Source organism: Dromiciops gliroides, chromosome 1 (assembly GCF_019393635.1).
Source record: "Dromiciops gliroides isolate mDroGli1 chromosome 1, mDroGli1.pri, whole genome shotgun sequence".
Taxonomy (NCBI): domain Eukaryota; kingdom Metazoa; phylum Chordata; class Mammalia; order Microbiotheria; family Microbiotheriidae; genus Dromiciops; species Dromiciops gliroides.
In genome coordinates, this window is record NC_057861.1 from 339,986,556 (window position 1) to 340,058,644 (window position 72,089).

The window sequence follows — 72,089 nt, forward strand, 5'->3', positions numbered from 1 at the left end:
ATTCCATGCTCTCATAGCTCAAAGCTTAGAAAAGTAGTCAACGTATGTACAACCATTGTCAAGTTCCCAGTCCCATTATAATAAAACCCACAGCAGGTAGCTGGGTGTCGCAGTGAATAAAGCACAGGCCCTGGATTCAGAAGGACCAGAGTTCAAATCCGGTCTCAAACACCTAACACTTACTAGCTACGTGTCCCTGGGCAAGTCACTTAACCCCACTGACCCGGGAAAATAAATAAATAAATAAAACCCATAGGTCATTCACATTCTTTGACTGGTAGAAAATGGACATTATTAGAAATGATATTGAGGAGGGGAAAGGGCAAAGCTCACCCTCCCCACAGTGAAAAGCAAATAAAGTGTTTTAACAGTTAACAGGGGGAAAAAGGGGTTATTACAAACTAATAGGCAGGCAATACTTTCCTTTTAATTCTCAACATCCCAACTTACCCAGACATACAGAAATACACAGACACACACACATAACACCCCTTTAGAGCTGCAGATCCTTTTAGTGTTTTGCTCTTTTGAGTGGTTTTTATATTTTTCCTGTTAAGGGTTAAAATTCTAGCTTGTCTGTCTAAAATATCTAATGAGTGGTCGCCAATAAATTATAAACTTTAGCAAGAGTTAGACTTTTAAGCATTTATTAAGGAGAATAAGAATTTGGTAAAGAGAGAGAAAAAGGCCTAGATTCCTATCTATTAAAGGGAGAGCACATTTCTAGCTCCGCTCTCCACCAGAGTCCAGAGGAAAGAGAGCGAGACTGAGCGCCAGTCTCTTCCTTCCTCCTCCCACTAGTCCGCGTCACTTCCTGACTCCTGGTCTTGCCCTCAAAGACCTTCCCTTCATGGGCAGAACTCCTCTACAGTAAGTATCCAGCAGGTGGCGTTATTCCAATCGTTACAGTCCCCCCTGTTGTTCCTCAAGAAACAAAATGTTTCCTTGACGGAACAGTAAAAAGAATATAATAACTATTGCTAACTAATAATATGTGAACAACAATATAGAAAAGGAAGAGAGGAAAGTTTTGTCCAGAGGGGCGATTTTTTTTTTCCTCATGAACCGACGCTTTGACATTAGTCTTGCAAAGGGAGGGCCTCTGCAGAGAATACATGTTACAGATGGTGTATATTATAACAGAAAGAGAAAAAAAACCAACAAAAACAAATCAAAACTGTTCATTTAAAGTCTCTGAAAGTCTTTTCTCAGATGTCCTCTAGGTGTAGTCGTGGAATGGAAGTCTTTTCAGGGGTTGAGGTATGGATGCTGGTAATCAGCCAGGAAATTTCCTACAAAATTGAGCTTAACACAACTTTAAAATAGCTTTGTCAATAATCAAATCAAACAATGAAAGTTCTCAAAAACATGTCTAAGGGAATTCAGAATCTTAGTTGTTACACATGAAACATATAATAAAACAAAAATTGAACCATTCTTTAAAATTATAATATTACTATAGTCCCCCCCTTATGGAGGGTAATTGAGAAGATAATTGCTGCGATATTAATTATTAAAAATAATTTTTTTATCTTTGTTTCATCACTTTTTGCATCATCTGCCTAATTATCCTCATGCCATTATGAGAAATTAAAAAATCTAATATAATTGGTAACAGGTGTCAAGGCCAAATTCAACACTGTATTTATCATGACACCTGAGATAATTATGGGGGTTACCATAAAAGAACAGAGAAATGATGGGATATGAGCATTCCCACACTTGAGCAGTATGTACTGCCCATACAGTATGCCAGGCTTAAAAGAGGTGGATGGAATATATGTCCATGCCACCGAACATATTGGAAGAAACTGAGTCAGACTTAATCAGATGCATGGGATTGAGATGTCCATGGCATCAGGCATATAGGAGGGAGCATAGAAGCTAGGTGTAGGAGTGAGATGGGTGGGATCAATACTTCCAGCCATCTGTACAATATTGTGGGGAAAAATAAAATAAAATATTAAACCAAGAGAATCCAACCTCAACATTTGTCAAAAGCCGTTCCCTTGGCCATACCTTGACTTCATGCATGTCTCCCCTCATGTGACAGTTCAGTGTCTGCTCTTGCGTGTATTCCTCTTGTGATTGGATGGCATCTTGGCCAACTGGCATCTGATAACTCAGAATAAAGGCAATTAATGTCTTAAATGATAAGTTCCCATAATCCAAGTCTCATATGTATTTAAAAATTGAGGATAATAAATGATTGCAAAAAATGTGAATACATCTTGACTCAGAACACAATATATAATTATGCAACAATTTCAAATAATACCCCTTTTTTGCACTTAGTATACAATTACTTTTGTGAAAAATCAGAACATATTTAAATACAAGTTAAAGCACAACAGAATATCAAAGAAAACTTTTACAAATGTTCCCCTCTTTTTTTTTTTTTTTTGGAATATGCTTATCAAAAATAATACTTCTAGAATCAATTTACACTTGCCATGGCAAACAATTTGCTAGGGAAATGCTTTAAAGAGTTTGATCAAATAATCAGTTGAGAAAAAATAACAAAAACAAACAACTCAGAATATGGGAGCACAATACTCCTAGAATTAACATTGTATTATGAAATCAAAACCATCTTGCAATGTTTCAAAATTAGAGAGATGAATAAATAGAAAAAAATACACACGGAACAATAAAAGACAATGAAATTCAAACTAGGGAAATCTAAATGAATATGAACTTAATATTAATAAGAGTATTATAAAATATAAACTTGATCATATGACTATAAAAAGCTTTACAAATATTCTCCTTGTTTTAGAAACTAAGTATAAGTCACAATCTCAAAAGCATGAAAATCTCTATGAAAATAAACCCATACCATTAATTTCAAAATGTATATATAATAGCATAGAAATCCTATGTAACCTCTGAACTGATACTATTACTCTGAGTGAATTCAGAACACTTTTGATTCTGATATCTAAAATCCCCAACACTCATATCAATACCTTGCCCCTTACTTCTACATTTCTGTAAAATATATACCCTTCCATGGCAAAAGAGGCAGAGTCTTGAACTATGTTGATTGTCATTCTTATTCAGCTTAAGTTTTTCTTCTTTAACCCCTCTATATTGTCTGTCAGTCTTTTCACCATACAAATGCTTTATAAGATTACTAATTAAAGACAAAAGCAGGTTAGCAAAATTATGAACAAAACGAGCATATCTGGAATTTAAAGAGTTTTCTAAGATTGTCTCAAAAGCACAGCCAGGCCGGGGAAGGGCTGAGCCTGAAGCTGCAAATGCAGGTAGAAAAAGTTGAGCATGCGCATCAGATCTCTGGACTTCCCAGGCAGGGGAAGCAATGGGCTTGGCCATAGGAGGAGTAGAGGGTGGGGTCTGGAGAGGAGGGGAGGGACCAGAGCAATTTGAATCAGACTTGATTTTGAACTCAGGCCTGGATTCCTCTTCCCCCACTTTGCCTCCAGGTGCTAGGGGATTAAAAGCTTCTAGAGGGTGGGTCATTGCCTCCAGGCATGCAAAATTAGAGCAACAATTAGTGTTAGAACTGGGAAAAGCTGCGGGAATCTCTTCAGGTTTCTCTGAAAAAGCATGGTTGGGAGAGGGAGAGATATTTCCTTGTGTGAGTAAGTTGCTGGCTCTTTTAACAAAAATAAAAAGAAAAATAGAAAATCCACAAAAACAAAGCATTAACATGATCTTATCTCCCATTTGTCTGGTTAAACAGACCAAAATCAAAAATAGGATAATTAGGGAGTTTAAAAGGTCCATTCGAAAAAATTCAAAGGAAAAACACAGCCAGTACACCAGTACTTAGCAGTTAAAGGGAGAGGGAGGGGAAATTTCTTACCCAACCAGCAGATCAGAAGAAGACTGAGGGTTAGCTTTCCTCTTCGTGGTCAGCCATCTGTTAAGGGTTAAAATTCTAGCTTGTCTGTCTAAAATATCTAATGAGTGGTCGCCAATAAATTATAAACTTTAGCAAGAGTTAGACTTTTAAGCATTTATTAAGGAGAATAAGAATTTGGTAAAGAGAGAGAAAAAGGCCTAGATTCCTATCTATTAAAGGGAGAGCACATTTCTAGCTCCGCTCTCCACCAGAGTCCAGAGGAAAGAGAGCGAGACTGAGCGCCAGTCTCTTCCTTCCTCCTCCCACTAGTCCGCGTCACTTCCTGACTCCTGGTCTTGCCCTCAAAGACCTTCCCTTCATGGGCAGAACTCTTCTACAGTAAGTATCCAGCAGGTGGCGTTATTCCAATCGTTACATTCCCCCTAGTGAAGCTGGCTAGGATCTTTGTGATAAACTGGGAGAGAATGAGTCAACTGACAGCAAAACAAAATATTATGAAAGGCCAATCTCTGCTCAGTTCCCCTGTTAAACTACTTTCCTCAGAGAGAATAAATGTATAAAATTAAAGAGTTTGTCACTGTAACCAGAATATTTAGACACCCTTAATAATACACACAATGTTCCAGGATATGTAAAAGATTTCTCATTGTTAATATTAATATGGGAAAGTATGGGGGATAAAACTGAGGCCCAAGCTGAGACCCCCAAAATAAAAGTAGAGCACACTGTTTTTCCCCTGAAGTCTGTGGTTTCGTACCAACTTCTTGATATATGCCTCTGTTTACTGAAATATGCTTTTCTGTCTGCAAGCAGCTCACGCCACAATGTACCTGTGAAACCCTTCATGTATTTCATACCTAAGGGATATATAACTGCAGCTTGGACACTTATTCGGGGCCCAAAGAACCAGAGGCTACTCTGCTTTGGGCCAGCACATCAATAAAACCACTCTTCCTTATTCCTGAGTGCCATTTGGGTTTCTCCATCAAAATTCCCCACATCAATATTACACTTTAAAATAAGTAAAGTGCCGTAAATTAATTCCATCCATGATAAACTAATTTTGTCAACAGTTCTATGTATATACAATACCTCAGATTATAAAATCAAATTCTTTCTATCAATTTACTGAAATAAAATGACAGGTGGAGTTCCTAAAGCATTGATGATGGATCTTTTGCTGTGTAATGTTTTCCTCAATGACTTGGATAAAGATATAGATATGCTTATGTCAAATTTTAAATGACATAGGGCTGGGAGATATAACTATCATATAACTGAAATCCAAATCTAGACCATTAAGCTCAATCCAACATGATGAAGTAAATGTTTACATTTAGATTAAAAAAAATCAACTTCATGAATACAGAATGGGGGTAATATGGCCAGTAAGCTATTTACATGAAAAATAGCTGGGGATTTTGGTAGACCTCAAACTAAATGAGTCAATAGTGAAATACATTACCCAAAAGAGCTAATGTGATCTTAGGCTACATGTTCAAGAATGGGGAGATGAGCATTTTAATGTACTTTGTCCCAGACGATCTACCGATTTTTAGCATTGGAGAGAGGGGGTTTCAGGGGCCTTCTAGTGCAAAGCAAACCTGAAAATCAATATGCTGTAACACTTCCAACCAGTGAACACCAAGTGTTTGCCTGAAGAACTTCAGTGAAAAGAGAAGGGAGGAGCCACAACAGCCCACTGCACTTTGGGAAAGTTCTCATTTGAGGCTGTTCCTTCTTTATATCACTCTAAATGTGCCTCTTCGCAGCTTCCACCCACTGCTCCTAGTTCAGATCTCTTAGGGACAAACAGAACAAATCTAATCCCTCTTGCACAGAATATCCTTTCTAATACCTAAAGACAAGTCTCCATCGTGTCCTGCCCTTAGTCTTCTCCATCCTAAGTGTCTTCAGTTCCTTCAACAAGTCCTTACATTGGAAGCCCTTCGTCAACAAGGCAGCCATCCTCTAGATATTCTCTGGCTCATCACAGTCTTTCCTAAACTGCAGTGCCCAAATCTGAAGACAATCCTCCAGAAGTGGTCTGACCAGGGCAGAGGAAAACTGTGCTTTCACCTCCTTATTCCTGTGAATGAGGCCTTTTCTGATTAAGTACAAAAACTGCATTCATTTTGGGAGTCCTGAGCTTGCAGTCCAAAAAACTATCCAGTGGCAGCTGGTGGCACAGTGGATAGAGCACTGGCCCTGGATTCAGGAGGACCTGAGTTCAAATCCAGCCTCAGATACTTGACACTAGCTCTGTGACCCTGGGCAAGTCACTTAATCCTCATTGCCCTGCCAAAAAAAAGAAAGAAAGAAAAGAAAAAGAAAATATCCAGACCTTTTCCAGACTAATGGCTGTTAGAAACATGACTCTTGTGCCCATCTTGTATGGGTGAGGTCATTGGAACCTGAGTGCAGAACGTTTATTTTTATCATCCCTATTTATCTATTTGGGGGTTCAGAACTATATCTACACACACATAGAGAGATAGATAAAAATATAAATGTGTTTGTGTATATGTTATATATATGAGGAGGGAGGGAAGGGGGAGGAGAAAGAGTGTTAGTTCCTTCTGGTTTATCATTTTAGGAAGAATGGCTTTGTAACGATTGGAATAATGCCACCTGCTGGATACTTACTGTAGAAGAGTTCTGCCCATGAAGGGAAGGTCTTTGAGGGCAGGACCAGGAGTCTTTTCTTCAGGAGTCAGGAAGTGACGCGGACTAGTGGGAGGAGGAAGGAAGAGACTGGCGCTCAGTCTCGCGCTCTTTCCTTTGGACTCGGGTGGAGAGCGGAGCTAGAAATGTGCTCTCCCTTTCAAGATACAGTGAACAGAGGGCAGGATTGTGGAGTCAAAAGACCTTTGTTTAAATCCTAGCTCTGCCACCTAGTAGCTGGATGATGTTGGACAAGTCATGGAGACAGTGTGGTACAAAGGTTTTGAAGAGGCTTCCATTTCTAGCTCCGCTCTCCACCCGAGTCCAAAGGAAAGAGCGCGAGACTGAGCGCCAGTCTCTTCCTTCCTCCTCCCACTAGTCCGCGTCACTTCCTGACTCCTGAAGAAAAGACTCCTGGTCCTGCCCTCAAAGACCTTCCCTTCATGGGCAGAACTCTTCTACAGTAAGTATCCAGCAGGTGGCATTATTCCAATCGTTACAGTTTGAGATAATGCCATGTGAGGACAAGCTGAAAGAACTGGCTATGGTTAGTCTGGAGAAAATTGAGAAGGTACATAACCTTTCCTCCAGTATCTGAAGAACTGTGAGGCTGAAGATGAATTAGACTTCTGCTTGGCTCCAGAATGCTCTTCTTGTTGTTGTCTTGTCCTTAGTTCTCAAAGAGGATGTAGACATCAGGGTGATGTCATGACTTGCAGTGAATTAGATTTAAGTGAGGGAGGGCTGTGCAAGGTCACCAACCTCACTCCTCCAGAGCCATCTGGATCCAGTGGAAAGATATATATCAGGATGACTGGAGATGCCCCCTGCATCCCTCCTCCCCCAATGTTTGAGGTAGCTGGGGTTAAGTGACTTGCCCAGGGTCACATGGCTAATGGCAAGCACCTGAAGCAGAATTTGAACTCAGGTCCTCCTGACTCCAGGGTCCGTGCTCTATCCATTACACTTAACCTATCTCCCCCCACCCTCTCCCCGGGCCCCCAGAATGCAGGACTAGGAGCAATGCACAAAAGTTGCAATCAGGTAAATTCAGGCTTAGCAATTAGAACTCTCCTAAAGTGGAATGGACTTTCTCAGAAAGTAATGATTTCTCCTTCACTAGTAGTCTGTGTTTTGTTGTAAAGGGGATCCAAAGTCAGATGGGCAGCTGGATGGCCTAAGGGCTCCTTCCAGATGCTATGACACTGTGTAACATATCTCAGTATATCAGACTTCAAATTTTTTTTTTTTTTTGGTGAGGCAATTGGGGTTAAGTGACTTGCCCAGGGTCACACAACTAGTAAGTGTCACGTGTCTGAGGCTGGATTTGAACTCAGGTCTTCCTGAATCCAAGGCCAGTGCTCTACCCACTGCATAACCTAGCTGCCCCCACGACTTCAAATTTTAAACTCAAACAAGCATATAATTAAAGCTCACAGCAGCACTAGCAAACAATACTTCCAAGTTTCCACAAGCCCAGGCCTATGCAGAAGTGAGATTCAGAATCTGGATGACAAGTACCAGGTTTGATTTCCAAAACTCAGTCCAAACCCAGGGAATGAGGCAGCTAAACGCTAGGTTCTCTGAGATTAGAGCTTCTTGAGGTCACAAACCATTGTATACATCTTTGTATAAGTCATAACAACAATAACACTTAGTAACATTAATGTATTTATATAACAGAAACTAACCATATGGACTCAGATCAAAACAAAAGGGTCAAGGTATGTTCTATGAAAGAGTAAATAGCACTTTAAAGATTTGAAAAGACTTCCCTTCCAAGCCTAAGAAAAGCAACCACGTGGGAGGGGTGGTGAAAGAGTGACCTAGTGAGTTTGACACAATGAGGATTCTGAGGCTACAAGGCTAAATGATGAGTCCAGGTTTACATTCACCTCGAACATGTCAAATCTTGCCTCTGATGCCTGGCAAATGGTAAGTGCTTAATACACGATTGTTGACTTGACTCTGATGTTTATTCTCCCTTTGACCCTGGATATGTAGCACTGAACCTCCCTGCCCCTTAGCCTGCCCAACTGTAAAATGGGAGGTGAGGATTGGACCTAGATAGTCCGAGGTCCCTTCCAGTTCCAGATCTATTATTTAAAAATAATAGCAAAGTTAACATTTACATAGCACTTACTAGATGCCAGGCATTGTGCTAAGCACTTTATAATCATCATCTTATTCGATCCCCACAATAACCCTGGGAGGTAAGTGCTTTTAGGATCACCATTTTACAGAAGAGGAAACTAAAGCAAAAAGATTAAGTGACTAGCCCAGGGTCACACTGCTAGTAAATGTCTGAGATCGGACCCAAGTAAGGGTCTATTTGCTCTTATGAGGATACCCAAAAAAGAAAAGAAACTCCCTGCCCTCGAAAAACTTACACTCTACTGCAAAAGCATCAGAGCCAGCACACAGGGGTCTTGGGATTGCCAAGGCCGGTGCTGTTTGCACCACCCCAGCCTGGCCCGCTGCCGCGAAGCACAAATGCACCGGCCATGTGCAGTTTATGGGGCATTTGTGATTGAGAACTATCTTTCCTCTCGGGAACCCATTAACCACGGCTAAGAAACCGGGGGCACCGAGGTCTCCACTTATATAATGGGCATCCTGTTGCTTCTTAATTGAGGGGGAAATTATTTCTCAAAAAATAGAAATAAAAGCGGCCGCTCCCGCGTGTCTGAGGATGGCTTAACCCAAAACTGAATCCTATTCAAAGCCTCCCAACAGACTGAGAGATAGTTACGACAGCATGAACACGCCCATTTTATATATGAGAAAACTAAGTCTTGAGGTAAAGTGCCCACCCGGTGACTGCGCTTGGCATTGTGGCTGGCACACAACAGGCGCTTAATAAATGCTCACTAAAAGAAGGTCTCACTCAAGGTCGTTCACAAGGCCCTCCTCCCGCGGGGGAGCGCTACACCCTCCTCTCAGTTCCGTCGGTGGGCTGGCATGGCGGGGTCGCGGCCCCTTTAAGCAGAGGAACTGGGGCGACGAAGAGCCGGCCCCTCCCCCCGGCCCCCATTCCGCACCTAGGCGCCCACGGACAGGAGCAATGTGTCCAGAGCTCGCGCGTCCGATAGTCGCCGGCTAGAACGCCAGAATGCCACTGACCTGGTGCGGGTGGTGAAGGTGAGAGATCACGGCAGCGCCTTCCCTGCGGGGTCACTGCTATCGAGTCAAGAGCAAAAACCCGTAACCGCCGCAACTTACTAAGACCAGCCGAGGAATCTTGCTCGCTGCTCCAGTGGCTTTGCGCATGCGTTACGTCTTCTGTGTCACATGAAAGGAAACGAACGAAGCCGGGACGCACACGCTATCTCCAGGAGTAAAGATGGCACCCAGTCACGTGACTGACTGTTGTGTTGATACGCCTCCCTCCTCTAGGGAAGAAGTGCTCATTCAGTCTTGCTAGGGAGCTCGCTACCAGACTATTCCCGCTTTGGGAGGACCTCTGAAGAGAATTTCCTAAACCAACATAATTGACCTATATATATGTCCAGTTTTTATATATAAAAATAAAAAAGATTTATTATACACACACATACTTTGTTGTTGTTCAGTCCCATCGGACTCCTCGTGACCCCATGTGGGGTTTTCTTGGCAAAGATACTGGAGCGGTTTGACTGAACGAAAAGAGCATATGTAATTATTACTAGTATACATAAGCAATCCTTTTCTAACGTGTAAGCATATTACAGGTGAAGCCCAGTCCAAACGTCTTTTAATGTGGGATCCTATTTGCCAGAAGCAGAAGCTTTTCTTACAAATTGGATCTCTACTTGCTCTATACTTAGGACTTTCATTTGCATACATAGATACATATGGGAGCTTATATTGCTAGATCTTTTGCTAAGAAAACCCCAAATGGGGACACAGAGTAGGGCATTTCTAAAAAATGACTGAACTGACATGGACATCATGTAACTGACATGGTTTTAGTATCTGTAAAATATGAGGGTTGGGCTAAATTCTGCTTACAAATCTCTGTTATAGCATTAGTGAGGGTCATCCCTTTACTGGTACAGATCATGGGATCATACATTTAGAGTAAGAATCGACCTAAGATATTGTTTGGGACAAACTGCCTCAGTTTATCCAAATAACTCGAGGAGACCACCAAGTCAAGCAGAGACAGATTTATTACATCCTCATGAGGACGGGCAAAACCCAATTACACATTGAAGTCTTGCAAAGATATGCCCAATCCTCTAGGTTTTTATAGTAATCTTGAAAAGGACTGTCCCCAGGTACATCTAGGGTGGATGAGCTCACAATCTAACATCCAATCCTGTCTCACCCAAGATGCATACCCAGCTCGTGATCCATGTATGGAGACATGTCCAAGAACAAAGGGGAGAAGGGGAAGGGGTACAAGTCTGAGGAATGTCAAAGAAAGAGGGAGGCAGAAATCACTCCCTTATCTGCCATGACAGGGACTGGGATTCTGACATGTGAGAGGGGAGTTTTTTTATTACAGGCCATAAACTAAGGTGTAACTGGCATGTGGGAACTAAGCAGAAGTAAAGTAAATAGTGCTAATTGGTAGGACTGTGACAAGTAATAAAACTTACTGGGGGACTGGATATCTCCCAGACCCCATCCCCAAAGTTTACAGAACTGTCCCAAGTCCATTATCTCAACAATAAAACTTAAAGGAGACAGTGAGAATTTGACAAGCAATTAACTTTTAGGCAAAGCAAGAGGCTAGCTATTCTGGGGAGGGGGGCTAGGTATCTTTCAGACTCTATCCTCAGAGTTTAATCTGACTCAAATCCATAATTGTCCCACACAAATATCATCTAATCAACCTCATTTTGCAGATGAGAAAATCTTAACCCCCTCCAAAACTTCACTCTGGACAACTCTCCTACCCGTCATTATATAAATCTTCCATAGTAGATACATCCAATACATTGGAGGAATTCTTTTAATCCTTTAAACTTCTTAGGGTTATTAATATTTTTTACCCAGGCATTGGATCTACATCTTGTTGAAATCTAAAAATCATCAGGCACATTTCAATGAATCTTATCTTTGATGATTATACATACAGCCCCTCCCCAGCTTGGCATTTTAGAGAATTTATACTTAACACATAGACAGAGTGGCCTGCATGTAATAGTCATATAGAGTATTTAAAAGATCTGATCCATAGGAAGATCTGCAAGCAAAGCAAAATGTCTGGGCATAATCCTAGATGCCAAAGATCTGAGGGGAGGCAGGCATGCTTTCTGGTCACTGTGGTACACAGTTTGACATCCCTGTGCCTCATAGCTCTCTGCCAGCCCAAAATCTGGTGGGGAACGTGAGCTCTAGGAGAAAAGGGTTGCTCATAGGTGGAGGTCAGGGAGGAGAGAGACAACTACACATTATAGTCAATGTCTTTCCCAGGTATATCTGCTTCCCCTCTGCCAGCCCAACCTCATGAAGGATCTAGACCAGACACTATAGAGAATATGTGTCCTCCTGTTCCTCAACTGAGTTTATCCCAGGGGCAGAGATTCCTAATTGTGGCTTTGCCCACAGTGACAAGCAAAATATCAATTGTTATGAAAATAGTATCCCTTAAAAAAAAAAAAGACAGGCCATTTCAGTTTAAAGTTACTACTAAAATAAAATTAACATGCATTTTATTGTAATCATCAATTTTCGAATTTTAAAACTTCATATTAGCTTTATTATGTGTTTATGAGGCTTTCAAATGGATATTTTATTTATTTTGTTGTATTTATTTTTCTACTTATCATCTATCATACTTTCCATAATAAACTACAGCCACATTTATTATATAGTAGCAGATTGTACACACATCTAAATCATAGGTATTAACCTGACAAAATGGAAAATAGTATATGAGGGTAAAATCTTGATGTGTTTACCTATTGTTTTTAACATATATATTCATCCTAATCCTAAATCAATTCCAGTACTAGAGATGTGAAGGAAAATTCAGTACTCATTGCTAGCATTATGATATCATGAGTACATCATGCATATCTTTTCTTTATTTATGAGTTCATATAACTATACAATGGGGAAATCCATTGAAGTTATATAATTACCTATTATGTCATTATTAAGTACTTTAGCAATATATTTTCTGATGGTAGTTACCAGACAAATCTTAACATTCCTTAATTAAATTTTATCATTGCCAAGAATACTTGACCATTTAGGAAAAAATCTTAAAGGAAGACCGTTTCTTCTAAGCACTTCAAAACAACAGGTGTATAGCTAACTAGATGACCAGAAAAGAGAAGGTTGAGTTTTATATACATAATAATTTATTAATATTAGATTTAGATAGTGACAGATATATAGGACATAATACATTGCTGAAATAAAGACTATAGCAAGACAGGGGGGGAAATAGGTGTGAACTCTACCTCTGAATGAATCAGTGAGGCATAGAAGAGTTAGCAAAATGACAGAGCTCCTTTCAGATATGACCATAGGCAGAGTCAATTTCTCATGCATTGCAAAGCAGCTTTCTTTGTTCTATAAATTTCTTGTTTATCATTTCAGACACAATATTCAAATTCAAATGTAAAATGACAAGTAGATATCTTAAAGGAAACTCATGAGTTATCAAAATTATAACATTTTCTTTATAAACAATATAAGTAGAACAACTAAAATAATGCAAAAAGCAAATATAAGTATACCTAAAAAAAAAACCTTTTAGTGACAAGTACTAAATGTATTTCATCACATGAGCTTCATTTTGCTTTATCTTTTTCTTTTCTTTTTTTTTTTTTAGCCACCAGGCCTTCTCTATGAAAACGTGATATAGACTATATAGAATCAGCAGCCTTTATTACTTCCCAGCATAAAATTTTTATTCATTCTGAATAAACATGACAATAACTATTTTTAAGACTAAATTAAATCTTTTTGTAAATAAGAATTATAAAATACATTCTCCAACAGCTTTTGTTTACAGGTTTGGCTAAATGAATGATAAAATCTACTTAGAAGTTGCATATGAGGCAAAATGTTTCTATATACTATTAGTGTTCACTTCATTCACTCTTTTCAAAAGACTAGTCTATTTTCTTACTGAGTGCAAATGAACAGATTCATTACTTCTTGTAATCTTTCTGAATCTGTTTCATTTATCAAGTAGATTTTAAATTTTTCAATAAAGATGATACAAATTTATATTCATAAAGAAAACAGAGAATATACAAAGAATTGAATAGTTTACAATCTCACTAATTCCTAAAAGAACACTTCACTAATTTCTCTCACTAATTCCTAAAAGAACACCTTCCTAGAATTAGTAGAATGGCAAGAACACAATCTAGCATCTTAAGAGTGTAAAGAACTGACAAATGTCAGTACTTATAATTTGAAGATAAAGAATGAAAATTAAGTTTAGTGAGAAGCACTGTACAGGAAGTTTTGAATAATAAAATACATTATAAAGAAAGTCAATAACAAAACATTTTTGCTAGTGTTTTATAGTTTCATTTGCACTATGAAACAAAAATAATTCTAATATTTCCAAAGACAACTTGTACATTGGCCTGAAAAGCAATGTGCCTAAAATAGCTATAAACTGAGAATAAAATTTGGAAAAATAAATTTCAAATTAAATTTGAAAAAATTATTTCTTTTATTTCCATGATAGTGTTTCATGGTAGTAGATGGAGCTCCAGGCCTGAAGTCAGAAAGACCTGAATTCAAATACAGCTTTAGACACTTGTATGAACTGAGACAAGTCACTTAAGCTCTTCTTGTCTGGGGTTCCTCATTTGTAAAATGAGGGTAACATTAGCATCTACCTCCAAGGATTTTGGTGAGGATTTTTGTTTGTAAAGTGCTTAGCCCAGTGCCTTGCACATAGCAGATGCTATATAAATGCTACCTTTTATTATCGTATTTCAATAATAAAATAATAACACTGGTACATGAATTTCTAGTAAGGCACATTACCAGCTTCCGATCGGGTGTAAGTCTGATCCCATCTTCCTTAAAGCATCGCACATATATTACCAAAGGATAAGAACACCAGTGGCCTCTCGATATATAGATCAATTATGTATTTATGTATTTTATACAAATCACTCACAGCGTTTAGGATAAAAAACTATATCTACCTCTAAGAAGTTTCTCAGAAAACAATATATTGGCTGAGGAAGAGAAAATATGTGCTAAAAAAGTTCCAGAAGCATAAAAATCATTTCGTTATCAACTCAATAATTGCTGAATAAATCCACCAAAGGGGCATGCCACATATAGTTTTGATTATTCCAGAGTTGTTTATTCAGTTCCATACTTCTGCTTTATTTATGTACTGGGGATATATAAAATGGATTCAGGTATACTGAAAGCACTGTTTATTCTATGATGTTCACATGGAAAATTTTTATCTATTTAAAATATACTACCAACACAGTGTCACCAACAATTCATATAAAACCTGACATTTTTCAGGGAGACAGTTTAAAGTCCATTATGTTTCTGGCCAGCCTTATCATCTATTCTAAATCAGACTAAGTATAGCTTACAAATTAAAGAAGGAAAGTTGAACCAAAACAACTTTTTGACCATTCAATGCATATGAATAACATAAAGCTATAAGATTCCACCAAAGAAAGACATTAAACAACTCTTCTAACTCCTAGAATCTTTCTCTGATAATATCAAAATGTCATGTAGACTCAATAAGTGTAACATTCTTAATGTGTGTCAAGGAAAGATAGATTCTAAAAGCTTTAAGCTTGAATTCAGAGATAACCCATGGATGAAGACAATACTTACAAATACCTAGGTCTCTTCCAAGCAAGATGCATCAAAAGAAAGATGAAGGAGAAAGCTCTGACCAAATGTATTGAGAGTCTCACTGACATTCTGGAGCCATATTTTTCACTGGTAAAAATATATTTAAAGAAATTAGCATCTATGTAATACTAGTTTATGTAATATACTTTTGAGATTTGTAAAATGGACCATTGCAAATATGTTGTTTGTTGTTTGTTCATTTTTCAGTCGTGTCCAACTCTCTGTTACCCTACTTGGGATTTTCTTGGAAAATCTTGGTTTGCCATTTCCCTCTCCAGCTCATTTTACATATAGGGTTAAGTGACTTGTCCAGGGTCACACAGCTAGGAAGTATCCCATTTGAACTCAGGAAGATGAGTTTTCCTGACTCCAGGCCCAGCACTTTTTCCAGTGTACCACCTAGCTGCCCATTGCAGCTGTTCATTGCAAATTTAAGAAATACCTAATAAATACCCAAATAACTTTAACAAAACTTAGGGCCCCATCACCCTAAAACTAAATAATATTAATACTTTCATACTAAAAATGAAGAGAGGTTTGATAGACATTCTCAGATCCCATAACAAACAAGTAAAAAACTTACAGATATACTTTTGGAATAGTTGGACATCACTGAGGAATAGTAAAATGTGTGATAACAGGTACATGATGAACTCAGCCAATAAAATATCAACAAAGAGGTATCAATCAAATGCCTGAATTAAGTGGATTTGTTTGTAGAATAACATTCATAGTGGCAATTCAGGATAGGTTTTTGCCACAAGATAATTCAGAAAAGCTATCCTTAAGGAATTTAGGGATGAACAGAAACAGTGGAAACAGTGCAGTACATTACTACGGTGGCGAACTTTAGCACCAATGAATCTCTAACAAGACATATACATAAGAAGTTTACTGTCTTTCATGGACAGACAACAAATTGCTACACAATGAATAAAAATCTCATAATATTCTACAGAATTGAATTGTACTGGTAACAAGCCACTATCACAGACCTGTAATATCATAAACCTACTGCCTCTAATTGCCCAAACATAGTGTTGTATAATCAGGAGTTGTGCAAGGTATGCATAAAGATACCCTTTTTTCTTCTAGCTGTCACAGGAGAAATTGGTGGTGGGGGTCCTTAGGATTAATATTTAAAGAATTACACCCTCTCTCACACGATTCTGATTAGAATAAAATTGTCTTTTATTTGGGAGCTAGAGAAAGAGACTAAGAGAGAAGTCAAGGACTTCTCTGGAGGGGAGAAAATGGCTTAGAGATTACACGATTCTCTGAGGCACATTTCTCCTCTAACAGAAGAAGGGCAAAAGGTTTTATAGAGGATGGATGATGGAGGGATGGATGGGGTGATCACCTGACTATGGATAGTTCCCTTTGGGGGTGGGGAAAGTGAGAGGTGGTGCTGATCAGAGAGCAGCCATGCCTAATGGGCTTTTATCTCCCTTACTTGTTAGGTGTGTCTGTCCTGATAGCTTAGCTTCTCCAGGAGAGTTACCCCAGACCCATGTCCTTTAGTTTAGCTGGCCAGTTTAAACTTTAATAATCCCAAATTCCTTGATATGTCCCAACCTCATATCATAACCAACCATGTTTGTGACACTGACTCCCTCAGCGGGAGTATAGTGCTTTAGGATGACAAGATGATCCCCTGGCCTTTTACTTTGACTTTGTGAGAGGAAGGGTAGCTACCCCAACTACCAAGTGGCCTTCAGCACTGGGCAGCTGAAACCCATATCCTGGGTTTTATATGAGTTTTCTTTCTTGATTCTTAAGAAAAAGAGGATCCTGAGATAAATGTGTATATGCTTAGAGGTGACCTTGTGAGTCTGAGAGATTCAGTAGTCCTGGTTCCTTTGGTCAGAGCTGATGGAGAACAAGGGGAGGAGTCCTTGTCAAAAACTTCAGTAGTCTTGAAAAAGATAGATTACCATTTCCTGGACCAAAAAAAAAAAAAATTGGGGACTTTGAAAAAAACAGTATGGAGCCAAAGAGAAATGTTCAATGCCTAACCAGCCATCCTGTAAACTGCTTCATGTTTATCCACCTCCTAGCAAAGCACTGATTCTTGTTTAAGTCTTTCTGTCAATGCATGCACTTGAGTGTTCTATGTGAAGTATTTCTTTTGTGTGTAGGAAATGAATGTTTTATGACATTGAATGTTTTTCAGCTCTCCTCCGAATACACACTTTTGGGGAGACCTTATACATAGGCAAAGCCAGAGCTCCAGAAGACAGAATGAGGCTGGTGATTTTGCACAGCCTTGCCTCACTTAAATCCAATTCTCTGAAAGTCCTGATATCACCTCATCAATAAACAACCACCAACATTCTGTGAATAACAGCTGTCCCACTGTAACGATTGGAATGATGCCACCTGCTGGAGACTTACTGTAGAAAAGCTCAGCCATGAGGTGAAGGTCTCTGAGGGAAAGACCATGCGTCTTTTCTTTGGCCTCAGGAAGTGACGTTTGCTAGTGGGAGGAAGAAGGGGGAGGTTGGTGTTCTGACACACGCTCTTTTGTATGGACTCTGGCGGAGAGCAGAGCTAGGAATGCTCTCTCCCTTTAATAGATAGATGAATCTAGGCCTTTCTCTTTCTCTTCACCAAATTCTTATTCTCCTTAATAAATGCTTAAAAGTCTAACTCTTGCTAAAGTTTATAATTTATTGGCAACCACTCATTAGATATTTTAGACAGACTAGCTAGAATTTTAGCCCCTTACACCACTGAGGAACCAAGTGGCCCTTTTCAGCTGAGTCATGCAGCTTCTTCCTTCTGCCTGGCCTTGGCTTTCTCCTTCTCTCCATAAGGGGAATCATACCCTTACCTGTGGGCACTCTGCCTAAAGGAATATGGTTGATTGCAGAAACCTCAGAAGATATCTAGGGATTTACATGCTAGCTTTCTTTTAAGGACAACTCCTAAAACCCAAATAACTCTGACCCTCATTGACTAGTCCCAGCCCAAGCTTCATTTGGTCATTGTTTTGCCTTCTAACTCAAAGTGGGCATAAATTGCAATTGGCCAGAAACCCTGAGGGTCTTCCCCACCCTTCCTCCCAACGCTTCCCCCCCCCCTTTATTTATTTGTTTGTTTGTTGCTAGATTAAGTAAAAGAGGCCTTTCTTTGCCTGATTTCTAACCTAACCTTAATCACTGAATGGGTGTTGCCTCAGGCAAACTGAGACCTGTGAAAGCACTTATCTTAAAAAGGCCAAGGTCTCCTGGTGCATCTGGGCTCATCTCCATTCATCCAGATCCACTGGACCCAAATGGCTGTGCAGGAAAGCATAAGGTTGGTGACTTTGCACAGTCCTTTCTCACTTAAATCCAATCCATTGTATGTCAGGACATTGATGCAGAGATGGATTTAATTAGTCAAATTGATTGTGAGGTGTCCCAAAGAATTACAAGACTCAGTTTCTAAGTTTTATTAAAAGACTGTGATAGCCACAGGGAGAATCACCCAAAAGAGAAAGGTGTCTTGAATAGGGAAATGAAAATGGTTACATTTATAGTGGAAAAATGTAGGTTATTTCCTCATCTTAATCGCCTTGTGGGAGGTTCACATCCTATTTTGAAATTCCTGGGGTCCTAAAATGTCCCCCAAGGTGGGTACCTTTCTCACTAGGGGTGTGTTTTGGGGGTTTAAACATCATGAGGTGAACTTAAGGATACATCTTGTCCTTCTGTGCCATGTTTCTAAAACAGGTTTAAACTTGTCAGACCCCAGGGGTCTCTCTGTTTGAGATATTTCTTTACTTTAAGATCTGGTTTCTAGGTACAATTTCTGTTTCCTGTCATCCAGGATTATTTATCCTTAGCTACTGTTTAAGCTTCTGTTGATAGTGTTTGTTGATAGGGATTCAAATCTTAGTTCCTCTATTAACCCTTCTGGCTTCCTCCATCAACATCACCTCCAGATGTCATGGTCTTCTTCTAGAACAAAGGATAAACAACAAGGTTTAAATAATAGTCCCCCAAAGTTCTAGGGTTAGATTTATTGAACTACAGAGTGTGATAAAAGAGAACTTTACCCCTTTTTTAGAGTCCATGTAACTATCATTAGAGGTCTTTAGAATTGGAAATGGTCTATGTGAGAAACCCCATTTAAAAATTTCTGGGACTCAAGGTTAGAGAAGTATCAAAGGTCTTTATTTGCATTCTCAAGAGAATGGGCCTGTTCCCTAATGGAATGGTGGCGAAATGTGGACCCCTGAGCCCTTTTATCCTTTAACACAGCAGGGCCCCTCTCTTCTTCCCCAGTTACAATCTGAGTGCCCAGACACTGGTGCCAAAAACTAGCTAATCAGATCGCAGTGTAGCCAATGGGGTGGGGGGGGGGAAGGCAACGCAGAGACAGTTCTCTAAATTCCTCCCCCATGTGACCAGCTTTGGGTCTCTCTCATCATGTGATTCAGTTTGATGGGGAGGGGGAGGGGAAACAGCCCCTTTTTAGACTGGGAGGAGCCTGCCCCCCCCATTTGTGGATATTAGCATTTTAAACTTTTTTTTGGGGGGGTCACATTTCCCATAGTCTAGTTCATGGGCACAGAACCAAGAAGTCTCTTAGGGGAAAGGGAAGAGGGGGGGAAGGGGTTGCCTTATCAAAACTTTGAAACAATGTTGTAAATAAATGTTGCTAATTCAAATACTTCATTTGTTCTTCTCTAACCACTGGGCCACTGGTTCAAATCCTCATGACTTCCTTTCTAGCTTAATGTAAAGATCTAATTATCATCCCTGCTTCAATCTTCTCCCTCTCTAAGAAATCGTCCACTTAGCTTCTAAAATACTCTTTTTAAGCCACAATTCTGACTCCTTTGCTGAAAAAAACTTTCAGTAGTTCCCATTGCTTTTTAAATAAAAAACCAAATTCCTCAGGCTGGCATTTAAGACCCTCTGGGATCAGGCTTCAACCTATCTTCTCAGCCTTATTTCTCATTATTTCCCTTCATATTTTATACTTTTCAGCCAAATTGGACTAACTTTTCTCTGAAACCCTAAAATGCTGTTTTCTTCTGCTTTTCAAGTCTCTAGTCCCTGAAATTCACTTCTTCCTCTCCTGTTTCTGAATACTTCCTTCTGTTAGGGGGGGAAATGGAGTATGGGGTTTGGGTTAGGGGTAGGGGCTCTTAGGAATTCCTCTTTAAAGAATTACACCCTCTTGCACACAAAAGCAGTTAGAATAAGGTGGTAGTTTATTTAGGGGCAAGGGAAGGGAAGGGGGTAGGGAAGGGGAAGGGAAACCATGAAAGAAATCCTTGGACTTCTCATGGGGAGATAGGCACAAAGCATGTGGCTCTGAGGTACCAATCTCCTCGAGCAGGAGACCAGCAGGTACTTTTATAGGGGACTGATGGGGGGGGGGAGGGGTGACCATTTGACTGTGGAAAGTTCCTTTAGTGAGGAAGGACCATTCCCCATTGGTGGTAGCTGGGGAAATTGGGTGAGGGGTGGCTATGGATCTCTCAAGCCATCTCTCTCTTCAAGATACAAAGGCCACAGCCACACCCAAACTTATCTCCCCAGGGGTAAGGCAGATCAGAATGAAGGGCGGGGGTCCAGAAGCTAGCTCTGCCAGATTTGGTTCTGCTTATCTCTCTAGGTGTATCTGTCCTCTGGTTTAGTTTCTCAAGGAGAAGATTCCTCAATGTGCCCTAGAGAACTTCTGGGGGACTTTGGGCCCACAACACTTCAAAGCTACCTTTGACTTCTCTAATCCTCCATTTATTTATTTTTGTATGTATTCTAGTATTCTATTCTTCCTCCCCTCTCCCTTCCTCTCCCTCCTCTCCTTCCCCTATCCCCCCCCCCACTAAAATCTCATTAAAGGCTGGGTCAGTTGCATATATATGCATATATGTAGAGTTGTGCTCATTCTTAGAAACCACAGAATTAAAAACATAACAAAGGGAACAATGAAGCACTGGTATCTGACATGAAATCAAGTGCTCAACTTTCTGAAAACTAAGTAAAGGCTAAGAAATTGATGTGGGATGGAATTTGGGGTCAAATTGATCATGAATTGTCCCAAAAGAATTGCAAGACTGTGTGACTCAGTTTCCCAAGTTTTATTGCAGTACTGTGGGTGACCGCAGGGAGAGAACCAGAATAGTGGAAAGTTATCTCTCAAATAGTGAAAGGAATATTTATAGTATGGATAAATTGATTATCAGTCTCATTATAATAATCTCTACCTTGGGGAGGTACAAGGGAGGGCCTGTCCTACTCATTATAATATTCTCCACCTTGCGGTGTTTCAGGGGAGGGCTTATTCTAATTTGAAGTTCGTGGGGGTCCTAAGCCAACCCCCGAGGTGGGTACCTTTTTCAGTGGAGGTGTGTTTTGGGGGTTTACACGTCATAAGGTGAATCTGGGGACAAATTTGACCTTTTCTGCACATGTCTCTTTCTGATTCCCATGGCTAGTTTCAAAATATCTCCATTTTTCATTAGAATTTCTATATCCTTGTCATTTTGTCTAAGATCATCGCGGCTGGGGCAGCTAGGTGGCACAGTGGATGGAGCACCAGCCCTGGAGTCAGTAGTACCTGAGTTCAAATCCAGCCTCAGACACTTAACACTTACTAGCTGTGTGACCCTGGGCAAGTCACTTAACCCCAATTGCCTCACTAAAAAAAAAAAAAAAAAAAAAGATCATCATGGCCTCTCTCCCTCTGTTCCCATCATGAGTACTGATTGATCACTGTGGGTATGATAACTTAGCATAAGTTATCCATTAACTGGGGTCTAACTCCCTTTTAGAGCTAATATCTGAATTAAAGCTTAGATCTTAGGTTTTTCTATTAACCTCTTTTTGCCTCCTACATCATTGACATCACCTCCAGATGTCATGGTCCTCTTAGAGAATGAAGGACCAACAACAACAATAACAACAATCCACCCTGGTCTAAATTAAAAGTTGCTTCCTCCCTAAAATCCTCCTGTTGTCTGTTAGAAACAACCCTCTCCCTTAGACATTACATGCATTTCCCATTGTCTCCTCACCATTGCCCCACTCTGCTACAATCTCCATTCCACCTGAAACCCGGGGGGACCATATGGGGTCCCTCCGCCCTGCCTCACCAGGGAACCAAACCTCACATCATTTCCAACAGTCTCCACTCCCTCCCTGCTTCCAGTTCTCCCTTAAGGTATCAACTTCCCCCATTAGAATGTAAACTCCTTTAGAACAGAGAAGCAACTATCTTAAGAGTAGAAACTGTCTAACAGTTCTAGTTCTGCGTTGGTAGAAGGGGGTTTGTTCACTAGGGAGCTCCCTAAAAAGAATCATGGGTCTAGAACCCCTTACCCCAAATGTAGGTATCTCAAATAACTGTTTCTCTTATGCCTCCCTTCTAGATTGTAAATTCTGTCATAGGTGGTGGGGATTCTTAGGTATTCTTCTTTAAAGAATTACACCCTCTCACACACAATCCAACTAGAATAAAATAGTCTTTTATTTGGGCACTAGAGAAAGTGACAAAGAGGGAAGGAGGAGATATCTTAGAAACATCTTGCTTTTTCAACAGAAGAAAGGCCAAAGCATTTATAGAGGACGGATGGTGGAGTGATAGATGAGGTGATGACTTGACTATGAAAAGTTCCCTTTGGGGGTGGGGAGGGGGAAAGATTCCTGAGAATCAGGGAGAATTTTCTTTTGGAATGATAGTCCTGACCTCTGGAGTTATCTCTGTCACGTAGCTCAGGTGTAGTAGCCACACCTATCTGTCTTTCTTGCTGTAGAATTTAATTTTCCCCTATTAGGTGTGTCCATCCTGATAGTTTGGCCAGTTTAAATAGTCCCAACCCCCATGTCAGTTCCATGAAGTCAAGGACCTTGCTTTATCTAAAGGTGTATCTTCCCCAGCATGTAGCAGTGCTGTTCACATAATAAGCAATTAATAAATGTTTCTTGAATAAGTATGTATATATGTGTGTGTGAGTGTGTGTGTGTGTGTTTGTGTATATGAATTAGGTCATCAGACAGGGCTAAGGCAAGAATTTTCTTGTAGCTTGTAGAATACAAATTATCCTCATTTGACAGCTGTAGAACAAAGAAGTAATTTGTTTTTGCTTAAAGTCATGTAGCTATTTAAAGACAGAGCTGGAAATACAACAAAGACCTTCTGACTTTTAGCTCCATGTTCTTTTGATTTAATTCAACTAAATTCAATTCAAAACACAGTAGATGCTCATCACTAGACTAAGTGCTGCTGGGGATTCAGAAGAAAGGCTTTAAAAAATTGGTTCCTTTGTTAAGAACTTTTCATTGCAGAGACAACACATACAAAATAGATAATAATATGGACAATGTATAATTCTATGCCAAAGGGAGTAGTAAAGATGATAAATATGGGAGTTGTTTTACACAATTCCAATACACTTACTATAGGAAAGGGGATAGGAACTTGACCCATGATTTGTTTCCTTGCTATAGAGAACTTCCTAGTAAGAAAATTCCCTCTACCAATGCAGGTCACACTTCTGCAATTTATAGTCTAAGAGAATTGTCTTGTGCAATTGGAGGTTAAATGAATTGAGTGACACAATCAGTATATTTCAGGGCAAAACTTGAATCCACGTTCCTTTAGGACATTTTTCTATCTAATTTTCTCTCATGCTGCTTTTCAGTATTATACCTTGACCACCATCTCCCTTGACACCTTTATGGGAATTGCCTATAACTATGAACTCAAGAGCTTTGGGAATAGCAATTCTTCCAGTACAGTGATCTCAGACATCATTCTGGGAAGCGAATTCTATGGCTTTGTAGCCTGGTGACTGCTCCTGCAGGTGCTATAGCCACACCCACTAAAGACCCCCGCAAAAGAAAATCTTTGCCATCAAAGTCCTGTGAACTATTGCATAGTTCAAAATAAAAATGGATACAATTTTATTAGTGGAAATGATACTAAAGAAGAGGCATTACTATCTGCTTTGCCTTTTGGCAGCCAATAAACAATTATTAAGAGCTCCAATGTACCAGGCATTGTGCAAAGCACTGGACTTACAAAGAAAGGCAAAATACAATAACTGCCTTTAAGAAGCTCATTGTTTTTGTTTGTCTTTCATTTTCTTTTCTTTTTTCCCCCCTTTTTTTCTGTGCTGGGTAATGAGGGTTAAGTGACTTGCTCAGGGGTCACACAGCTAGTAAGTGTCAAGTGTCTGAGGCCGGATTTGAACTCGGGTTCTCCTGAATCCAAGGCTGGTGCTTTATCCACTGTGCCACCTATCTGCTCCTTTGTCTTTCATTTTCAAAGGAAGACCAATTGCCTCCTTCAGGATTTGGATTTAAGTGAGGCAAGAATAACACAAAATCATCAGGCCTTAACTCTCTTTCAGAGTCATTGAAGTCCAATGCAAGACAAAAGTCAGGACAACTGGCTTTGCCCAGCATACGTGCATGACCCCCCTGGCATCTTTGATGTCTAATCAAGCTCTAAATGCTCATCACCACTTGCTTCACAGCTGCCTTCATGGTCATTATAACTAGTTGTTCTCATCTACCCATTCTGTGTAGGGGAGTCTCCATGCTTGGAGTAAACAGCCGCAGCTCACAGGTTTGAGTCCTATTGGTTTATTCTCAACCCTGGTTTAGCCCAACTGCTGGGGATGGTTTTACTGGGGTGTGGCTGCCTGGCATCTACAGCTTCTTGTAGCCACAAGTGAAGTTGGGTGACAGGTGGCCACCAAAGGTGGATGGGCAGCCTGAAAAGGATTGGGCAAGTACTCATACGAGAGGAACTAGTCCTCCTGAACTTCCATATACCTCCAAAGAGCTCATAATCTTAAACAGTATAGAAGAGGTAAGCCATAAATACAATCTCATGTCACTCAGTTATCCTGACATATATTTACAGAACTAAAAAATATCAGTGTACTTCCTGTTGTTAATTCCCTCTGCCAATCTCTGACCCCTGGGGGTCATTTCAGAAAAACAACTATGTGCCTTTGAAGAGCAAGCCTTGTATTCCTGGATCCAGCTCACATCTATCCATTTTCATATCAGCACTGAGGACACCTCTCAATTCCATAAACCTCTCTTGAAGGTGACCCGTGTTAGGTGTTTAGTTGGGGAGAAATGTATCCCCCAAAACCAAAGCGCTAGCTTGATGGAAGGGGCACCACCCCAAAGCTCAGACTGGGTGGAAGGGTCCAAGTTGGCGGGCTGTGAGGTTTAACCAAGTGGTGACAACCTGAAGAGCAGGGCGGTGACGCGAAAGGGCGCAGTATTGGAGTCCGAAGTGGGACCCAGCCGGGAGCATTAAATCCCTTTACTTCTGGGGCCCATGAGAAGGGGAAGGGAGCTAGACTGGATGACGTAAACGTTCTATTCACAGCTTTTAAATCTACCAACCACCTAGGAAAGATGTAGAGCACCCCAGCCCTGCAGACAGGGCCGGGCAGATGACACACCATCCAGTGAGGGGTACAGGAGCCCACTGAGCAGTCACCACCAACAGCTATAGTCAGCCCTTCGCTCGAGAGCCCTCAGAAAATCTGACCTACGCAGGCGCCCAGGACCACCGCGCTGCGCAGGACCACTGTGCGCACGCGCTGTTAGAGTCAGCGATGAAGCAAAAGAAGCATCAGGCTCTCTTTTGAGGTTCCAGAGAGAAAGATGGCTGTCGGGATGGTCCCCATTAAGACCACTCCCTTAATTTTACAAGTGAAAAATTAGAACCTCTTAGGGGTTCAGGTGACTACTGAAGGTCACACAATAAGTGTCAGGGCTGGGATTTCAACCTATGCCCTCTGAACCCCAAGTTGAGTGTTCTTTTCACCCCCTCCCACAAAAATGAGATTGTACATACCCTTAGGTGTCAGTAAACCACTAAGCTCGTACTCTCTACCTCTACTAGGCAGTATGGGGGCAGCAAATGCATGAGTAACTTTTTCTTACCTCCCTCACCTCCAACTCCTAGTGCCCTCCCATGGTAGGTTAACTGCTCTGTAATTTAATCGTTTTTTGTAGCTATTCTGTATGATACACACACATATAAACATATATACAAATATAAATGTGTGTTGTGTATATATACACATATACATAAATACACATACATACACACATATATACATCTATATGCATATAAAAATGTGGGACTCGGACAGAAAGTCCTGAATTCAAATCCTCAGGGTACTTACTAGCTATGTACCCCTGTCAAGCCCATTTAGCCTCTCTCAGACTCAGTGTAGTCATACCTACACTGATAATTTCATTTGCCTCACTGGAGATGTGGAGCTCCAAGGAGATGACAGTGCTTTGCTTCTGCTTTTGATTTGTTTCATCTGAAATAGGTGAATAAATAGTGATCCTGAATGGACATTTTCAACTTTGAAGAACTTCCTGGATGTCCCTGGTTGGAGCTGACTGCAGCAGGAGGAGTTTCTGCACTTGAGAGGATCAGTGCTTGGGAAAGGAGCTGAACCCTTTCCTAGACTTGCCAGAAGACAGATCTGGAGAGAATGTTTAGGCAGTACAGTGAGAAGGTGAAATGTGAAATGCAACTTAGCAGTGAGGAAAAATATTTTATGTTTTGATGGTTTTAAGTCTCAGTTCTCCAGGAGAATGTAACAGTAGTCACATTATTGTATTCTGTTTTAAGTTTTTTTTTAATGCGTACTTGTGGAAAGCCATCTGTTTAGCATTGTTTTTAACATGGAAAGAAATACATAGCTAAATTATACTTGAATTATATAATACACCAAATACCCTTTTACTCCCCACATTAGGGACACCCTATGCCCAAACTAAGCTTTAATTATTTTTTTCCTGGAGCACTGGGGTGTCAGCTAGAGAATGGAAGACTGTGAGAAAAGGAATCTGATCCTCCTTTTAGGTGATCAGCCTCTCCCAGCACTAAACCCAGTCTGCATGCCTGAGGTTCTGAGAGGAGGGGCCACTTATTTGACAAGGAGGGTTTAGCAATCCCAATACCTTCATTTATAAAATATAGAACCTGGACTTTTCAGCACACTCCACCTGTTTCTGTAGCCCTGCCTGGTTTCAAATCCACTGACTAAGATGACCCCTGATCTTACCTCAATCTTTCCTGCCTCCTTTTGTGTGTTGCTCTCCCCCATTAGATTGTAAGCTCCTTGAGGGCAGGAAGAGTCTTTGTATCTATCTATCTATCTAGTTATTTGTTCATTCATTCACTTATTTGTTTATAATTATTTTATTAACTCTTCACTTCTTAGCACAGTGCCTGGCACATAGTAGGTGCTTAATAAATGTTTGTTGGATTGTAAGCTCTTTGAAAGCAGGGACTTCTTCATTTTTGCCTTTGTGCTTTAGTGATATCATTTTGACAGCTAACTGGAGGATAGATAGAGGATGGAAGAACTTGGGAGAGGAAAGACATTAGAGGCAGGGAGACCAATCAACTATTGCAATAGTTCAGGTGATAAGGGCCTGAATTAGTGTGGTTGTGGTGCGAATTAGAGAGTAGGGGATGGCTGTAAGAGATATTGAGAAGGTAAAGTCAATGATGCTTGGAAACCCTTTTGGTTTTGTTTCATAACAGAACAGTGATGATTCCAGTTCTTGGGATCATCAAACCATGGTCTACTACTAAATAGTTGTATGTGGAGAAGTCACCTAAACTCTCTGGTCTCAAATCAGTCTATCAATCTAAAAGCATTTATTAAGTGCCAAGTACTGTGCTAGCTGTTGGGTATACAAAGACAGAATATTTTGTATTTATTTGGTATGTGCCTGTTTTACATACTGACAGACCAGCTCCATAAGGTTTCCATCCAAATGCATAGAAATAATAGTATTGGTCTTTCCTGTGCAGACACTAAAACTGCACTCTTGACTGAATACAGATTTGTTTTAGTAGGACTCTTCAGTGTTCTGGCATAATATTAGATGAACAATGAATTGGACGCCAGTGTTGAATAGGAGTAGGCAAAACAGTCTGAATTGCTTTCAGGAGATTTGCAAAGCTCCTTTACCCACTGAAACTTCCATGAAAGCAAAATCCAGTTGTTTTAATACTACCCCAAGATCCCTATATGGAGGATCCCTGCTCAGGATGGTCACACTGAGGTCATTTCCATCTCTGAGATTCTGTAATAAAGGCCCAAGAAATCCCTTCTGATGGTTACCCACCATTCTCATTATTTTCCTGTGAATAGTTTTTACAGGAGGCCCACTCTCTTCTGGTTGTTGCTTTATTGTTTACTGTGAAAAATATATTTTCATAACTGTCTCCTATGGAAAATAGAGTGAGAAATTCACGGAAGAGATCAGAGAGCAGTTGGAAAAACACAGCACCAGTTTATTTGTCCCAAGAGCAAGCAGCATGTAAATGAGGAGACTCATTCAAAAGAAAAAGTTCAAAACCTCTTTGTTTAGTAAAAGTATTTAAACTTTCTCTGCCCACTTATTAAAGATATTAGTTATCCAAGTTTTAGGTCTCTATCGGTAAATCAATCAGATCCCGATTGTTATCAGTGCCATTAGCATGATACAAATCATGTTTGATAGTTCAAACTTAAAAACAAACAATATGACAAGAGCATACGATTCAAAAGAGGTTGTCATAGATAAGGATACCCAGATGTTGTTTTACAAGTATTGGGGAGGAAAAACAGAATGGCTCCAGCAGATGAAGGTGTAATACGTTAAGGAGCCATAAAATCTACCAGTTAATCCTGGGGAAAAGAGTAGATGGGAACTTATCTGCTGGCTATTAACTCCCGTAGGACATTTGGAGAGCGATGGGATATGCAACAACCAATACACTCTGGGTTTTGCTTGACCACTCACTTTGTATATTGTCTGGGTTCAGTTGGAGTTCAGTTGGAAGGCATTTTGATCTCATTAATCCAAGGTTTCATAAAATTCTTTTGGATAATAAGGCAGCTACAAAACCAGGTGGTTTGTATATTCATCAACCATCTCATTTGTATCTAGATTATTAAATTTTACATAATATTACTTGCTGTTAAAGATCACTAAATTCATTGCTTAGTTCTCCAAACCCTATTCCCAGTATTTTTATTCCAAGAGTTCTTTTTCTCCTCCAGTATTTGATGCTGGAATTACAGGTTATATATTGGTGTTTGTATGGCAAAAGTTATTGGCTTTTCAAAAAATCTCTCTGCTAGGATACTAGAAACCTAAGTCTCCCTAGGTCATCTTGAGGCCCACCACATATTAAACTTTTGGTGGGTGATACATTATTCATTTCAGTCAGTATCCTGAGAGAACAGAAAGAAATATTGAAGTTGGAAGTTGGGACAGGATAAGAAATTCCATTACTTCAATAAATCTGAGAAGCGTTATTGAGTAGCTACTGACTACAGAATAAACACTGCTCAGGAGCTTATGAAAGTAAGGAAGACACATTATGCATTTAAAGGTAGGTACTTTTGAGGCTTTTTATTATAGTTATTCAGCTTATAGTGATAGTTGCTATAGTGCTGGGATATGGGCAACCAATTGATATATACTTTAAAATCTTGTACTTTTAAAAAATAATTTTTTAAAATGTATGCTGAATTTAACATGAATGAATATGACATTTCTGCAGTTAAAAAAACAACAGAAAAAGAGTATGAGTATATGCGAATCTATGAATCTCCATTATTTACATTATATATCTTCATTATAGCTAATGGTTTGGGGGGAGGGAAGAGACCATTATCAACCCATGATGAAGCCACTGACCATATATCTCAGGTTGAAGTTAGTCTCTCTCTAGCTGGACTTCCAACTGAAGAAGAGATTTTGAATGCCATTAGGTTCCTCTGGTGTAGTAAAGCACCTGGTGCTAATTCTATTTCAGCTGAGATTTATAGGGCAGAGGGTCCACTGTTCATACAAAAGCTGACTGAAATCTTCCAGCTTATATGACAAGAGGAGATTATTCCCTAGGAGTTTGAGGATGCCTCCATTGTCCATCTCTATAAAGGAAAGGGAAATAGGTTGTCCTATGACAGAAGGTGTCTCTCTCTTAGGCATTGCTAGAAGAATTCTTGCCAGAGTCCTTCTTAAGAGGTTGATCCTTCACCTGGAAAATGGTCATCTACCCAAGAGCCAATGTGACTCTAGAAAGGGTAGAGGAACAGTTGATAGGGTGTTTGCTGCCCAACAACTCCAAAAGAAATGCCAGGGGCAAAACAGAAGTATGTATACAATGTTCATTGATCTGACCAAGGCCTTTGATACAATCAGTTGTGGGGACTTGTTTTACATTTTAAATTCCAGGCAAAATTTGGTTGCCTGGATAAGTTCTTCAGTACTGTATGCCAGTTCCATGACAGCATGCTTGCATGGGTTCTGGATAAAGGACAATGTTTTCATACTTTCCCAGTCACCAATGGAATGAAGCAGGGCTGTGTGCTTGCTTCCTTGCTTTTTGGCTGGATGTTTTCAGCGATGTTTTCAGATGCCTTTAATGAGGACAAAAATAGCATCAAGATCAGTTATCACACTGGTGTAAATTATTTGATTTGAAAAGGCTACAAGCTAAGACTAATGTGGAGGGAGAGTTGGTGTATGACTCTTTGTTTACAGATGATTGTGCACTCAAGGCAGCCTCTGAGCCTGAGATGCAACAGAGTATGGATTGATTTTCTGCCACATGCGCTCATTTTGGCTTGACAACACCAAGAAAGCAGCTAGCACCACACATCCATATGTTGGGAACAGCAAATGGAGAATTTTTGAATGCTGTGGTTAAGTTCACTTACCTTGGCAGTATGCTTTCCAGGGATGTCCACATAGATGATGAATGAAGTTCACACACACACACACACACACACACACATCCCTAGAGCTAGAGCTAGCTTAGTGTTTGTGAGTCTCCAAAGGAAAGTGTGGGAGAGAAGGGATAATTAGGAAGTCTTACCAAACTGAAGGTCTACAGAGTCATTATGCTGACCTCATGTTGGATGCCTGTGAAATCTGGATTGGAATACCAGCATCATGCCAGGAAATAAATGGCTTTTCATTTGAATTGTTTTTAGGAAGACCACCTGGCAAAATAAGGTACCAGACACAGAGGTTCTTTTCTTGAGCTGAACTGCCAAGCATTCATCTCTACTGCCGAGAATGCAACTCTGATAGAGATAGACTGGCCAAGTTGTTCAAATGCCAAATGAATGTTTGCCTAAAAGACTATTTTATGGAGAATTCACACAAGGCAGTACTCACACAGATTTCAGAAGAACAATAACACGGACCACTCTCAGGTCTCTCTGAAGAACTTTGGAATCGACTGTGACACATGGGAGCCAGTGGCACAGGACCACCCAGAATGGCATGTCCATATCAAAGAAGGGACTGTGCTCTACACATTAAGCATGTTCAAAAGAAACATGAGATGAATGAATCTAGAGCCATCTCTGCTCCATATGTTCATGTGCATGATTTGTGTCTGACCTGAGGTAGAACCTCCTGAGCTCGTATTAGTCTAATCAGCCATAGTCAGATGTACTGTACCTTGATCCCAACATATTCATGTCATTTAAGTCCTCTTCAAGCATGAAGGAGAACAACTAACATAATGCATCTAGCAACTTAGGTCCATAGTCATCCCAATTGTCAATATTTTCTTCTAGGACTCCATCTGTTTTGAGTACTTTAAAAAATGCTTCATTGATGCTTTTTTCACCTGATCCTCCTTTCACCTCCAAGCTGTAAAAGGCATCTGTCTTTTGGCCTCACTATCACTGAACCCACTCTCTTCATAAGCACCTGTTTGCTTCAAGTTTCCATTCAGATGCCAAAGTGATTTTTCCTAAAACACAGGTCCAACTCTCTCACCTCCCTACTTCGATAAACTCCAGTGCTCCCTATTGCCTCCAGGACCAAATACAAAATCTTCTCTTTGGCATTCAATGTCCTTAACAACCTGCCCTATCCCTTTCCTGCTTCTTACATCTTCGCCCCCAGTACAAACTTTTCGGTCTAGTGACACCAGCCTCTGGCTGTTCCACAGAGAAGACTTGCCACCTCTGTCTACAGGCATTTTCTGTGGCTATCCCAAATATCTGCAATACTTTTCCTTCCCATCTACATTTCCTGGTTTCCTTCAAGTTCTAGCTAAACTCCCATCTTTTATAGGAAGCTTTTCTCAACTCTTCTTAATTCTAGTGCCTTCCCTTTTAAAATAATTTCCTATTTATCCCACATATACATTGTTTGTAGGCGAGCCCTTTGATGGAATGGACGACCTTTTGCCTCTTCTTGTGTCCTTGACACACAAGAGGCAATAAATGTTTATTAACTGAGTGGTTTACTATGTGCTATGCACTTTGCCACATTCTAGGGATACAAAGAAAGGCAAAAACAGTCTCTGCCCTCAAAGAGTATACATTTTAAAGTTGGTTATTTTTTTTTTCTCTCTAGGCAATGAGGGTTAAGTGACTTGCCCAGGGTCACACAGCTAGTAAGTGTTGTGTCTGAGATCAAATTTGAACTCAGGTCTTCCTGAATCCAGGGCTGGTACTTTATCCACTGAGCCACCTGGCTGCCCCAAGAGTGTACATTGTTTTTTCTGGGCAATGAGGGTTAAGTGACTTGCCCAGGGTCACACAGCTAATGTCAAGTGTCTGAGATCAAATTTTAACTCAGGTCCTCCTGAATCCAGGGCCAGTGCTTTATTCACTGCACCACCTAGCTGCTCCCAAGAGTGTACATTTTAAAGGAGCATAGCACATATAACTAACTAGGTACATATAAGATATTTTCAGAATACATAAAAGTAATTGGAAAGGATAAAGCACCAGCAGCTAGGGGAAACTTCTGCAGCTGCAGCTGCAGAGTGGAATTTAGTGAATCTTGAAGGAAGCTAGGGAAGCTAAAAGGTGGAGGTGAGGGGGCACAGCATTCTTCAGCTCTAGTCCATCAACTCTCTGTCAAGAGATAAGAGTCTATGAAAACTTGTCAAAAGGTTCATTTTATGTTTTGACCTGAAGGCTAAAATGCAGTGGGAAGCAAGGAGGAATGCGAGTGTCAACAATTTCAGACACATATTCTCTTTCCTTTGACTTCAATCAAAAGCTTTTTGATGGATTGATTAATTGACTTTGTTACAAAATGCATCTCTGGAGTCCTCTTGCACAACTCCTTTCAGCAATAAGCAGGAGCAAATTAGTAGTCGGTTCGAGTCCGGTTACAGAATCACATATTAGTGAGAGAAGAAAATTTAGATTTTAACATATATAGGAAAATTAGGAAGAGGGGGCAGGTTTTTAGGGAAAGATTTGTTTTGGACATGTTGAGTTTGGGATGCCTATAGGATATCCAGTGGAAAATGTCTAATAGGTGATTTGGGACTAGAACTCCTAAGAAAGACTAGGGCTCTGATATATAAATCTAAAAGTCGCCTGCATAGAGATAATTGAACCCATGTCACTGGTAAGTTCACAGAGAGAATGGGTGTAAACGGAAAAAGAAGAGGTCCCAGACAAAGTTTTGGGAGAAGAACACACTTAGGAGGAAGGAAGCGGATCATTTTCTGACAAAATAGTATTGAGGAATGGCCAAACAGGTAGGAGAAACATGCCACAAAAACCCAGTGTGACGACAGTCTCTAATGTCAACGGTGCCAAATGCTTCATGGAGGTCAAGAAAGATCAGGATTGAGTAAAGCCCAGTGGATATGAACTGATGAATTGAATGACTGACAAAAAGTGTTTATTAGCTGCTGGGCAAGCAAATAGAAAAGCAGAGACCATCCTTGCTGTCAATGAGCTCATATTCTTTTTTGGTGGGGCAATAAGGGTTAAGTGACTTGTCCAGGGTCACACAACTAGTAAGTGTCAAGTGTCTGAGGTCAGATTTTAACTCAAGTCCTCTTGAATCCAGGGACTGTGCTTTATCCACCTCACCACGTACCTGCCCCTAACAACCTCATATTCTAATGGAGGAAACAACAATATAGGAGGTTTTAGGTGCAGATCAGATGGAAAGGTCCTGTGGTGCTCAGGGTTCAGGAACAACATGGAAAATAATTCATCTTCTTTCATGTCTTTACCAATAGAATCCTGTTTCTGATGTTTGGCCATTCGATATTATCGAGTATCTTAGGTGCCAAGGAATTTCTTTTCTGGGTCTTCAGCAGCTGTGGCTGCTGAAAAGGTAGAGATTTCAGGTTTTGAAAATGGAAATTAAAAGATCATTGGTAACTTTTAGCTTCGGTTGAATGATAAGGTAGGAAGCCATTCTGAAAGGTGTTCAGAAGTAACAGTTCTTCCTAAGAGTCTTTTTTTATCAGGTTTTTTGTTTTGTTTTGTTTTGCAGGACAGTGGGGGTTAAGTGACTTGCCCAGGGTTACCCAGCTAGTAAGACTCACGGTCTGAGGCTGGATTTGAACTCAGGTCCTCCTGAATCCAGAGGCTGGTGCTTTATCCACTGTGCCACCCTAGCTGCCCCTCTTCCTAAGAGTCTGAAGATTAGAGAGAGGGTATGGTTATGGGGGCAATTTGCCCGAGGAGATGTAAAGCTACAGAATCAAGGATACAAGTTGGGGATGGCCATGGCAAGAAGCTCCACCTCTTCTTCATCAGAGACTGAAGAAAAGCAAAAATAGGAGAAGAGAGAGTCACAGCAAACGGCCTTTTTTTCTCAGTAAAGTATGAGTAAAGTCTCCTAATGAAGAGTAAGGAGGCATGGTAAGGAAGAAAGGAAGAGAGAGAGGACAATTGGAAATAAGCACTGTGGGGAGTGAGATAGTCAACTTGGGGAGAATAAAAGGATTGCTACAGGTACTGAGGTCTCTGTTAAGAACAGATAACACGTATTTGTAGTGAACCCAGCTTGTGGAATTTTGTGACTTCCTCTGGCACAATTAGATAGCATGAAGAGGAGTTGAGGAATCAAATCCAGGATTAGAGATTTGCAAGGAATGAGCAAAAGGGGACAAGGGATTTGAGGTTAGAAGACAGTATGAATCTGACCTGTAAATTGTAGGGGTCAAAATTGGTATGGGGTGGAAAGTGAATAGTTGCAAATACCTCTGGTGAGTATTTCTTCCTGTTTTATGCCTTGCTTGATATTTATAATCACAAAGTCATCAAATTCTGCTACGTATTTCAAGGAATTGTGTGAAATGCTTTTAAACAAAGGCATGGAAGACAGTTTGTTGGAAAAGAGCCTTAAATGTAACAGTATACTCTATGAAATCAATTAACACTCCCATCTCACTTGTTTCTCTACACTATGCAAAGTGTGTAAACATCCACTAAAAATCACACTTTATGAGATCCTTCTGATAAGGATTTTTTTTCTCTCTAGTCAATCAGAGAATTAGTTCAAAGTGTAAAGGTAAAAAAAAAGTGTAAAGGTCCTTAATAAAATAGTATAATCAGAAAAATTGTAATAGAACATCCTGCACCTCTGTGGTATATAAAATTATATGTGGTTGTCTTATTTCTGTCCCAAGTTTAGGGAAAATTAGCTGGGGTTTCTAATATATTTGTTACTTATAAATTAGAACCTTAGCACCAGTTTTGGGCATTAAGCATTTATTAAAGCATACTAAATATTAGTAAAGAGAGAACACTTGGCTCAGAAAGCTAAGAAGCCTATCTAGCCACCAGAGGAGGAATAAGAGCTTAGCCTGACCTGTTTCCTCCTCCAAGTCCTCCACCACAAGCTTGTGTGGGACCCCAACTGAGAGTGCAAGCTTCCTCTGGGGCTGGAGGAGAAGCTGTCATTACACACTGCTTCAAGCTAATTGGCTAGCATCACCCAAATCCATTGGTTCACTGGACTTGAGGGTGGTCCATGAGCAGGATATGCTGAGGTCAGAGTTCAGAGAACACACCCCCTGAGGGCCAGGCCTTCAGATAGGTGTGGTTTCAATCAATTAACTTCAAGTGAGTCAATCAGCAGTCAATCCAATCAATTGTTTTTTTTTTGTTTGTTTGTTTGTTTTTGCAGGCAATGAGGGTTAAGTGACTTGCCTAGGGTCACACAGCTAGTAAGTGTCAAGAGTGTGAGAACAGATTTGAACTCAGGTCCTCCTGAATTCATGGCCAGTGCTTTATCTACTGTACCATTTAGCTACCCCCAATCCAATCAATCTTAATATAATCCCCTGGGGGGGGGAGTTTTGGGAGTCCCAAGACCCATTATTTTCTCACACTGCCCTCCTCCCCAAACTAAAGAAAACAAATTAAAACCAAGGCACAAAAACATATCATTAATAAGGAGGGTGGAAATGCATAGGGATTGTATAAGGGGGTAATATATATATATATATATTTTTTTTTTGGTGAGGCAATTGGGGATAAGTGATTTGCCCAGGGTGACACAGCTAGTAAGTGTTAAGTGTCTCAGGCCAGATTTGAACTCAGGTACTCCTGACTCCAGGGCCAGTGCTCTATCCACTGCGCCACCTAGCTGCCCCATGGGGGTAATACTTTTGATTCTTATGGTGACCTGTAGACATATTGTCTTACCTAAGTGTTGCTGTACTCCATTGGTCTTATGGTGACTGGTGGGTGTGTAATAACCTCAGCTAAGGACTGTCTTGGTCTCCTGGGGTATTGCTCTCTGCTATTAAGTTCTGGACTCGTCTCTGCAGGGCCACCCAAGTTATCTCAGCTGTAGTCAGCTAGGATGTGATGGCTACAATTACTTGCTAATAAGTGCAGACCGACAAAACGTTAGTCATAGACATAGCACTAAAATCTTTTCTATCTTAGCATGCAAATAAATTTAAGCTAGAACAGGAGGAAAGCTAAGGGAGCAAAGTCATTGCTCTCCACCTACCCAGCTATGATTTGTATTTTAATTATGTGTATCTTCTGGCAACAAAGCCTGGTTATTTGGTAATGCATTTTGATCAGAAAAGAAAAAAAGCCCTCAGCTTCCAACATTATAGTAAACAAACAATAAGCAGAATCAATCGACATATTATCTGAATATTTTGATCAATCCTGTCATTTACTATGGAATATCATTTGTATGAATATATGCAGTTTAATCCAACTTTTTCCCATTTATCTTTGTTATTGCCATTTATACTTCCTTATGTGACATGTGGGGCTGTGGCATTAGAATCTGAATGTGGTATCAATATAGTTTGTCATAGAATTTTTTTTAATTTTTATTTTTTGCTAGGCAATGAGGGTTAAGTGACTTGCCCAGGGTCACACAGCTAGTAAGTATCACATGTCTGAGGCCAGATTTGAAATCCGGTCCTCCTGAATCCAGAGCCGGTGGTTTATCCACTGAACCATATAGCTGCCCCTTATTATAGAAATCTTGACAGATCTTTTCAACTTTTGTCTTACTTTCCTTAAAGTTTTATTCTTTAGTGTTTTTGGCATGATCTGGCTTAATTGGGTTTTATGCTAAAATTTCTGTAAACTTAATATTCTCTATAATTTCTTATCTTTTATGACATGATACTAGTTATGAGCTTATACCATTTCCTTCCATAACATTAACAAAAATGAATGTAATTTTTTTTTATGAATGTAATCTCTAAAACTGCCTTTCAGGTCTATTTGGCAAGATCACATATCTGATAAATAAGGTACTTTGCATGATTCCTTAGGAAATTGTAATGGTCTGTGTTGGTGTCTATTTTTTTTTAATTCAATTCCTATTTTTCATTATATGTATCTTGTTTCAGTGGGTTATATGGACTTTATTTAAGGCTACATCTTCTCATTTTAGTTTTTTTTCTAATTTGGAACTTATTTTGATCTCTTAATTTGATCTCTCTTAAGTTGATCATCTGACTATATAGAGACAGCTCATTAAGAAATGACTATCATATTGGTAGTCAATTAGAAAGTTTTACAGGAAAATTAATTAGGGAAGAATGTATAGGATAGTTTGAAAGACAGAAGGACTGGAGGCAGGGAGACCACAGAATCACATTAGTGATTAAAGAAAAATTAGAGATTGTCTAGTCCAACTCTTCATTTTACAGGGGAAGAAACTAACATCTCTCATCTTCAGTTTCTTTATCTGTCAAATGGGCATATTAATGCTTTTACACTGATTTCCTCACAGAGTTATTCTGGGAAAAGTGCCTGTAAAGCTTAAATTACTTTCTAAATATAAGTGATTATTATTGATAAGTGATTAGATATAGAGGATGAAGGAGTAAAGATGATCTAGGGATTTGGAGCCTACACAATAGTGACACTCATACCAGAAAAGGGAAATTCTAAGAAAGGTGTTGATGTTGTTGGGGGAAGATAATGAATTAGGTTTTAGAAATGTTGAGTTTCAGTTGATGCAAGACATCCAAGTGGAAAAGTTGAGCAGGCAGTTGGAAATGGGAGATAAAAGATTTTTAAAATTTCATGTTGGTATTCACGTGAATACATATTATTGTTAACAGCAATAGGTTCTTTATTGATGATAATAATACATAATATATTTACATAATACTTTAAGGTTATAAAACTTTTGATACTCATCTCATTGACATTTATATATCACTTTCTATCTGCCAGGCACTTTTTCTTTCTTTCTTTCTTCCTTCCTTCCTTCACTCATTTATTTTCACTTTACAATTATTATCTCATTTTATCTTCACGATACCCTGGGAGATAGGTGTTATAATTATCCCCATTTTACAGATGAGGAAACTGAGGCAGAGAGGTTAAGTGACTTGCCTAGGATCACACAACTTGCACCTGTGTGAGGCTGCAATTGAACTCAAGTCTTTTTGCCTTTAGGCTTGGCACTTTATCCACTGCATCACCTAGCATTAGATTCTCACAAGCTTGTGAGGTGTATACGGCAAACATTTTTATTTCTATTTTACAGATTTTGAAAATAAAGCCCAGGGAGATTTTGTGATGCAACTTCCCCCTTTTCCCCATTTGAGGATTTTTAAAAATTCGATTTGCACTGATGCAAAAGTCGTTATATGAAATGTAACAACTTCAGGGTAGATAAAAGTAATTTACATTCTTTCCCTCGATGAACTATACAGATTTTACGACTTGTCCTAGGTTACGTAACTGGCTGAGTCTTCTGACTTCGAGTGCTCTTTTCATTAACAAACTGTCTCCAACAAACATTAGATACTGAGGAGTTTAATGACAACGGCAAGAATGACATCAGCATTAAAAGGAAAATACATAAGATCAGAGAAGGAGAGGCCAACTAGTTCAACCACCTCGTCTGACAGATGAGGCAACTGAGTCCCGGAAGTTTAAGTGACTCGTCCAAGGTCAAATCTCCGAATTCTTTGTTTGCCTCATTAAGAGGGTCAAGGAAAGGCAAAGAGGTGCGTCCGTCCAGCCCTAGGGGCCAAGCTGAGCTCAAACTCAAGCCGCTCGCCTTCTTTCCACGCTTCCCGTCCCCGTCCCCAGGCCACTGCTTCCTCCCACTATCTCCTCCCGCACCCATTTCTCCTTCCCCTCTTTCCTCCTTCCTCTCTCCTCTCAAACTTTCCGTTCGAATGTCTGCGCATGCGTAGGACACCCACGGAAGCGAACGTTCTTTCACGCTGTTAAAGCGACGGGGTCACGGGGTCATCCCGCGGAAGATGGCGGCGGCGGCGGCGGGGACGCTGACCTTCGGTCGCTTTCTGAGCCGCAGCCTCGGGGCCTCCCGGGGCCTTCCTGTGGCCGCCAGGTGTTTTGGGGTGAAGATATCGCCCTCGGGGGAGAAAATTACCCACACGGGCCAGGTAACGGGGGAAGGAGGAGGAAAGAGGGTCTCTCGTTCTTCCTTACACCCCCCCCCTTTTGATGCCGATACCCCTTGTCCCCCCTCACTTTTCTTGTGGACTCCTGGGAACTGTGGCGTGGACGGACAGTCCAGTGACCGACGGACGCTCAGCCCCTTCTCGCTCCCCCCCTTCTATCCCCTCTTCTCCGCTTCCCCCCCCCCCAACCCCCGTTCACCCTTTTCTGCCTTTCTCTCTTATTTTCTTCTCTCCTCCCCCTCCTCCCACCAGACACGTTTTTGACGCTCAGGACGTGTTCGGGCTTGTGGGCGCCCCGTATTCGTGCTCTACACCCTTGGTATACCGATCTCTCGAGTCCCGTTAGCTCAGAGCCCTTTTTTTTTTTTACCTCCCCCTCCCCATCTCCATACAAGACATACAACCCCATCCCACGCCCCCCCCCCTTAGGGGGCCCCTACCGTGCACTGGAGAAGGCTGTTTGTCCTCTACTTATAAGTGTCTAACACCTTTGACATTCGGGTGACCTCGGTTTGGATTTGTTTTGTTTTTTGCTTGTGTTGTATTTCCTGCGGTGCCTGGTACTTAGCCCTTAATAAATGCTTTTTTTATTATTGTTATCTCTTTAAACTACCTTTACTCCACCTTTTGTTTAAAACAACTCACAAAATGGACCCATCTTGCTCAGAGTTAATTACATACTAGCGTCGTCAGAATTAAACATCAGTTTATTTTAGGAAGGAACATTAATCCTTTTCCATGCTGTGTCCCTGTTAAGATTTTAAAATGCCTTTGAGTTTTCAATTATTGATAACCATTAGAAATCGAGGTTGCTTTTAGCGACAAAGGTAAAAACGGACCACCTGTTTAGGTCTAGGTTTATTGTATTGTAAAAAGTAACCCCATGTGTAATTGTAATAATCTAATCTTCAATGCCCGTTCTTTGCCTAACATTCTGATTATCCCCTGTGCAGTTATTTTGATTATGAAGGAACAGTGTCACATATTTCAGAATGTAAAAACACATTTAAGCTTCTACTGAAAACATTTTTAAAAATTTTGTATTGTGGATAATGGAAGTTTGAATAAGTCACCTGGCCTGTAGGTTAAAACTATAAAATCTAGGTGTTTAAAACATGAACAATTGAAATTAATAATTTGAATTATTTTGACTGCATTCATTAAATTAACTGTAACTTAATGGTACTTGACTATACAATAATTGTTATTAATGAACATTTCTATAACCTTGGGAGGGAGGCATGTCATATCTCCCATTTTACAGATAGGAGAATTGAGGCAGACAGAGCAAGTGACTTGCCCAGGGTCACACAGGTAGGAAATACATGAAACAGGATTTGAACTGACTCGGGGCCCAGCACTCTATCCACTGTACCACCTCGTTGCCTTATTAAAAAATTATTGAAACAGATGCAAAGAGTAGGCACTTTACAATGGTGTATATTTTCATTTTGTGTGCTTACAAGTACAGATTTCCCCATTTTGCCATACTTGGTTGGCTAAGTTACAGTGTCCAAATGTTGAGGGAAAGCTTCCTTTAAACTGAAGTATTTATGAGTGATGTGTACTTTTTAAAGGACAGTTTTCCTCTTACATTAGAGTAGGGGACTCATTCTTTTTACTGTTTAAGTAATGATTAAGTTCCTAAGCTTGTATTAAAGAAAACATCAAGGATCATTTATCAAATAACATATGTAAATGTTTTGAAAGGGATTAAAAAACTTAAAATTAAGTTGGTACTATTAATATTTGATTATTCAGGGAAGCATAATGTAATATTTAACTTGAATGTCTACTTTGACAAGTATGCTTAAAGTAAGACAAAAATTATTGTTTTAAAGGATAAGTTGCAAAAATAAAGCACTTTTTTTTTTAAAGGTTTATGATGGAGAAGATTACAGGAGGATTCGCTTTGTTGGTCGCCAGAAAGAGGTAAACTTATATCTTTCAAAAGAGAGTTAAGCCTTAAAATCCTAATATAATAAGAGAAATGAAATAGATATGCTTAATTGCACATTTAGGATCACAGAATATCTTAGAATCATTTAATTTCTTTAATTATACATTTCTTCAGAATGTTAAATTCAATCTTTTGGGAAGTGCAGTAGTGATGCCACATTTTTCATTTTTGAAATGTCTAGGTGGATACATTGTTCATTTGAAGAAAAATAATTGTGTTTTACTTATACACTGAAATGACTACTTTATACCATGCAAGCTTTTTCAAGTCCACAAATTCTGTTGCCTATTTTTTTTTTGTCAAATCCTACTATTTTAGTCATCTAATGGAGTATGATTTTTTTTTTTAACTCCTCTTAAATAAGTTGGGTTGGTTTGTTATTTGGACATAAGGACTTTTCGATATTGGAGGTAGTATATGAATCACACTTACCGAGGTCTAGACCAAATTATTGTGACAAGTTAGAGGTAAGTTCTCATTTTCTATATAACCTAATACTATTTCTTGTCACCAGTGAGTGAATTTTAGGTTTGGGGTTGGCTCTGTCTTTCTTAACTTTTTCTCTCTTTGACTCTCTTATTTCAAGTGACAGTATTCTTACCCAGATCTTCTGCCATTGACATATGCTGTAACCTTGCCTCTCAACCTGTAGCTTCTCTCCTCTTGATATATATTTGAGGGCAGGAACTGTTTTGTTTTTGTCTTTGTATCCTTAGTACCAGACACAGTACCCAGCACAGAGTAGGCACTCAGATGTTTAATTCCTTGCTTTAAAGAATGGCCTAAACTTGTTGCCATTTTTCATTTTCATTCTAATTCTTTTAAACCTTATCTTTTTTATCCCTATTAAACCAGCTTTTTGTCCTCCCTAGGACACCTGTAATCATTCTATTAAAAACCAATTAACTTATTTCTAGTTACTCTTCTACTCCATGACTGCTACCATACTTCTGCTTTATCTGCCACTCCAGAGTTCTTTGTCACCTTGAGCTTTTGCCATGATGATCATCATTGTTGTCTGCTTTATTCACTCTGACTGTAGGCCACAGCATCATCACTGGAAAAAGGTCACAAGTATACAGGCTTGGATTTACACAGATTCATGCTGTATAGATTTATCTGGGTCCTAGGTGCTACTCAGCAGTTTCTTCTACTCATCTTTTCTTGATTCACTGTTGGAGTCTAACTTCAGCTGCTAAAAACGTCCAGTTCTGTTCTTCCCTGCTCCTCAACTCTGCTGTTGATAAAATTACCTAGCACAGTACCTGGCACATAGTAGGTGCTATAGAAATGTTTATTCTCTCTCTGATAGGACCAAGAAGAGACAGATATTGTAAGGTAAACAGAAAAGTTGAAGGGGGAAGGTCATGCTGGGAGGTAGGTGCTGTTATTCTAGTTTTACAAATGGGGAAACTGAGGCAGACAGATTAAGTGACCAGGGTCCTATACCCAGTGAAATCAGTTTTTTTTGTGACTGGTCTTGCACTATCCACCTAGCTGCCTGGTGCCTAGGAGTCAAGTAGCAGGCATTTGTTAGGCACTAATGTATATCAGTCCTTTGTCAAGTACAGGGGAAAGCAGAAGAAAAATGAAGGAGGCTCTGTCCTCAAGTAGTCTTTGTTCTATCAGGAAAGGCAACATACACATATGTATATACAAAGTAAATATAAGTTATTTTTTGTGGGAAGACCTTAACTCCTGGGAATATTTCACTTATTTTACTATCTTAGCTCCTCAGAGTAAGCTATGAAAGTCAGCTATTAACAGATAATTCAGTGCTATTCAGGCAGGTGATTCCTCCATGCCCTTTTTCATTTTGATCTCAAACATCAAAATGGCTTGTATTTTTAGGATGCTGGAGATAGACTTACATATATGTTTGAAGCCTTGAGAGTTTGGTTTTTTTTTTTTGAATTATACAAGCCAAGTGATCAGTTAATTAGGTAGCTAGGTGGTACACTCTTTAGAGCGTTGGGTCTGGAGTCAGGAAAAGACTTCTTGTGGAAAATGGCACTTAAGCTGAGTTTTGAAAGAAACTAGGAGTTCTACGAGGCAGAAGTGAGGAATGAGTGCATTCAAAGCATGAGCAGCCTGCACAAAGGCATGGAATGGAAAATGGGAGTGATGTGTGAGGAAGATCAGGCAGGTCTTTTTAGGTAGACTATAGAGCATATGAAAGGAAGCATCGTATAAGACAGCTGGAAAGATGTTGGAATTAGATTGTGAAGGGCTTTAAATGCAAAACAGAAGAGTTTGTATTTGTCTTAGATGAAGTATTTCTCCAGTTCTAAGAGCAACTCTCTTCCACTTGGTTTCTTGACAGTCACTTCTTGCCTGCCACGAATCAAAAAAACTCTGACCACGTATCAAAAAAACTTCCTTTTTTGTTTTGAATTAAGTTTTTATTTACATGACACTGTAAGACAGGAAATTCCACATAGAAATAAGAACTCTATATTGAGGATAAAAGTTTTCTGCAGTATGTACACAGTTCAAACTGTTCAAGTATGCATTAGTGCTACATTAAAATCACATTTTAAAAAAGATCTTAGTGGGGGCAGCTAGATGGCGCAGTGGATAGAGCACTGGCCCTGGAGTCAGGAGTACCTGAGTTCAAATCTGGCCTGAGACACTTAACACTTACTAGCTGTGTGACACTGGGCAAGTCACTTAACCCCAATTGCCTCACTTAAAAAACAAAAACAAACAAACAAAAAAAAGATCTTAGTGGAGAGACAGATAAAATTATACCAAGAATAAGGCACACAAGACTTGAAAGTTTTGACTGTAAAATCTAACGTCAAAGGTCCCAGATGTGCCATCTTGAATCTGGAAGGTATAGCTATCAGAGCTAGATTCTGGTACATTTTGCTCTTCTTCCTCTGCAGAAAAATACTTTTCATTTAAGTTTGAGGAAGCCTTATATACTGTTTCCATTTCATTTTCATGGGACTAAAGTGCTTCAATTCTGTCTAGACCTCCATATTCTTCAATCAGGATACAGTTTTCCAGTTTCATTTAGTTTTTCAGCAGCCAGAAAAATAGTTGAAATTGCATACAAAATAATCAGGACAATTTTGACATCTTTTGCAGACAAGAGGTTGATTAAGGGTTCCAGAATTCCCTTTTGGACAAGATACGTAATCTGTTCAATTGTGCCACCATTTGTGTAGTTTGTGACAGCCCATACAGCTTCTTTCTGTGACTTAAAGTTTCCCTTTGACAGTATTCCAACCAAGTATGGAACTAATCCATGATTCACAACTTGCTGTATTTGGTCCTGACAGCCAGCTATGATGTTTGACGTGGGTCAAGCAGCCTCTTTTTGGATATTGGTTTTTGGGATGAACAAACAGGCTAGGAAAGACAACAAGCATTCCTCAATCTATTACAGTCTGAGTTTGTTCATCTTTCTCAGTGACCATGTTTCCTATAGCCCATAAGGAAGGAGTTGCTATTGGCAATTCACAGAAGTTTCACTAGCTGTGTGACAACTCTGGTTTTCACAGCCACTTCAGTCCTGTCATTTGAGCCACCTGTGAGGTAGGAAATGGCCCAACAGATGTCTGCCAAAACTTTTGGATCATCATGATGTAAAAGGCGAAGTAAGATAGGAAGAATTTGCTCAAAAGCTTCTGTTGGGGGCATCCTGGTCAGATTTCTTAAGAAGCCATGTGCTAATGAAGATATATCAGGAACTGTAGGAAGAGCTAAAAGAGGGTCTTTTGTACTATACTTGATAACCAATTTTCTGTAGGCTGATCCATCACCTGCAGTGTTTCCCAGAGCCCACACTGCCTGTTCACTGATGTGAATCTGGGGAGAGGCAAACAGGGCAATGAATACAGGTATAGCCTGTCCATCTACCACAGCCTTGTTTTGGGCTGATGTTCCAGAAGCTGTGTTAGTAAGTGCCCAAGCAGATTCAAATTGAAAAGGATTACAGTCTGTCCTGCCCAAGAAGCCTACAAGCTTTGGAATCATACCAGTATCAATTCTTTGATTTATGGGAGGCTGTTTTTCCCTAGAAAGGAGTTTCCTAGCAGTTTGAGTAGCTGGAAGTTGAACCTCCAGATTATTACTCTTTATACCTTTGACAATTTCTTCAACAGACCAAAGCACAGATCCCTGGTTATTTCAGTTTTCTTGCAGAGGAGAAGTAGCATCATCAGGAAAAGTCCTGACATTACTTCTTTTCAGCATCTGCTTATCTTTTTTAGCTTTCCTCAGTTCTGTATTCACTTCAGTATGCTGGCACTTCATTTCTGTGCTGTCTTTCCCTTCGTTCTTAAACCTATTAAGCTGAGATGGCTGGTGAGTTAGCATTTTCATTGGTGGACAGTGTTGTGTTCAACACTGGGAGAAAAGCAAGGAGGGAAGTTGCAGGAGGTTGCTGGCCCATAGGGGAAGCGAGAGGAGTTTGCATTTGTCTCAAGGTTAGACTTCCAGCAACCATTACAGCTCAGCCTAGAAAGTCTTGTCTAAATAACTTTCTCTAACATCTATCTTCTTCCAGTTCCAAACATTTATCTTCATTACTTTGAAAAAAGCTTGTTTCATCTATCCCAGATTTTTATCTCTTACTATGGTTTATCTTCATTGACTTTTTCTTTATCCCCTTGTTCCTAAAGAGTGTAGGTCTCCAAAGTTTATTTGTTGATCTTGTGATCTCTACAGTCTTCTGTAGAGAGCTTATCTACTCTTCTCTTACACGTGTTTCACCCCTCATTGCCCCACCCTATGTCATTTCATGTATTTTAACATACTGTGGTGTATAGACATTTGGCCTGAGAGTCAAGAAACCTGGGTTCAAATTCTGCCTTGGCTGAACTGACTGTGATTCTGGGCGAGTCACTTAACATACATGTTCCAGGCAGTTCTAAAAGTTGTTTCAGAATAGTTGCTGATCTCCTTGGTTGGGCATTTTCTTCCCAGGGAACTGCCTTTGTTAGGATCACTGGTTTGCACTTAAAAAAAAAGTCGTTTCATAATAAAGTCATTTCTAGATTATGACCAAATCCCACCTTATTGTCACAAAACTAACATAATTCAACCAGTTACTAATTTATAACTCTTCCTCTGAAACTCCTTTCTGTAATGGGATTTAATCTATGTTTTCAAGGAATTAATGACCTTAGGCCAGATATGCCTGTTTTCCAACATGAATAATTACAGCCCAGCTTTACTTCTCATTTTTGAATGTCATTTTTCATTCTTCAATGTAGTGACCTTGAGAGCTGACTTCAAAGGTAGGGAGCCATGGATTGAAGTCTTGCTTCTGACACATTGGTTTTGTGACCAAGGGCAGAACACTTAAACTCTCAGTGCCTTAGGTGGTTCTCTGAGGCAGCTAGCAGAAAAGATGCCATTTGGATTTGGTAGAGGGAGTTTCCTAACATGGGATTTCCTGATTCACACCCCCCTCCCATGAAGGTTAAGTGACTTGCCCAGGGTCACACAGCTAATAAGTGTCAAGTGTCTGAGGCTGGATTTGAACTCAGGTCCTCCTGAATCCAGGGCCTGTGCTTTATCCACTGTGCCACCTCGCTGCCCCCATGGGATTTCCTTTATGCCATTGAAATCATTCCATGTTTATTCTTGCCTCTAAATCTTTTCTTATCTTGTTATTCCTTACCTGGAATTCCTTTTCTCTTTACTTTTTAAATACTCTTCATGTTTTAAAATTCATGTAGTCCATGAAGCTTTTTTCATTTGTACCCCAACTATACATATGCAGTTAGTTAGTAGAAAGACCATCGTATTTTAAGTTGAGAGGCCCAAATTTGAATCTTACCTCCAGTACTTAGTAGGTGTGGAACCATGTACAATTCACCTAATCTCTGTGGTTTTTTGTTTCCTCATTTGTAAATTAGGGGTGATGATCCCTATTTGTATCTATCTCACAGGGTTGTTTTGAGGATCAAATGAGATAATATATGTAAAGATGTTTGTAAATCTTAAAGCATTATATAAATGTTAGTTATTATCATACCATTCTATAGTAATTTCCACCTTCTCAATTTTGATAGTATTTGCTTTTGCCATTCATTTGATATTTAATTATGTACTGCTAGTTTAAATATGTATGCATATTTTATTTTTCCAGTGAGAGTTCTTGGAACATAGATACTTTTTTTTTCCTTTTTTTCCCCCTTTTTTTCCCCTTTTTTCTTTCTTTCTTTCTTTTTTTTGTGGGGCAATAAGGGTTAAGTGATTTTCCCAGGATCACACAGCAAGTAAGTGTCAAGTGTTTGAGGCCAGATTTGATCTATCCAGGGCTGGTGCTTTATCCACTGCGCCACCTAGCTACCCCTGGAACATAGGTACTTTTTCTTGTACTTTGGCTCTCCCATAGTACTTACCATATTTCTCATCACAGAGTAGACAATAGACAGTTGTGGAAACAATGAATTCCACATCATTCTGGTAACTGGTTTTTGTGTTCCTAAGCCTTCTGAATAAGATGTGACATCACGATGCTGATTATTCTTTTTTTATTTTTTTAGTGAGGCAGTTGAGGTTAAGTGACTTGCCCAGGGTCACACAGCTAGTAAGTGTTACGTATCTGAGACTGGATTTGAACTCAGGTACTCCTGACTCCAGGGCCAGTGCTCTATCCACTGCGCCACCTAGCTGCCCCAATATTGATTATTCTTAATTACTTTTTGCTCTTCTTTCTTACACTTATTTTGTCTATGGTCATTTGTTGTGTATATTTGTTTTAATTGAGTTTTACTGATACAAAACTATTCTGACGATGTGGGGAGACTGAAAGAGCCAAGAAACCATCTCGGCCTCTTTCACCTGCTAATATATACTACTATAGATAAAGTCCACTTTGCCTTCAAGCTTGTTTCCTTCTTTGTAAAATAGAAGTCCTGATTTATATTTGTAAGATCTCATATTTTCCAAGACTATAAATGTATTAGTATTATTACTACTACTATTACTACTACCAGCAGCATTACCATTTCTGCTGCTACCACTGTTGCTACATTTTCTCAATCTTGTGTGTCACCAAGTTTCCTCACTGAGAAGGTAGTATAATTTGGATTAGTTCCATGCTGCTTGTCTATTTTGTGTCTTCACCCATTTTACTGCCCTAGCTTGAAAGTTACCTAATGATAGTCACCCATCACCTATAACAGAGTTAAGATAATTCAGTGCTATTCATCAGGTGATTTCCTCATTCTCCCATTCATTTTAATGGCAAACATCAAAATAGTTTATATTGTTAGGATATTAAGAATATAATTAAATGTGTGTTTGAATCCATGTGACAATCTTTTTGTAGTATACATGCCAAGTGGCCAGTTAATTAAATAGCAGGCATTGTGCTGGATACGGTGCTGGGCCTGGAGTCAGGATGACCTGAATTCTAGTTTGTCTTTGACTCTTACAAGCTCTGTGACCCTGGGCAAGTTATGGCCTTTGCATCCTTTCCTTGTCTGTAAAATAGGAATCATAAGAGCACTTTACCTCCCAGGGTTGTAAGGATTCAGTGGAGTGGTGCCTGTACAGTGCTTAGCACACCCATGACACATAGTGAGCACTGTATAAATGTAGAGGGTTTTATGTTTAGGCTTTTTCATTTCTTTGAGCCTGTGTTCCATTATCTCCCCTTAAATGCTCCTCTTAAGATGAAAGTTTTGATTTGTCTGGTTAAAGTAAGAATGCACAAGTATCTTCATTTTTAAAATCTGTGAATAATAATGAATTTTTGTCTCTTGCTTGCTTTCAAAGACTGATCCAACAAAAATAATGGGGGTAGAAGAAAAATGTATTTACTCTCCAGGACCCAAAGGAAAGTATTTGAAAATATGAATTCATAAACCCCAAGGTTCCTAAAACTAGTGGCTTAGTCAGTAAGCTATCTAAGGTGTCCTTTAATTTTATCCTTCATGGTAGTTCCAGGACTTCTAACCCTAACCCTAACCCTAACTGTTTCTCTCCCTCCCTCTGTCCCTCCCTTCCTTCCATTTTTTTAATACTTTCTCTTGCTAGGTGCCAGTAAGATAATCACTGAATTCTCTGTCCCTCAAAGCCAGTTGGAACAAGTCAGTACAAATACTTCAGCTCACCCCTCTTTTGAATTATCTTCTAAACTGTTCCAGTTGAAAATTAATTTCTGTAAGGAATCATAGTTTTTATCATAAAATTAGTTTTCATGAAAGTATAGCTATAAATAATAGGTATATCTGTATTTTAAAAATCAGTATTCATTGAGGATTTAAACTTATTTAATTTTAAAATACAGTTTAACTCATTTATTGTAAACTTAAGTTAATGAGAATCAGGAGTTTTCAAATTTTTATGAGACAGTTTAGTATTTTAGAGTTTTGTGGTTGATCTACCTTACTTTTCACTTTAGCTTTAGCATTGATCTTTTGTTGTTTAGTTGTTTCTGTAGACTCTTAAATCATGATTTCACCCCTCTGCTTCATCTTTTTTGGTAGGATTTGAATTTGACAGCAAACATTACCCAGCAATTGCTATCTCTAAAAACTATCATTTGAGTCAAAGTCCTGCCTTTTAACAGTGGGGAAATTTTAGCATTAACTACTTCATATGTTTAACTTGTAATTAAAAAGAAGACAAAAGCATGGCTTTAAGGCTTTCTTTGTTAGCGATATGCAAAGCAGAGAAGTATTTTTCTTGCTATAAAGCAGAAGTTGGATAGTGTGGAAGGTACATGATTTGTCACATGCTTAGAAAAAGCCTTAGCCATTGCTTCAAGCTAATCAGAAATATTTAAGGCATATGACATTCAATCCATTAATAGTACTCATAAAATAATTTTTTTCTGTTAAAATTTCCTTAGTGATAGTAAATAAAATTGAAGCTTTTAAAAACATTATTATTTTGACGTGCCATTAGCATCTAATAACATTTTTCAGATTATAGATGGATGTGTTTTTGTTGCTTCGTTCTTTACATTCTTTCAGTTGAACTGAATTTCAGGAACCAGACATTAATAATTGGAGGGTCATGATTTCCCTTCAGATGTACTGCAATAAATGACAGTAGTGTATGCCCTTTGTCAGTCAGAAATGTCAAGGCATCAGATGCCCTTCCCTCAAGGAGATGGCTAGGTCTCTTTAACTGCCATGATTGGTGCCGATCTATTTGTTAGTGTGGCCTGTGTGACATTTTTGTCACTTATTTAGGAATTGTATTATTTAAACTATAAGCCTTCATTTGTATGGTTAGTTGCTTTGTCCATCAGTAGCAGAGGTGAACAGTACATCACTCATTTCATACCACACTATAAGGATGTCACTGTAAGGGGAGAGACAAGACTGTCAACAAATATATTCTGTTTAAAAGACCATGTAATACAGCATTAGTATAATGCTACACAACTTGATATTTTTGTTTTATTGTAACTGCATTTTATCATAAATTCTTTCACCTTGAAATTGAACTTTAAGAAGAAAGCTTATAAATGATAATGGTAAATTACAAATTGCAGAGTGCTTTAACATACTTTTATACTTCTCTAAAACCTTGTATTTGTCTATATATGGTGGGATAGTTTTATTTCAAATACATATGTGTGTGTGTATGTGTATCTTCAGAAACAATCGACTGGTTTAACAAATAACTTAAGGATAGCTCTATTTACCTAACATTAGCAAGACTATAAAAGTTAAATAGTACTATATTGGTTTTGGATTTATTGTACTTGCCTATTCCTTTTTTGGGGGGAGTGGAGCACTTTTACTCTATAATAGAAGGGGAGAATTATCAGAACATTTTTCTATAGTTAAGGAAGAGGAGTTTTGATCCATGGTCATTTGACATTTCTTAGCAATTTTCAACTTTACTAAAGTAAATTAATATAGAGGGAATTTATACCTTGCCACTCTTTTTTTTTTCCCTTGTAAAATGGATTTATTAGGAAAGAGGAATACATGACCCAGAGAAAGTCATGATGGAAACTGTCTCTCTGAATGGAAGGAGAATTGACTTTTTATACATTTCAAACAAAGAAAGCTCCGTACCAAGTAAGGAGATTGCAAAATATACCTTGCCACTCTTATACAGTCAATGTTCTAACATTCCCTAAATGGGAAGTTCTTTATTCCATTTGACCTCAGTTTTAATCCCAATTCTGCTGCTAATGTGTGACCTTGGCTGGAGGTGATTGGTGTTTTTGATCTGGCGAGTAAAATACTAAGTTGGAAAGAAATCAGAGGTGAATATTCTCTGTAGAAGAGTGCAAGGTGTAGAGTTAAAAGTGAGGAAAATATGAGAGGATGGGAAAACTGAGAAGGAATGGGACTAGCTCACAGGGCAATTAGTCTGAGGAATTATAGGAATATAGAACATATATATATATATGTTCTGTTGGTTATCATGGAATTATTTCCTGTCAACTAGTGAGTAGATTTTTTTTTTAAACTAGATAAGTTTAGTTCCTGAAACCATGTATTTTTCATGTTCACCTGCCTACCAAAATATAATAGACAATTTAAATTAGATTGGAGAAAAATATTTTGTACTAGGCAAATATTTTTTGTCCTGGCATCACACACAACTTTTAGAGCATTATTGAAATACTTAGCCTCTCACTGTTTTATGCATAAAACTTCCTCATTTTCTTTTTCAGTCTATCTGTAGTCATAACAAATTTGACACTGTTGACATAGGACTTTGCAAAAATTCTCAAGATGTTGTTTTAAAATGACAGTTTTATTTAATGTTGAATACAAGATTGCAGTGGTTCTAAATATTCTTTTTCAAGTCCTTTGTTCAGCATGCTATATTACCAGAACACTTGCCAGCCTTCTTAGCCTTAATATTCCTGTATTCAGTGTATATATATCTTATGCCATTTTCTCCTCTTCCATTTCTATGTGGTATTTGCAGTGTGTTCAATAAACTTTCTCTTTTGTTTCAGTATACTTTCTGGCCTTTACTGAGATCTGTATCAGTAGATGACTGCCGCTTTTTCCCTAGTTGTCTTCCATGAAGGTTCAGCTATTATCAATCAATATGTGGAAAACACACAAGCCTATGTCTCTACTCTGTAGCCTAATCGCACTTGTCATAAGACATCTCAAGTGGGATATCTTATCACCAACTCAAATATGTCCAAGGCAAATCTTCTCATTTTCTACCCTCTCCTGCCTTATCACCATCTTTCTGAGTCTAGAAACCTCAGTCATTTTGAAAGTGTCACTGTCCTTTTTGCTCCATCCATCTTTTCTTGCTTTATCCTGCTGTGTGATCCTCAGTAACACATCCCAGATCCACTGCTTCCTTTCATATCCATAGACTTAATCTGCACTGTGGCTATCTCTTATTGGAAAATGAAACCTCTGCTTCATACTTCCCTGCAGTCTTTCACAAAACTGATTTGTCTTCTGGCTCTTTTTTGTTTGATCAAACCACTTACCTTCTAAAGTCCCATTGTTGGATTTAGAGAAGCAGTGTGACAGAGTCGCCAGAACTCTGAACACCTTTGAGTCAGGAGTACTTGAGATTGAATCTTTCTAAAGACATTTACTTCATGTATGACCTTGGATCAGTTACTTAATCTCCCTGAGCCTCAGTTTCCTTATAAAACAGAGGTGATAATAGCACCTAATTCCTCCCCTTGTCCTGAGGATCAAATGAAAATGTGATTGTATGTGAAGTGCTTTGTAAATCTTAAAATATTATGCAAAAAAACCAGCTGCTATTATAATTATGATCATCATTTTAGATATGCTATTATTTACTTTATGAATAACAAGCAAGCTTTGCATTTTATAGCATGGAGTCTTATAAACCTTAAAGTTCTCTATAAATCAATTACTTGTAATAACAAACTCTTATGTCACCTTAAATAATTCGATCAACCATTGTCCTGCTCTTCAGCTGATTCCTTTTTTTTAAAAAACTGGGGTAATGAGGGTTAAGTGACTTGCCCAGAGTCACACAGCTAGTTAGTGTCAAGTGTTTTAGGCCAAATTTGAACTCAGGTCCTCCTGAATCCAGGACTGGTGCTTTATCCACTGCGCCATCTATCTGCCCCAACTGATTATCTTTTTATTCGTTCTCCAAAGATTTACTTAATACTCTGTTATTATATTACTCCTGCCTCCAAGCCTTAAGCTTTGTTCTGCCAGAACACCTTCTTCCCTGACAGTTTGCCAACTCCTGAAATTACATCTTTCATGAAGGAATAAAGGAAAGTTAAGCTCCTCCACACATCTCTCCCTCAGTCTGCCTTCTTTTTTCTATTCACTAAGTAAAATGTGCTTGCCTTTTTACTTATTTATGATCTAAAAAATTATGTTTATCCAATGTTTTATCAGTGGTCTGTCCTTTATACCGTAAATAAATAAGAAGATTTAAATTCATTCATTTCAGTGCCTGTTCCAGAGGACTGGGATTTTCTAGCTTGTAAAATGATATAGAAAGGTAGATACCTTTTGATGATACCACCTGACCTTTTCATTCTAGGTTAATATTTTATAAATTGTTATAAAAACTTATTAAAGTTTTGGGGGGCAATTTGGGGGAGGTGATAAATGACTTAAAATATCTCTTGCCTTTTTAAAATAAAAGCAGTTATCCTTAACCTTGGGCAGTTTTAGGTGTACTCAGCTATCTAACCTTCTGTTAATTACAGCTCTTAATCTGAATTTCTGTAAATCTACAATAAAGTGATATTTAATATTTATAGTGATGACCTTGAGGCCTGTGAAATGAAAAAAAGATTCATTTGGGGCATTTGTAATTTCTAAGTGGTCAGGTAAAACTTTTTTTCTTTCTTTTGTCCAAAAGCCATTATAAGTCAAGGAATAAACCACTTTACATACAGTTTTATTAAATTAGAACTTTTGAAAATTGCTATTTCATGTATATTATAAAATTGGTGTTTCATGTATGGTACTATTCTTTTTTTTTTTTTTTAATTTTTTGGTGGGGGCAATGAGGGTTAAGTGACTTGCCCAGGGTCACACAGCCAGAAAGTGTCAAGGGTTTGAGGTCGGATTTGAACTCAGGTCCTCCTGAATCCCGGGCCGGTGCTTTATCCACTGTGCCATCTAGCTGCCCCTGATGTTTGGTACTATTCTAACCAGAATATTTGATTAAATAGAATAATTTATTCACTAACCATACTGGATCATTTATTTTAGATTTAAAAAGTCAAGGTGTGAAACAAAATCTATTCCCTGAGGAAAAAATGTTTTAATCAGTACAGATAAACAGTTGACATTCTTATGTGAAAAGTTGTATGTTGTTTATTTATTTTTTGAGCAAGCACGTTTTTGTCTCTAAAATATTTAAGTATTCACATTTTCCTTTTGAGATCCTACCAAATTAGGGTAAAAGAATTTTTTTTTTGCCCTAAAAATACTTTTTATAGACATTGACACTCATAATAGTTGTCATAACTATCTTCCCAACATTTGTAAAATAAAAAAACCACAAATACTAAAAATTTGCATTTTTTATTTGAAACTGACAGTATTTATAGAATGATATAGTTATTCCACTAAAGTCCTACTCTACTGCCTCATCATGGATGGGAGGCTGACCTTGTACTTTTGAAGGCCATAATAATGGAGGACAGATTCTGGTAGGCTTTACTAAGCTGGAAATATTTTGAAGATAGATCTAATGATAGCTGGTTTGCTGGTCACCTTAGGACTAGGCTATCTAAGTGTAAAAAGGCTTATCACTAGAAGGTTAGCCACCACTTGGAGAGGTTTCAAAATTCCTGTTTCAGTGGTATATATTTTTTTTAAATCAAACTATTTTTCCCCCACACTTCAGGTAAATGAAAACTTTGCAATTGATTTGATAGCAGAGCAACCAGTGAGTCAAGTGGAAAGTCGAGTAATATCATGTGATGGTGGAGGAGGAGCGCTGGGTCATCCAAAAGTATATATAAACTTGGTAATGTATTCTACTTTGGCCTTTTATTGTGCTTACATTTTAAGTAGCTGTTAAGTATTCTTTGATTGCTTTGTTTGTGACTCACCTGCCTTACTGATTCACAGTCTTTTTTTTCTAACCATTTGGCATTTCAGACTCATCTGTTTAATTTATATCTCATCTACCAGGCTATGTATAGTTTTCTGTCTACCTACCTAGTCTACTTCTCACTTACAGCTCTGTACCTTTGTAGATATATACCACTATGCTAGCCCCTCCTCTGCACTTTGCATATATAACTAATTTATTAGACTGGGAGATTTATTAGATTCTGTAAAGGTATCAAGAAAAATGTGGAGATAACAGGAAAAAGATTTTTCAGGAAGTTTAGACAGGAAAGAAAGCAGCCATAAGATGAACTGAGTGGCAGAGTGAATAGATTTCCTTCTAAATTCATGAATAATCCTTAGTGTGGATGATGTTTAGAAAATATTTTTGTAAGAATAGTGTCAAAATGGATACATAACTTAGATATAAAAATATCATAATTAAAAGAACATGGAACATATTAACTATCAGACTAATGGATAGGAGAAGATTTATGAATAAACAAGAGATAGAGAGCATTGTGAAATGTAAAGTGGATAATTTTGATTACATTGAATTAAAAAGGTTTAGTACTAATAAAACCAGTGTAGCCAAGATAAGAAGGAGAGCAGAAAATTGGCAGGGGTTGGGTAATGGATGGGAATTTCATATACAGTTTCTTAGAGAAAGTTCTCATATCTCAAATATAGCGAACTTTTTTCAGACAAAGGACACAAACAGACAGTTTTTCAGTGAAGAAATCAAAGGGGTATGTATATATATGTGTGTGTGTGTATGTGTGTATGTGTGTGTGTGTATCTATAGATAGACACACACACATATATATATATACACATATACAGAGTCATATGAAAACATGCTCTAAATCATCGATTAGAGAAATGCAAAAACAACTTACCCCTTTGAATACCTGGTCATATATAAAGCTTTGTAAAGTTAATTTTTAATTTCATGAACTTCAGCAACTTATTAACTAGTTTTTAGAGGACTTTTCATAAATAAAGTTGTAGCAAAAAAATAGTGATTGTGTTTAGAGTTTGTTTTTTCTTTTTTACAGGACAAAGAGACTAAAACTGGGACATGTGGGTATTGTGGACTTCAGTTTAAACAACAACACCACCACCACTGAAACCAGTTATATTCTTTGGGCCTTGTATAATTATCTGCATGTAAGGATTTTTTAAAAAAATGCTTATTTAAGAATCAAAAAACATAAGCTTTGTCTTAAAATATTCTATGAATAAAATATAATTGTTGAATGTAATTTGTTTAAGGTGATTTCTTTCCCCCAGCAATGAAATACAGTCCTTTAACTGCATTTTTTTTTTTTTTAAGTGAGGCAATTGGGGTTAAGTAACTTGCCCAGGGTCACACAGCTAGTAAGTGTTAAGTGTCTGAGGTCGGATTTGAACCCAGGTCCTCCTGACTCCAGGGCCAGTGCTCTATCCACTGCACTACCTAGCTGTCCCCTTTAACTGCATTTTAAAAGAAAGTATAGGAACTCATGATAGAAGAGGATCTCCAAATCCAGGAAAAAAAACCAAAAAACTGTGAAGTAGATGCTGAATGAACCATACTATTTCTTTTGTTTTTGGTCCTGATGTTTTTCTATTTTGAGGTTTTTCGTCATTGCTCTGATTTTTCTCTTATAACATGACTAATGCAGAAATATGTTTAATGTTATTACATATATCTATATATATACACACACGCACACACACAAAAATATATATAACCTATATCAGATTACCTGCTGTCTAGGGGAGGGGGGAGGGAGAAAAATCTGAAATTGGAAAGCTTGTATAAACAAAAGTTGAGAACTATCTTTACATGTAACAGGGAAAAAAATAAAATACTTTATTAATTAAAAACAAAATAAAAAGTATAGGGCAGCTAGGTGGCACAGTGGATAAAGCACCAGCCCTGGATTCAGGAGGACCTGAGTTCAAATCCAGCCTCAGACACTTGACACTTACTAGCTGTGTGACCCTGGGCAAGCCACTTAATCCTCATTGCCCTGCAAAAAAAAATTTAATTTAATTTAAAAAAAAGAAAGTATAACATTCAATCTTTTAACACACTGATTTGCTCTCAAGAAAAATTAAAACCTTTCAGCAAATATTAAGATAAAATTACTTTAATCCAAAAGTTTATGTATTGAATTATTGGTATAGTGTAGAGATTATAAAGACAGCCTTATATAATAAAAAGAGCACTGGATTTGGAATTTAAAAATTGGATTTGGCTTCCAGCCTGATGTATATTAGCTTTATGATCAGAGACAAATCATTTAATGGCTTGGAGCTTCAGTTTCCTTATTTGTAAAATGGATTTTTCTTTTTTTCTTATATCAAAGATGAACATTTCAAAATGGAAAAAAAAATTTGATTAAACAGTGTATTATGTATAGTTTGCATATGTGTATATATAATATACACACACAAGTCTCTGTATTCATGTGTGCACCTGGCATATAGTAAGTGCTTATTAAACATATTGTTTGGTGATGGATTGATTGTATATATCAAATTTCTTCAATTTTCCTATAATTTATATTCTGAAAAGTCTAGGGGTGCTAAGAAACTGACTTACCCATGATCACATAGCTAATAAGTATCAGAGGCAGATACTGAGGTAAGTCCTCCATCCATTATGATACATTATATCTAGTGACATCTGCTGAAATTAAATACTAATGTTGGACATAATTTCTTTTCTTTTTCTTTTTCTTTTTTGTTTGTTTTTAGTGAGGCAATTGGGGTTAAGTGACTTGCCCAGGGTCACACAGCTAGTAAGTGTTAAGGGTCTGAGGTCGGATTTGAACTCAGGTCCTCCTGAATCCAGGGCTGGTACTTTATCCACTGTACCGCCTAGCTGCCCCTGGATGTTATATTTTCAATGTAAAAAAAATTGCAGTTACACTTATATGCCTTTCTGAATTTACATAAGCAGTTTGGACATCTCATGTTAAACTAAGACTTAGTGCTGATCTAAATTTTCATTTTTTCTTAGCCTCTTTTGTTCTTGATTTAAAAAAATATATGTTAGATATTCATAAAAATTTTGGGGAAAACGTTTTAAGAAGAATCGATCTTCGGATTGGATAGGATAGAACAAACAGTATAAAATCCTCAGGTCCAGATGATTACATATGTAATCACAGAATTACTATTGGCAATCTTTTGAAAAATCATTACAAACAGTAGATGGGCACAGAATTCTGTAAACATATCAGTTTTCAATAGTGTGGATTCTAATCAGTAAGCTTGATGTTATTACCTGCAAAATTCTAGAAGATGTAAGATTTTGTTTGAGCATTAAGGAGGGGAAGGTGTTGGTGACAATGAGGTCACATAGGTTCACCAGGAACAAGTCATGTCAAACTAACCTACTTTACTTTTTGATAAATTTGTTGATTATATGATGGAAATTTTATAGCTATTTATTTTGATTTCAGCCAAGCATTTGATTAAATTTTATAACTGCTGGGTTGATGAAGGTGAAATGTGTGCTGCATATTAGCACACTTAAGTGAATTTATAGCTACTTGAACCCCCTTTATCAAGAAGTGTTATTAATGTCTGTCATCCTGGAAAGATATTTCTACGGGCGTGTCACAGGATTCAAATCTTAACCTTTTTCAGTGTTTTTATTTGTAACTGGAATGAAGATATAGAGGCCATGCTTATCAAATTTGTATATGACCCAGTGCTGAAAAGAGATACATAGTGATTTTAGATGATAGAATCAATTAATGTTCAGCATAATATTGATAGACTTGCTCTATCTTGAATTCCTTGTAGCTTAATAGGCACGTGGCAAATTGAATAGAACGGATTAGAAACAAGCTGAGATCAAACTGAATTTCAAAAGGGATGAATATAAATTTATCATTATAAAAATCATACTGCAAAATGCCTTACATTATGATAGATTTTCCTATAGTTTGTTGAATGAATGTGAAGGCCTCAGTTTAAAAATAGTTTTCAAAGCTGTAGAATGTTGGAAACCTAGTTTGGCAGCATGTTTATATGAAAACTGGAGGATTTAGCTGATCATAGTCTTAATTCCATTCAATTCAGCTAGCATTAAGTGCTTACTATATGTAAAGTACTGGGCTAGGCTCTTGCTCTTAAAAATTTAAAAACAAAGTGTCAGGGAAGCTAGGTGGTACAGTGGATAAAGCCCTGGCCCTGGATTCAGAAGGACCTGAGTTCAAATGTGGCCTCAGACGCTTGACACTTACTAGCTGTGTGACCATGGGCAAGTCACTGCCCCCCCCCCCCAAAAAAAAAAGAAAAAGAAAATGGTTCCAATGCTTAAGGAGTTTACATTATACTCTGAGGAAACAGTGGATAGGTAAGTAAGTAGAAAGTAATTTGATAGGAACAGTTTCTGAAAGGCCTAATGTCAGAGGTGCCAACCTTAGGAGATACTCAGGGGACTAGGGTTTCTAAATCACAGAGCTAAGGAGAATGAGCATGCCAGACATGGAGGACTGCATGAGCAAAGGCATGGAGTTAGAATATCTTGTACAGAGAATAGTGAGGAGTGTAGTTTTGCTGGAACACATGGAAAGGAATAAGCCTGGAAAGCTGAGCTGGGACTAGATTTTATCCTAAAGGCAATATGGAACCATTGAAACTTGAGCACGGGATGTGGTCAGATGTTGGTAAGATTATTTTGGTGGCTCTATGGAGGGCGAATTGGAGAAGGATGAGCCTGCAGGGAGTCCCAGGAGGTAGGGTTTGTAAAGTCCTGGTAAGAAGTGATAAGCATAAAGTAGGATGGGGGCAGGAGGGAGGGAGGAAAAAAGACACAAGAAATGGTTTGGAGGTAGTAAGGCTTGGTAACCAATTTCATATGGCTGTGTCTGTGAAAAAGAAAATGAAGACTCACAGGGAATTGAAGTTGCAAACCTAAGTGACTGGAAAGATTGGTGGAACCCCCATGAAGAAAAAAGGTAGATGGGAGGAGGAGGAGGAGTGGATTTCAGTAAGAGAAAAAAGCCCAAATACTTTAAACTTTTTCATGTGGAAAAAGGATTAGACTTACTCCATAGGGCATGAGTTTGACAACTAGGTACAAGTTACAGGGAGGAAGCTGTTACTCAAAAAACTGTCTAACAACTAGCACTGACCCATAATTGGGTAGTCTTGTGATAGTAAGCTCCCTGGTCCTGAAGGTATTCTTTAAAAGACTAGAGTAACATTGATCAGGCAAGTTGGAAAGGGAATTCTTCCTATATCTGGTTAGTGGTTAGACTTAATGAACTATTTAAAGTTCCTTTCTAAGTCTTTAATATTGTTAATACAATAATAGCAAATAGCTAATAAAGGAGAGTATTTTTATGAATTTAAGCCAAATGTTAATGGAGATTTATAAACCAATAAGCATGTTTCACTGAGGTTTAAAATTGAAATACCAGTTGTTTGTCTTCAGTCCATGAGGACCTTCCAGTTTCTGCTTGTCATGGGGAGGATTGCTGCTACAGTATATAATGTTTTGTACATGCTCACCAGGCATCTCCCACCTGTGAACTTCTAAATGTTTGCTAGCTCTGGTATGTGCTTATTGTCCTGATTCCATTTCTGTTCTAACTAGTTGAAAACCAGTGGTAATAAGAATAAGCATATTTGTTATCAGACCTTTAGCATCAAGTAGAGTGCCATGCATACGTTAAATGCTTCATAAATGACTAATTGTTGAAATCACCAATTTATAGGTATTTAGTACCAGCAGAAAGAATATATAAAGTTATACAAATGTCATGTTCTCTGTCAGAATGAATGACATCAGCAAGGCAAAAGTTCTCATTCTAGCTTGGGAATCCTTAACTTTTTCTTGATGGGCTATTTTGATTTTTCTGAAGTATTAAGATCACTATCTAAGGGGATTTGGGATGAGTAGGGTCAAGGTGTGCTGACAGATCATTGATGAGGAAGAAGATTGTGGTGGGGGTGTCTGGCTTGATTCACTTAAGAATTCAAGATTGTCAGGTATATCAGGTTCAACTCTTGGGGACCCATGCATGCTAAATGTAGGAGAATTCAATTACTTTATATGATTCAATTACTTTAAATGTTCTTTGTGTGACTTTGGTTAGTTCTATTAAAAGAAGTAGAAAGGAACTTTCCCTATGTTTGTATGCTGGCAGAATCTTCAGATAAAAGCTTAAGACTTATGACTTAATGTCTAAAAACTGCAGCTTAGATGTTACTAAATAGAAACAGGAGATTTGTTTAAGAGCTGATAAAGAACCAAATAATAGGATCACAAAGAGCTATTTTCCATTTGGGCCCTTTCCTTTTTTGTTTTGTTTTAAGGAAAAAAACAAAACAAAACCACAACACTGTAGCTGTGGCTGAAAAGACCTTGACATTGAGGAAGACTTTGAGGCTTGGTGAGATTCACCCTGTGCTCTCTGAAGCAATTATAACTTAGGACCATCAAAATATTAAGGATACTTGTAGTGAATTGTTGGATTTGGGGGAACTGCTAAGTTAGAAGTAATAAAGGGCACTTTTTTGATGATACCCAGCCCTCAAATTCTAAGGACACAAATTCAAGTGATGTTAGAATTTGTAGGGATTTGTCCTACAATAGGACATATATAACATGGAACATAGTTGTGTCATTATGTTCCGTCTTTTCAGAAGAGGGCAGGGGTCAAGAAAATATTTTAAATGTCATATTTTCATTTCTAAGTTATTTTAATATAATGTAAAGTGATAAGGGGAAACCGATAGGAGAAAGCACGTGGGTCCTTAGGATTCCTCTGTAAAGAATTACACTCTCGCACAAGACCTAATCAGGAATAAGAGAACAGGTTTATTGGGGTACAAGAGAAACCGGCCGGGAGGAAGGTTTTGCCAGAACAAAACGCTTTCCCCCCCAACTGACTTGTGGGGTGCCATTTTATAGGGTTTAGATGGGGGGTGGGTAAGAGTCTCTTATTGGGTGAGGGGCTGGTGGTCTTCCCGCATTGCGCTGTGGTAGGAAGAATCCCTCGGGAGAGATCTGGTGGTGGGTGTCAACTTTGTCCTGATGGGTCTAAGCAGTCTGCTGATGGGCGGTTCCAGGTAGTCTTCTCCTGGATTACCTCATCCAGATGCTTAGGAGGACTGGAATGTGGGGTGATGGTCCTGGAGCATGCTCAGTTCAATCTGTGCCGCTTATCTCCGTTAGGTGGGTGTGTGTGTCCTTGATTGTGTTCAAGGAGAGGCCTACTTGATTTCAAGGGAAAACCCCTGAGGTTTCAAGGAAAAGGTTCCTTGAACCCCCCAGAGAATTGTTGGGGTGACCGGGGCCCATAATCCTCCCATGACATAAGGATTTGACATGTCAACAAATAGATAATATCCCTTTTAAAAAATTAAAATTATTTCCTTAGTGTCTCTAAGGCAAGAAACCACATGATACCTTTTAGTAGTTGATTAACTAATGGACACTAATTGACCAACCAAATATATTTTTTGGAATGTCTTGATGCTGCAGTTTTGCACAGAAATGGAAAATTTTAAGTTTTTGTTAGAGAAGTCAACTTTTGGCACTGTGGTTCTTATGTATTGTTTTGGTTTTCATCTTCAGCTGTTAAGGACATTTTAAATGCTTCTATTCAAGTTTAAGGATGTGTGTGTTCTTGTTTATAATATATCACAAAAATTTCAAATCTTACATAGATCATATATCTTTCCATGTGACTACAATTCTTGTTTTGTATGTCATTTTAAAAAGTAGACAAAAACCTGATATTCAGTAAAGTGCTTTTCTCGGTATTTACAAAAAGCAGAGTATCTTGTGAAGTTCAAATTATAGGGTCTAAAATTCTTTTATTCTCTTAGATTTTTTTCTTTAGAAAAATATCTCCGTAATTTTTTAAAACAAAGCAAAAGGGTCAATAATCCATTTTTACAACCAATTACCATTACTCATTAGATTTCTGAATCATACCCCTATCCCCATGCCCCCAAAACTCCATCCACAAAACAAACAGAAAAAACTCAAAAAAGTTAGCAGCTGGTCCATCTCTTTTCCTGGTGAAGATAACTTGAGTGTTTCCTGAGTATGTTGTGTGTGTTTGTTTAATTAAAATGATTTGTGCTGAAGTCAGATTGACTTCGTTTTTCTAGTTGGCTCACAATGGATCTCTGCCCCTTGGGAAGAACTTCCTAAGAACTGTTAAGTGACTGGGTACCTTCTTTCAAGGAAGCATGTCCTTATGTGTATAATTCAATTAGGGCTCTTGTGTCTCTTCCTTTTCCTTCAGTCCTCTGCCTTTATAATTCAATGACACTAGCTGTTACATTTTATTTTTTCATCTTAAAAAGGTATTTACATAACAGTGTGGGATTAAGTATTGGGAGAGATACAAAGTTTAGATGACGTATTACTCCTGCCCAAACAGCTTATAGTATAGTAGGGAATATGAAATGCATAAATAATTATGAATAATGTGGGGACCAATTTTTAACTGGGGAGTGTTAGCTAAGCGGTTCGCCACAATATTGGGGCAAGGAAGGAGACAGACAGCTTCCCTCAAAACAGCAGGATTTATTTATTTATTTGTTTGTTCATTCATTCATTCATTATCTATCTATCTATCTATCTATCTATCTATCTATCTATCTATCTATCTATCTATCTATCTATCTATCTATTATTTTTGCAGGGCAATGAGGGTTAAGTGACTTGCCCAGGGTCACACAGCTAGTTATGTATCAAGTGTCTGATGCTGGATTCAGGTACTCCTGAATCCAGGGCAGGTGCTCTATCCACTGCGTCACCTAGCTGCCCCCCAGAGCAGGATTTATTTAACAAGAACGAACTTAAACACAAACAGGATCAGTAGGATTAAGGGAAAGGAAATCAAATGGGGAAAGGGAAATTATACAACCTGAACAACACCACCACCCAGGAATCAGCTGAGAACACACAGCAGGGTCCTGTCACCTTCCAGCTTCAAGCTAGAATGGCGGAAAAACTCCCTTCCCAGCAGACCCTAGGCTGAACACACATAGCCCCCAGCCAATTGGCTGGCCACTCTGACAGTCACATGACTGCCCTCACTAGGCTTCCAATCATTATAATTATGCCAGGCCCACGTAGGTGTTGGCAAGTGGTGTTGGTGTGAGGTGCCAGCACCATGGCGACGGCTACAACCAGTGGTTGGAGCACTGTGCCGTTTGCAGAGCCCCAGAGGCCAGTGTGCGCACCGAGGGTTGTTTTTTTTTTTTAATTCTAGCCAAAAGATGGGGTCATAAAAACCTCAAATAACAGTTCTTTACAATAATCATATATGCAAATCATTATATGAATCCTGAGGGTAAGGGTAGGGAGTGTTTATATCAACAGGGAGTGTGGAATAAGGGGAGGCTTCATGGAAGAAGAAGCATTTGAGTGGGCATAGGTGTTTAGAAACCAAATAAGTTGAAACAAATTGTAGTGTATGAATGTAATGATTATTATTGTACCATAAGAAATGGTAAAATGTAGTTTCAAAAGAAACTAGGAAGATGTAAATCAACTAATGCAGGGTGAAATGAGCAGAACTGTAACAATAATTTATACAATGTGTAAAGAATTAATTGTTATTTGAGGTTTTTATGGCTCTGTGCGCACTGGACTGGGGAGCCGCAAACCGCATGTCATGTAGCTGTTGCCAGGGCTCTGGAACCTCACGTCATCACCACTCGCCAACGCCTACATGGGCCTGGCAAAATTATAATGATTGGAAGCCTAGTGAGGGCAGTCATGTGACTGTCAGAGTGGCCATCCCATTGGCTGGGACTGTGTGGGGTGTTTCTAGGTTTGGGGGAGGAGAATTGGGCATTCTAGGTGGAGGCTGGAAAGTGACAGGTGTTCTGCTGCATATTTTCAGCTGATTCCTGGGCGGTGGTATTTTTTCAGGTATTATAATTTCCCTTTCCCCATTTCATTTCCTTTCCCTTGATCTTACTGATCCTGTTTGTGTTTTTTATAAGTTAGTTCTTGTTAAAATAAATCTTGTTCTGTTTTGAGGGAAGCTGCCGGTCTCCTTCCTTGCCCCAATATTGCGGCGAGCCGCTTAGCTAGCACTCCCCAATTAAAAATTGGTCCCCACAAATGATAACATTATAAAGGAAAATGGGGGGTAGCTAGGTGGCACAGTGGGTAAAGCACCAGCCCTGGATTCAGGAGGACCTGAGTTCAAATCTAGCCTCAGATACTTGACACTTACTAGCTGTGTGACCCTGGGCAAGTCATTTAACCCCCATAGCCCCGCCCCCCCCCAAAAGAAAAATGACTGGAAAGCTATGTAACTGGCCAATGAAATGATAAACCATGATTCCAGAGGACCAAAGATGAAGCAGCACACTACTCATTTCCTGTTAGAAAGGTGAAATTCTTTAAAAAGAGAATGAGAAATATTTTTGGACATGGCCAAAGTGGGGATTTATTTTGTGGTACTAAGCATACTTGTTTTGAGGGTTTAATTTTTCTTTTTTAAAAAAATTGTTCAATGGGGTGGAATTGGCAAGTACTTGTAAGGAAAATTATTATTATTATTATTATTATTATTATTTTGTGGGAAAATTATTTTTTAAGAAAATTCTTAATAGTGGGCAGGTAAAGGGGAGGACATTCCATAAATAGAATACAAGCAAAGGAAATAGAAGACAAACAAAAGGAAACCAGAAGAAAACTGAGTACATAACCATTTACCTAATATAAAATATACTGTTTCCTCTATGATGAACCAAGAAATATTTCCACAGTCATGTGAGTTTATTATGACTATAAGATGCCCAAATTTCCATAAGTTAATCCTCATCACAATTTTTATCTTGACAGTAATATCTTGAGACAAGTAACCCATTCCTGATATGCATTCTGACTCATGATTAAAAATGATACTGAGCCCTGATTGTTTGGGTCAGATGGCCTATAGTAGGCTTATATAATCCTACTATGAATAATAGTATCCTAATATGAATAATATAATCTTACATGACATTATAGGACAAGGTGAGGGTTAAACCAATTTTGTCATTGACTTCAAAATGTACCACTGTCTTTGAGGTGACCAGAATTGTCCTAGAATGGTTTCAGGTTTTCTGCCTCCTGGTCAGTATTCCTCCTTCCTTTTCCATGGTCACTATTTCAGTCCTGGTATCTCTATCAAAGGGAATGACATACTCAAGGTCACCCTTTGGAAGGACACCTACCACATGCCAAGGCAGAAATGTAAGGGCAATGATTTCAGTAGTCAAGCAACTGCTCTTTAGCCAACTCCAGGGTTTTTCTGGGCTTATGTTAGAGTGTAGCTCAACTGAACTGCATGAGCCTTTGACCAAATTGAAAGTTTTTATAATCAATCAGGCCAGCTTCATAAAGGCATGGGAAAAAAAAGAAAAATAAATGTTTCTCCCCTTATTCATTCCCTTCAATTTGGCCAGGAAAGAAGTAGATTATCACTGAACAAATCCACAACAGTCGAATAATAATTTGCATCTGAACTTAAAGAAGTTACCCATCATATCTACTACTATTTAATCTGGAGACATAAAAATGGAAATAGCTATTTCTGAAGCTGGGGTGAAGGAGAATGAAAACCTATTAAAATTGGACCATTCAAATAGTGGTATTTCTTTAAATAGAGCAGAATGCTACTAGAGGAGAAATTGAAAACCTATAGCCTTAGGGCTTGAGTTTTCATTTAGAGATACCTTCTGCTTTCCAGATGGGAAAGCTTTTTGTTTCATCTAATAAGTAAATCTAATAAGTTTCATCTAATAAATAAAACACTTAAGCAGTATACTTTGAGGTTTAATAAGTTGATTATCCCAATTAAACTAGCAATTCAACAAAAAAAAGTAAATCCATGTCTTTGAGCTGGATTGGGTTACTATCTTCAAGCAGACAGGAGAAATTTGAGGTGGGGAGTTGGTGTTTCGATAAGTGGGTTTTCAAAGGGGGTCAGTGTTTTGAGAGAATGGGACATTGAGGTGATTTATCTAGTAAGCTGAATAAACAAGCTTCCAATTCTACTTTGCAATTTCTTATTGTAATGCGTTGCAACCTGCTCAGGCCTACCATATGCCTCCCCATTGTCTTTTGGTGATTTCAGTTTAAATTCTTTGGAAACTACAGTGTTCTATGACTTACAGTTTTATGTTTATGCCAGAAACAATAGGTTTTAAAAGGAGGGACCTTTGTTTTAGGTAGAAGCCTAGATAGATACATAGATGTGCACATTAACACATGCAGAGTCAAAGGTAGAGATATAGATATAAAGTTCTTTAAAACTATGATGATTATACAGCCCATGAAATAAATATCATGTATGCCTCATGATTAAAAAATAACCTTGCATACTTGTATGTTTAATTACATCGATATTCATATATCCATTTATTGTCATTGACTATTTTTTACAGTCTTAAAGATAGGTTCTGGATTATCATTTGGCACAAAATTCACTAGCCTGCCAAAAAATCTACCAACTCCCTTATAATGTACCATACAAATATTTATTTCAGTGCTCATCACTTTTTTTTCTCCATATAAATATTTTATTATTTTCCAGTTACATTTAGATATCATTTTCAACATTTGTTTGTTTTGTTTATTTGCAGGGCAATGAGGGTTAAGTGACTTGCCCAGGGTCACACAGCTAGTAAGTATCAAGTGGCCCCAGATTTGAACTCAGGTCCTCCTGAATCCAGTTCTTTATCCACTGTGCCACCTAGCTGCCCCACTCAACATTTGTTTTTATAAGATTTCTAGATTCAAATTTTTCTCCCTTCCTCTCCCCTCCCCAAGACAGCAAGTAATCTGATATAGGTTACATATGTACAATCACATTAAACATTTCTGCATTAGTCATGTTATAAGAGAAGAATCAGAGCAAAAAGGAAAAACCTCAAAAAAGAAAAACAACACCAACAAAAAACAATAGAAATACTATGCTTCCATCTAAATCTAGATTCCATAGTTATTTTTTTCTGGATTTGGAGAGCATTTTCCATCATGAGTCTTTGGAACTATCTTAGACCATTGTATTGCTAAGAAGAATCAAGTCTATCACAGTTGATCAACATATAGTATTGTTGATACTGTGTACAATGTTCTCCTGGTTCTGCTCATCACTCTCATCCTCAATTCATGGAAGTCCTTCCAGGTTTCTCTGAACTCCTCCTGCTCATTGTTTCTTTTTTATTTTTATTTTTATTAAAAAAAATTTTTTTTTTAATGAGGCAATTGGGGTTAAGTGACTTGCCCAGGGTCACACAGCTAGTAAGTGTCAAGTGTCTGAGGCCGGATTTGAACTCAGGTACTCCTGACTCCAGGGCTGGTGCTCTATCCACTGTGCCACCTAGCTGCCCCCTGCTCATTGTTTCTTACAGCACAATAGTTTCCCATTACATTCATATACCACAACTTGTTCAGCCATTCCCCAATTGATGGGCAACCCCTCAATTTCCAATTCCCACCACGAAAAGAGTGCTCATCACTTCTTTCTGTCCTCAGCCCTTTTCCAGAATAATCTTATACTAGAACTATTGCCAGAATGACACAGATTTTCTCTTCAATTTTATCACCCTTCCAACTATTCTATTCAATGAACATTTGTTTGGTGTGTCCATTGAGTACTATGCTCAGGAGTGGGGGAGATACTTCAGTAGGTCTGTGATCTCAGATAAACATGCTCCCTCTAGAGGTACAGATTGTAAACCATCCATGTCTTTTCATCCTGTGCTATTTTTCCATATGTCCTTTTGTAACTCTTTCTTAGTGAGTTAGTCAACGTGCAAGGGGCATTCCTCCTAGATTAGGAGCTCTTTATCTTTTTTGTCTCATGGACACCTTTCATAGTCTAGTGAAGCCTATGGACCTCTTATCAAAGCAATGTTTTTAAATTCCCAAAATAACTTGAAATAAAGTTATGAAAGTATTTTTGAAAACAGGTTCATAGGTCCCCAGGGAGAGATTTCGTGCTTTATATCTTTTAACGTTTCATGGACATCAGTCCAGCACTAAACTTGTCCATCTGTTATTTCTTGCTATTGCTTTGTGACCAGATCACCTTTTCTAGTTATATATATATATTTTTTAGTGAGGCAATTGGGGGTTAAGTGACTTGCCCAGGGTCACACAGCTAGTAAGTGTTAAGTGTCTAAGGCTGGATTTGAACTCAGGTACTCCTGACTCCAGGGCCAGTGCTCTATCCACTACACCACCTAGCTGCCCCCATATATCTTTTTGATGATACTTTCTGTACTACTTCTTCCTCAAAACTCATTAGTAATATCCTGGTCTATTCATGTCTGCCATATGTCTTTTCCTCTGGAAAATCTGAAATTCTGATTCTTTGGAAATTATGGTAGTCTTATCATTTGTGGCAATACTGCATCAGTAGAAGAATGTTTTTAAAAAGGGTTTTTTTTTTTCATGAAGAAGTTTGGGGTCATTTAAAGTAACAGTTTACAAACTATAATCTTGCTCTCTTCCTTTTTGTACTAATCTGAAAAGTTTGCCTTGACTTAAATCCTTTTCTAACAGGTTGTTTCTGCCCTGGTTCTTCCTTGTAACCCATGTCTTTTTCTGTGATTTATTGGTCTAGAAACACTTTTCCCATGCAACCTCACTGATTGGTACCTCCTTGCCCATGGCATCAGAATAAAGCAATGGCTTTAGAGAATGTATTGGTGTGGTATAGAAAGGAGAGCTGAAGATGAATCAAAACTTTTACGTGGGGGGGTGGAGCCAAGATGGCAGAGAAAAGGCTGTGACCCTTGGAGCTCCCAACATGAACCATCCACATACTTTCAAAATAATTCTGTAAGACAATTCTTGGAGCAACAGAACTCACAAAAGAACAGGGGGGAACCATTTTCCAACTAAAGACATCTTAAAAGGGTGACAAAGAAGGTCTGTGGAACCAGGATGAATGAGGAGTGCAGCGTGTGACACAGATCCAGCCCCAGGCAGGCCATACCTCCAGAGACTCAGAACTATTAGCATCAGTGGCTACTTCTGAAACTCAGGAGTCCAGTGGTTGGCTGGGGGGAAATAACTGTGGTTTCTGCTGGAACTAAGGCGGAGCACCCACATTCTGAACCAGTAGGCAGACGCAAGTGGCAGGGGCCCAGTGAGGGAGGAGCACAGGCACACTAAGCTTCTGACCATAGAGAATCAGATTTCAATCAGATTTCTGCTTCTGGGTTAGAGAGTAACTGGACCCGTGGTTACGTTTACTGGCCAGGCAGGCTGAGAATGAGTCTCTCATTAAATTGTACCCCCTGGGGCCCCCTGTAGCTTGGGACAGTGCATCCTGGAAGTGGGGCTCCACTGTAAGAAGGAGTAAAAAGCCAGAAAATTTGCTGGCAAGATGAGCAGACAGAGAAAGCAGCAGACCATCAAAAGTTTCTTTGGTTGACAAGAAGAAAATAACAAAGTAAAAGCTCCTACATCTATAGCTTCCGAGAAAAATATGAATTGGTCTCAGGCCATAGAGGTGCTCAAAAAGGACTTTGAATATAAAGTAAGAGAGGTAGAGGGAACAGTTAGAGGGATAGAAGAAAAATGGAAAGAGAAATGAGAGTAATGCAGGAGGGTCATGAAAAAAAAAGTCAACAGTTTGAAAAGCCAAATTGACCAAATGGAAAAGGAGGCACAGAAGCTCTCTGAAGACGATCATTGTTTAAGAATTAGGATAGAGCAAATAAAAGCTTAAGACTTTATGAGAAATTAAGACACAATAAAGTAAATCTAAATGAATAAAAAATAGAGGGCAATATGAAATATCTCCTTGGAAAAATAGCTGGCCTGGAAAATAGATCCAGGAGAGATCATTCGAAAAACAATGGACTACCTGAAAATCATGACCAAAAAAAAGAGCTTAGAATCATCTTCCAAGAAATTGTCAGGGGAAATTGCCCTGATATTCTAGAAGCAGAAGGTAAAATCAAAATTGAAAGAATGCAACGATCATCTCCTGAAGGAGATTCCAAAAGGAAAACTTCCAGGAATATTATAGCCAAATTCCAGAGATCCCAGGTCAAGGAGAAAATATTGCAAGTGGCTAGAAAAAAGGAATTCAAATACTGTGGAGTTACAGTCAGGATAACACAAGATCTAAAGGACCAGAGGGCATGGAATATGATATTTTGGAGGGCAAAGGAACTGGGATTACAACCAAAAATCATCTAC

General features: G+C 38.7%; 1 protein-coding gene and 1 pseudogene across 1 annotated transcript; one reads left to right on the forward strand and one right to left on the reverse strand.

Annotated features, from left to right (window-relative positions):
- The first annotated feature begins 39,756 nt into the window (after nt 1–39,756).
- Nucleotides 39,757–57,076, forward strand: NDUFS6 (NADH:ubiquinone oxidoreductase subunit S6). The gene is made up of 4 exons (XM_043963880.1): nt 39,757–39,934; nt 41,831–41,884; nt 55,686–55,808; nt 56,953–57,076. Exons 1-4 carry the CDS (start codon nt 39,791–39,793, stop codon nt 57,022–57,024), a joined length of 393 nt encoding a protein of 130 aa, XP_043819815.1. The 5' UTR covers nt 39,757–39,790; the 3' UTR covers nt 57,025–57,076.
- LOC122725292 lies at nt 44,556–46,651 on the reverse strand (annotated as a pseudogene).
- Nucleotides 57,077–72,089: the final 15,013 nt, after the last annotated feature.

What these genes read in the sequence shown, in the direction of transcription:
- NDUFS6 (XM_043963880.1), top strand. Translation starts at nt 39,791, where the DNA reads ATGGCGGCGGCGGCGGCGGGGACGCTGACCTTCGGTCGCTTTCTGAGC. An exon ending in AAATTACCCACACGGGCCAG is followed by an intron (nt 39,935 to 41,830) that starts GTAACGGGGGAA and finishes TTTTTTTTAAAG; the next exon opens with GTTTATGATGGAGAAGATTA. An exon ending in CAAAAGTATATATAAACTTG is followed by an intron (nt 55,809 to 56,952) that starts GTAATGTATTCT and finishes TCTTTTTTACAG; the next exon opens with GACAAAGAGACTAAAACTGG.